General features: G+C 42.6%; 4 protein-coding genes across 6 annotated transcripts; 3 read left to right on the forward strand and 1 right to left on the reverse strand.

Annotated features, from left to right (window-relative positions):
- The first annotated feature begins 462 nt into the window (after positions 1–462).
- On the forward strand, positions 463–11,834 carry wdr47a (WD repeat domain 47a). Of its 2 annotated transcripts, XM_070919058.1 has the most exons (17): positions 463–493; positions 2,069–2,238; positions 2,656–2,739; positions 2,918–3,002; positions 4,738–4,869; positions 5,073–5,249; positions 5,342–5,853; positions 6,006–6,123; positions 7,598–7,779; positions 8,706–8,945; positions 9,042–9,105; positions 9,550–9,707; positions 10,056–10,225; positions 10,327–10,497; positions 10,593–10,724; positions 10,951–11,169; positions 11,692–11,834. In XM_070919058.1, the coding sequence occupies exons 2-17, from the start codon at positions 2,081–2,083 to the stop codon at positions 11,832–11,834; spliced, it is 2,745 nt and encodes a 914-aa protein (XP_070775159.1). In that variant the 5' UTR covers positions 463–493; positions 2,069–2,080. The 2 variants fall into 2 exon arrangements, with proteins under 2 accessions (XP_070775159.1, XP_070775161.1); XM_070919060.1 differs by lacking the exon at positions 463–493 and having other exon boundaries at positions 2,063–2,238.
- A 1,877-nt stretch (positions 11,835–13,711) lies between these two features.
- gpsm2 (G protein signaling modulator 2) lies at positions 13,712–20,634 on the reverse strand. Of its 2 annotated transcripts, XM_070918662.1 has the most exons (14): positions 20,570–20,634; positions 17,669–17,890; positions 17,449–17,584; positions 17,194–17,333; positions 16,986–17,109; positions 16,710–16,825; positions 15,988–16,143; positions 15,762–15,870; positions 15,457–15,586; positions 15,306–15,382; positions 14,908–15,096; positions 14,639–14,798; positions 14,343–14,533; positions 13,712–14,168 (listed from the first exon to the last, which is right to left on the reverse strand). In XM_070918662.1, the coding sequence occupies exons 1-14, from the start codon at positions 20,632–20,634 to the stop codon at positions 13,980–13,982; spliced, it is 2,004 nt and encodes a 667-aa protein (XP_070774763.1). In that variant the 3' UTR covers positions 13,712–13,979. The 2 variants fall into 2 exon arrangements, with proteins under 2 accessions (XP_070774763.1, XP_070774764.1); XM_070918663.1 differs by lacking the exon at positions 20,570–20,634 and having other exon boundaries at positions 14,926–15,096; positions 17,669–17,889.
- A 5,094-nt stretch (positions 20,635–25,728) lies between these two features.
- LOC139296402 (microtubule organization protein AKNA-like) lies at positions 25,729–33,738 on the forward strand. Its single transcript, XM_070918802.1, is given in 20 exon segments — positions 25,729–25,933; positions 26,341–27,545; positions 27,686–27,962; positions 28,447–28,595; positions 28,672–28,731; positions 28,859–28,992; positions 29,098–29,290; positions 29,665–29,816; positions 30,252–30,410; positions 30,694–30,841; positions 31,092–31,186; positions 31,304–31,470; positions 31,551–31,677; positions 31,786–31,968; positions 32,182–32,288; positions 32,426–32,569; positions 32,671–32,775; positions 33,034–33,148; positions 33,272–33,440; positions 33,568–33,738. Coding segments are annotated over 20 exon segments (4,065 nt in total).
- A 4,009-nt stretch (positions 33,739–37,747) lies between these two features.
- Positions 37,748–45,009, forward strand: LOC139296983 (fibronectin type III domain-containing protein 7-like). The gene is made up of 13 exons (XM_070919556.1): positions 37,748–37,783; positions 38,294–38,312; positions 38,521–38,778; positions 39,598–39,858; positions 40,500–40,757; positions 40,892–41,146; positions 41,490–41,744; positions 42,551–42,808; positions 43,195–43,452; positions 43,933–44,187; positions 44,345–44,608; positions 44,729–44,758; positions 44,978–45,009. Exons 1-13 carry the CDS (start codon positions 37,748–37,750, stop codon positions 45,007–45,009), a joined length of 2,439 nt encoding a protein of 812 aa, XP_070775657.1.
- The last annotated feature ends 22,324 nt before the right edge of the window (positions 45,010–67,333 follow it).

Consider the following 67,333-nt stretch of genomic DNA (forward strand, 5'->3'; position numbering starts at 1 on the left):
CTGTTTGGCCACATTTGTATCATTTAGGCCAAGCGACAGGCTACATACGCCAATGAGTGAGGACATTAAAACCCAACTCTTTTTGCAGATGAAGATGAGAAGGGCCCCCTTTCAGCCTCTGTGCACGCCCCTGTTTCTTGACAGTATTTATATAACATTTTAATACTCTTAAAACATGTTTCATTTTCTATCTCCCTTCACAATATTTATTTATTTTATTTATCTCTATCACGTTGTATTCTCTGCAGCTGTCTGGAGGCTGTACGGAGGCGGTGCTCCTGCAGACAGCAAGCAGGGCTGGGCGGCAGCAGACCGCAGCGGAGCGGCGCAGAAAGATCCAGCAAGGAGGGGACACAGTCAGACAAGGAGGAGGGACAGAAAGGCAGGACAAACAGCACTGACAATACCGAGCGGTACCGTCGTGACAGCGTCTGGCAACAGCACGGAGACACCCGCGGGTCAGCGTTTTCATCCCATGTATTTTTAGAAACAGGTGAGAATTTAATGGCAGCACTCAGGCAGATTTGTGTTGTTCTCGGGAGAGCTGTCAGTGCGCACCCCGCCCGTCCAGCTAACTAGCGGATGATGCCTCTCTCCCCTCGGCCTGGCTAGCTCGTCAGTCTCCTCTTCCAACCGCCGGTTAAATTAGTCAGCTTTGTATGAGCTCTAACTGTAACTAGCTATTTGTTGGTTTTGCTGTAATCCGCTTGCCAAACGCAGTAGCTATGTAAAGCTAACAAGTAGCCTAAGCTTCTTATACTGTTGTGACTTGTGGTTTAGTGCCAGTGTTATTAGCTAACCATCCCTCGTGCTAGCTTAGCAGGACTGCAGTGCTTCTGTGCCTATTTGTAAAGTAGGCAGTATTGCTTTCCTGTTTTGTGGCTGCTGATGTGTAATTGTTTAAGCCCACCCACCCAGATAGATAACCATAAATGCATTAGAGGCTACTTACTGTCATGACAATAATATAAGAGACTACTCTCTCCTCTGTAAACACAACATGTGGAGGAGTGTGCATCCTGTCAAGCTAAGTTACTGTCTTCATCAGCTGTTGTCTCTGTAAATCATATCTGTAATCACAACATTAGAAATGTAGGTTGAACGTGATTTAGTACTAACATATGCTCTGATCATTTGATAAGGAAAAGCTGGACTCCTAGTATAATAAAAGAATCAGTTTTATGATGATGGATAGCGATTAAATCAAAGGCTGAAGAGCATTAAAATATCACCTAAGCAGAGTCTCAGGCTCAGTCCATGTGGAATAAGTATAGCCTAAAGATAAGGTGAACATGCAAACAAGAGTTTGTTGCAAATCACAACAGACTGTACTGCTGTCAGGTTATACGCCTTTGATCTTCAAATGTTCAACTTTACAGAGAAGGAGAAGTAATGTGAGATTTGCTCAGACTCTGGATTAAGATTAAAATCTGTACTTTTGTTGCTCCTCCTGCAAAACGAGGCACTATTCAGATGCATACTGTTCCACACATGCACATTTAGGAGCTTTCTAGTCTGACCACAGTCCTCCAGTCATTGCCACTGACCAGCTTCACTTAAGCATCTACATTTTAGATGCTTTTCTCCAACAGAAACTTGCCACTAGGGTTTGGCAATATGGCTGAAATCATCATCACAATAACAATAAGGATATTTTCTGATACTGATATATGTGAGATATGTTTGCAAACTGACATTCAACACAATGAACTGTGTCCCACTTTTATGCATTACTTGGGACAAAACTTGTTTATGTGTAAAACAAATATTTAAGAGCTGATTTTGCTCGCTTTTTAAATAACAGCTTGTCTGGAATAATTACTTTGCACATCATAGAACGGTAACCGATAACCAAGATCATATCGTCACATTAAGGTTCTGCTGATCGCTTAATGATAAATGATGATGAATTATCACCCAGTCCTACTTGCCGCCCCCATTTTCTCATACTGAGATTCAGACTGAATGTGGTCACAATCTGGCTTCAGATACCTCAGGGTGTTGTTATGCCTGCATAATGAAATAACATAGAAACTCTGTTGTCCTTCATTGCCCTTGTCATTGGCAGCCCGTCGTCACCATGACAGCGGAAGAAACCATAAATGTGAAGGAGGTGGAGATGATCAAGGTGATCCTGGACTTTCTCAACTCCAGGAAGTTGCACATCAGCATGCTGGCGCTGGAGAAGGAGAGCGGCGTCATCAACGGGCTCTACTCAGACGACATGCTCTTCCTCAGGTAGATGAACTCAACAGCAACAACCGCAGTCTGGATACGGTCGTCTCTGGTTGCAGCTCCAAAAAGCTGCGTACTATGAGGCAGAAACAACAGGCAACTGTTCCAGTGTGGAGTTTAGTGTTTCTGATAGCGTCCTCTACATTGGAGATAGTGTAACGCTGCACCGCTGCTGTAGATGTTAGTGCTCCCTTGAAAGTCAGCCAACAGTGTGTTGTCTGGCTGAGTATTAAATACATTTTGGTATTTCACCTTCTAGTGTGAAGGCTGTCTCATCTTGTCATGGTACACCTTTATTAAAAAAATACCACAGAAATTAGAGTGTAAGACATTTGGAAAACACATTTGTGGGACATTTGAAAATAAGGAAATGATTCCATGTGTTACGTGTGTATTAAAAATTATTTGTTCTTGTTTCAGACAATTGGTGCTTGATGGCCAGTGGGACGAGGTCTTGCAGTTCATTCAGCCTTTGGAGTGCATGGATAAGTTTGACAGAAAAAGGTGTGTTCACTGTGCGAGTCACTGTCAAATATGTTTGGGTTCATGTTTCCTTTTTGTGTTTATATTTTCAGTTTATTTGACGTCGCTGCCATTTGACACCCAGAGGGTGATGCAGCATCAACACTATAATTGCTTCTGTTTGTGTCACGACTTCTTATGTCAACTGTCGTGTCCTCAGGTTTCGTTACATCGTCCTCAAGCAGAAATTTCTGGAGGCTCTGTGTGTGAATAACGCCATGTCTGCAGAAGATGAGCCACAGCATGTAAGTCAACAGTAAAATATGAGTATTTTTTAAATGTTCTCCTCCCAAGTAATAACACAGCCTTGAGTTCTTTTCCCAATGAACTAGACTTTGTAACAGCGCTGCTTTGTCTTCCCACTGACTGTCGCTGGTTGTCATGGCAGTAAACAAGAAGGCTCAATCTCAAAGACAAGAAGAGAAGCAAACTGTGCTTTTTAACACATGTAGTTTGAAAGTGCAGCTCTGCAAGTTATCTGAACAAACCTCTCAATCTCTCTGTTTATAAAGAGAGAAGGCGTGTGTGTGTGTGTGTGTGTGTGTGTGTGTGTGTGTGTGTGTGTGTGTGTGTGTGTGTGTGTGTGTGTGTGTGTGTGTGTGTGTGTGTGTGTGTGTGTGTGTGTGTGTGTGTGTGTGTGTGTGTGTGTGTGTGCGTGCGTGCTCAACAGTGGCTACATTTGCATGCAAGGAGTGACGTGGATATTGGCAACACTGCAGCCAAGGACTTATCCGGATTAAACTGCTTATGTGCGACTTTGGCACTACGTGATTGACAATCCATGTTAAACCATTTTACAGAATATATCTGTTCACCTGTGACCAACAGATGAAATAGTCGAAAGACAAAAAAGGTGTGGCCATCTGCTGCCCCCTTCCTTCCTGTCTGAGCCGTAGATTGCATTTAACACAGGGGAAAGAATGGATACCCCAGTGGCAACAATAATGTACTAACACCAATAAGCTTTCTCTCAACACCAAAATGTCCTCATATTGCAAGGCAAGTAAGAATATGCACAGTAATCCAAACTGATGTAAAGTGAAATCCAATAGTAAGATGTTTCTATGCCACAGTAATCCGTTTAATTATGAGAATGAGCAAGTTGCATCTTAGCTCATGATCAGTGTGTTAGCTTTTTTGAGGTTGTAGCTCAATTATGACGTGTCAATCCAAAATCTTGTTGCTGAATGACACATAGAAGTAAATGTTGCCATTAAAAGATGATGGTGTGGTACCAGAGGACTTAAATACAGTAACTGAAGACTGAAACACACCTGAAGAGTTCCCAACACCTTTACCACAACATGATTTCACTTTTGGATAATATCTTTATGAATTGCAGAAATGTCCCCACAACGAATGCATGATGAAATATTGACATTGAGGAGTAAGGATCTTACTCTTTAACAAAAAGGTCTGTCTCTGTAGGCATCCTTTCGATAATGTCGTCAGACACTTAGAATAACAGTCTGAGCCTGTCTCTGGCAAAACAAGCACTTTTAGTGGACATATTCTGACAGGCACAGCTGCCCACAAGGATTACGTTGCAGCCATTGCAGCCCGTTTCCGGCTGCCGGCGTAAGGTGATCTACTGGACCAATTCCAAAACTTTTAGTACCAAAAGTAGATGGATGGATGGATAGATCAGACTTCTTTGGACATCTGTGGACACTGTGTATTGGTGTGTATGCTCACTGTGTGTTGGCAATGACTTGGACAGGACAGGATGGTGCAGGACAACATTTTAGGGTTAGGGTTAGGAACAAAGATGTGTGGCATTGTGATTTCTTGTGCATGTTAGCCTTGAAGCAGGTGTTTTGTGTTGTTTTTCAGTCTCGCTGACATTTAAAAATCATCCTTGCCTCCAGTGTGATAAAAGCTCTTTCCAAAAGTACCACATTTTTTGTATCGCTGCTGTCCAGAGAGAAACTTCTGCTCAGTCATCTGCGACAATCTGAAATGTATTTCATGTTTTTTCAGTTGGAGTTCACAATGCAGGAAGCAGTCAAGTGTCTCCACACCCTGGAGGAGTTCTGTCCCTCTAAAGATGACTACAGCAAACTGTGTCTGCTCCTCACGCTGCCTCGCCTCACAAACCATGCAGAGTTCAAGGCAAGACATTCAAAAGTGTTTTGAAACAGAAATATTTCAGCAGTAAAGAATAAAGTACTCTTTTTTATATACGTACTTATTTTTTGCAATTTACTAAGACTGGAAGCATCTGCATTTTCTTCTATTGTGCACTTTTCTACAAGTTGAATTAATTTCACCAACAAACAATAATGTATTTTGTTGAAATAATTACTGTCCCTCAGGATTGGAACCCGAGCACGGCCAGGGTGCAGTGTTTTGAGGAGGCCTGCACCATGGTGGCAGAGTTCATCCCTGCAGACAGGAAGCTGAGTGAGGCTGGATTCAAGGCCAGTAGGGATCGACTCTTCCAGCTGCTCCTCAAGGGAGTCCTCTATGAGTGCTGTGTGGAGTTCTGCCAGGTTTGAAATAACATAAATACTGTGTGCCTCTGAACTGTGTCATGATTTGCAGACGGTTTAAACTTAAATGTGTTGGATTCCTTTGTGCGCAGAGCAAGGCGACAGGTGAGGAGATCACAGAGAGCGAGGTCCTCCTTGGTGTCGACATGCTGTGCGGTAACGGCTGTGACGACCTGGACCTGTCCCTGCTCTCCTGGATGCAGAACCTCTCCCACACCGTCTTCTCCTGCGCCTTCGAACAGAAGCAACTCAACATCCACGTGGACCGCCTGGTCAAGCCCGCAAAGACCGGCTATGCTGACCTCCTCACCCCACTCATCAGCAAACTGTCTCCATACCCCTCCTCCCCACTGCGCCGCCCGCAGTCCGCCGACACCTACATGTCACGCTCCTTGAACCCAGCGTTGGACGGGTTGTCTTATGGGCTGTCTGGCCAGGATAAGAGAGCGAGTGGCGGGGAGGTAGCGCCGGGTAAAGGAGTCTCTCCCATGTCCCACTCCTTTGCCAACTTCCACTACCCCGGAGCAGGAGGGCAGAGCCTGAGCAGGAGTCTCATGATGGAGAGCTCCGACTGCCACAGCATCTTTGAGGAATCCCCTGAAACGTAAGGGTTTAGGGTTTAAGGACCAAGTTTTTGTCAGTCTAGAATTTTTAAGAACAAGCGGAGCATGCTCTGTGGATGTTTTGACACTTTGGTTTTATGCAGTACCTTGTAAGATGTCTGAGATAATCAGTTGCTGTGTTTTCCCTGTGAAGGTCAAGGACAGACACGCCCGTGGATAAGATGATGAGTTCAGGTGGAGCTCAGAACCTGCGTCCTGCCTCAGCTCCGGGCGAGGACGCGCCATCAGCTGGCTCTGCTGACAGGAATGAGGTAAACATCATTGACCTTTTTGCTTATTAACTCGTTAGACCTGTTGTATGTCACGCATTACTGAACAAGCGTTTTATTTGATTATGTCCCTGCATTGTTTTCTTTCCTTTATGGGTGTGAAGGTCTATATATAAACCAGTTCTAATTAGTCTTTTTCGGTATGTTGTGTCTGACTCATCCTCCTCCTGCAAGTCTGAATTATAGCGCAGTCGCTGTCATGGCTGACATGGCTTTTTAAAGGAATTTCCCCTTGTTTTGATTTCTTTGTGTTTGTGGTGTAGTGTTAGTTGTGGAGTTTCAGCATGTCCCACCACTTCATGTGCGCCATAAACCTTTGTGCAAGTAGGAAAAGGGGCTTTTTTTGTCTCAATTGTGTCTGCGTCAGACTTTGAAAACCCCTGCAGTACATTATCTAAATAGATTTAGAGAAACTTGCTGCATAAATTCCTATATTAATAATGAAGAGGTGTTTCTTATGGTCCTCATGGTTCTTAATGATTTAAGACGGTTTTGTTTTGTTTTTTACATTACATTGTGATTATTATGAAACATAATGCAGCTCTAGTAACAAAGGAGACTGGCCAGGGCAGAAACAAGGGAAAAGAAGCCCAGGTGGATTTGATTCTCGATCAGCAGAGACACGTGGCTCAAAAACCCAGGAGCTTAACCACAAAAATGTGTCATTACTGCCCTCATGTTGCCTGTAAACACAGTGGTAACACTGTATCTGTTTCTGTCTGTCTCGTGCTTTCTATTCTGAGCCCGTTGTGCAGCTCGGTGTGAAGCTGGTGCTTTGCTCTGCCTTCCCCGTCACCCTGGAGACACACAAAGAAAGAAACAGAAGCAGACTTTGGGGCCTCTGTGGTCTCACTGTCACGCCCTCTTACCCTCTCTTTCTCGTTTTCCTCTCTGTCCTCCATCCCCTTTTCCAGAGCTGGCACAGTGCCGGTGTCTCTACCCTGCCTAAATATACAGTAGATCAGTTCTTGTCAGGACAGGAAGCAGAGGACAGAGAGGGGAAGTGACCTGTCTTTGGCTCTCAGTCTCACCCTCCTTCCTGCTGGAACAACTGAACTGACATAAGAATGGGGTGGAGCAGGGTTCATCTGATCACAATGCTGCCTTTGAATAGTGTTAATAGGAGTTGGCAGATGTTTACATGCTTCACTGTGTGCTATGAGCGTGTGAATATTATGCTTTGTATGTGTTAAATTATCTCCATGTATCTTGTTCATTTGTACATACCTGTGTTCATGTTTTCCATTTAGGCCATTTAGCTGTTTTTTCTTATCCAGAGTGACTTATTCTGCTTTCTAGGAGGAATCGCCTAACAGTATATTCAATTCATAAATGGGGATAAACAACCAATAGGACTTACTGGACAGTACAAGGAGAAATAGGAAAAATAGGGAAGTAGGAAAAATGTTATATGTGCCACATGCAGTATATTAATGGCATCATGTTCAATCCTCAGCTTCGCGACTCCACAGAGAAGTATGAGGAGTACTATCGGCAGCGTCTTCGTGTGCAGCAGCACCTGGAGCAGAAGCAGCAGCAGAGGCAAATGTACCAGCAGATGCTGCTGGAGGGAGGGGTCCAGCAGGAGCCCCCGCCCAGCGAAATGCAGCACAGCCTCACAGAAAAATTCCTCAACAGGTAGAGGCACAACTAAGAGATGCTTAAGATGTTCCCCTGTCGGACAGGGTAGTGTACATCTGTAGCATATAGACACCTGTCAAGTCATATGGCAAACAGTAGTTCTGGTGCAGCTTCCTTGAATTAAGCGTGTTAATTACTGTATGGCTTTTAATATCTTCATACAATAGAGGGGCAGCTGTCAGACAAGGAGAAGTAGACGTGTTGAGGCCCTGATAATGACGAGTCCCATGTGGCTTTTCCTAGCATGGCACACACCTCCCCCAAAACCCGCCTCCAGTCCACATTGCACCATCTGTGGTGATCCGCTACATCACATCACATGGCCATCGCCTCATGTGTATTAGTTGTACACAATATTAGACCCAGACTCCACTCAAAAATAGCACCCATCTCAAAACATGTACCTTGGCTCCCAAACCATCACATTAGTGTGTATATATATATATAAATATAAATATATATATATATATATATATATATATATTTTTTTTTTTTTTTTTTTTTGAGTCTATGACAAAAATGACATGGGAGATTTGTTCATTTTTGCTCTGTCAGCAGGACAAAAGGCCCTTTGATTTGTCCCCGGAGAGTTCCTCCAGTGCTCCCTTTCCCCAACCTCTCCCTCTCTCTGTATCCTCTGCATTATTCACAAGGGTAGCTGTGCATAATGGCATCATTACTTCAGTTTTCTTTTGTCCTCTGCCCTTTGTAGTTTTAACTAGATTTAACTAGCCTGCCAACTCGGTGTACTGACAGCCTGTCAGGAAAATGTGAAGTTCTTTTTTCAAATAGTTAGTACAAGAATGCCCCATGAAAAGAGACAGGAAGAAAGGGAAATGCTAAAAGAAAGAAAAGAAGTGGAGGAAGAAGAAGTTCATGAGTGTGTGTGTGTGTGTGTGTGTGTGTGTGTGTGCGCTCCTCAGGTCCATCCAGAAGCTGGAGGAGCTCAATGTGGGGATGGAGGACTTGGGGGAGGAGGTGAAGTCTCTCACCCAGCAGTGTAATGGCAACGGGAACACGCCCACCTCTGAGGACAATAACAACCCGCCATCTGCGACCCCGGAGCAGACCCGGGGGGGAGGGGTGCTCAGCAGCACTCCACAGCACACCGCGGGGGGCCGCACAGTCCTGCCTCCAGACGAGTCCCCAGTCGTCTCCCAGAGGTACTGTAGGTGTGATTACTTCACTTTTTAAACCGGAGTTTGTTGCAGGGTTGAATTTGACGATTATTGTCTGTTGTGGGTATTTATTTTTGGCAGTGAGCAGAAACACAAAGGAGGTCAACAAGATGACTCTCCAGGCTCCTTAACCCGAAGTAAAGAGGTAGGACACAAACACATAAACACAGAAGAAGAACAGCCATTTACTAAAAGTAAATTCAGTCTGTAAATAATTTATACCTCAACAAGCATGTGATTGGTGCTGAATAATGAACCTGAAATGACTTTTGTTCATGCACAGTCTTAATTATTCACACTCAGTTTGTCACTCATTTTCTCTCACATTATTATATCACAGTTTAGTTCTGGTATTTCTGAACTTCTCTGATCTGATTGTAAGGTTCAACACATTTCCCTCTTGTTTTCATCATAATGTAATGCTAATTTGACTAAGCAGATTAGAACAGTTTCGTCTGAATGGCAGCAATGTCATGCTGGCATCGTGACAGTATGGATGTCATAGGGTAGAGAAGATTAAAATAGGTCATACTGCTAATTACATGTAAACCGTGTGTTCATGTGTTTTCATATATGGGTGTGTTTTCAGGGTGACAAGCCGAAAAACCTGTTTGTGCCAGTGCATACTCTGGAAGACACTCAGGCTGTTCGAGCTGTTGCCTTTCACCCGTCTGGAGCGCTCTATGCCGTGGGATCCAACTCCAAAACTCTACGTGTGTGTGCTTATCCAGAAACATTAGACCCAAGGTAACGTGGATGAAAGCTTAGACAATAAACCAAGTTGAGATTAAAAATGTATTGTTGGCCTTAGAAACAGCAGTTGACAAAGAAGTCCAAATGTCCATATTTTTGGGCACTTCTCATCAATGTTGGCATAAATGTTGAGACTGAAAGTTAATTTTATAAACTGGGCAGAACTTGGAGACAAATTGACCACTTTCAGAAGTCTCTAACTGGTTTTCTCATTCCAGAAAATGTTGCTCCTTTTTTTCATCAGTATTTAGTTGATGATGTTTGAATATGTATTTGTTTACTCTTCTTCTCTCTCACCATTTGTCTTCCTTTTTTCCACTTCTCCACTCTTGCTCTCCTCAGTGGTTCAAGTCCAGTAAAGCAGCCGGTCGTCCGCTTCAAGAGGAACAAACACCACAAAGGGTCCATCTACTGTGTGGCCTGGAGCCACTGCGGACAGCTGCTGGCTACAGGCTCCAATGACAAATATGTCAAAGTCCTACCTTTTAGTGCAGAGACATGCAACGCCACAGGTGAGCGCACTCTGCATGAATGCATGATGACAGTCTTGTGATTTGAAATTGGGGCCTGTTATTATCAGCATCTCATCTGTTTGTGTCTTTCTGTGCTTTAGGCCCAGACCTGGAGTTCAGCATGCATGACGGCACCATCAGAGACCTGGCCTTCATGGAGGGTCCAGAAAGTGGAGGAGCCATCTTGATCAGTGCCGGAGCTGGAGACTGTAACATCTACACCACTGACTGTCAGAGAGGACAGGGTCTGCACGCCCTCAGTGGACACACAGGTACACAGTCTGTTTCATCCATCCACTCAAAACACAAAGTGGAGAGTCAAAGAGAGAAAGAGTGTGTAACGTGTAATTTCTGTCTCGCTGATTAGGTCATATTCTGTCTTTGTATACGTGGGGAGGCTGGATGATCGCCTCTGGCTCTCAAGACAAGACGGTGCGCTTCTGGGACCTCAGGGTGCCCAGCTGTATCCGAGTAGTGGGAACAGCTTTCCATGGCTCAGGTACAACCTGTGTGTCATGACTTTCACCTCCATTTTATGATCAAATAACGCTGAATACAGCACATTTTGAGCAATGTATGACACCGGAAGTAGCACTGCTTCCATAGTGGGTGCTGATGCTCTCCATAGGAAGACAATGATTCTCCCAGTCCGTACAGAATGATTTTACTGGTAATCGTGTACTGGTTTTTACAGCTACGCCCCCCCTTTTTTTTTTACTCCACAGGCAGTCCTGTTGCCTCGGTAGCAGTTGATCCTAGTGCCCGTCTCCTAGCAACAGGACAGGAAGACAGTGCATGCATGCTGTATGACATCAGAGGGGGACGAATCGTCCAGGTGTACCGGCCGCACAGCAGTGACGTGCGATCTGTCAGGTTCTCCCCTGGAGCACATTACCTGCTCACTGGCTCCTACGACACAAAGGTCATGGTCACCAACCTCCAAGGTACGTCTCATCTGCTGACATAGTAATATATATACATATTATATGGCAATATATATTACAGAGACACCTTAGAGAATATACATAGTTGACTGCTTATATCCACCTTTAGCTTCTTCATGTGGGGTCTCCTGTTTTACCGTGACTATAAATCTAAAATGGTTTAAGTGTCATACATGTGAGCCATGTACATTTGAGGCACCTTGTTGTTAACCATATAATCCGGCTAATGCAGGGTGCATAGTGTATAGTGAAATCACGTTTTAATAGTTCTCTGTCTCATATCTTTGTACTTTGAGTATTTTGACATTTTTAGACTATAAGCTGAAAAAGACATGTTGCGGTGTGCCAAACTGTTTCTTGGCCGGAAGCTGTGACTTTCTGGAGTCTCCACTGGTTGCCTAGCAACCTCACGGTGACAACAAGACTCCAGGGAGTCATGTAAGCTCAGGAATGATCCTGGATCCCAGAACCAACAGGAAACACTGTTTTGAATCAAATTGAATTTCCTGTGTGTGTTTGCAGGTGACCTGACCAAGCAGTTGCCTATGACTGTGGTGGGAGAGCACGGCGACAAGGTGATTCAATGTCGATGGCACACACAAGACCTGTCCTTCCTCTCATCGTCTGCTGACCGCACTGTCACACTCTGGACACACAACCCATAACACACACACACACATGCACGTAAAACCAGTCACTATAATCTAAAAGACACACATTCCCCTAAAACAACACTGCTCCTCTTGCATCAACACTGTCACACCCTTTCAACACACAGCCTGAAAAAATACACACATTAACACACAAACAGATGAATAAGCCTTTCACTCCTGTCTGTAGGAAACCAAATGGATACAAACCTGTGACACATCAAAAGCACACGTTGCATGTTCTCTTTTTTCTTTCCATCTGTCACATTACATTCGTCACACCGATTCTTGTCATCTTGAGGGGTAAAACAGCAGTTCATCATAGTTCACTATCATATCATCCCTTCATGTGGTGTCATCCTACATCTTCACCCCGAACACACACACCAGTCAGTTGCTGCATGTCCTTTTTCACTGAGGAGTTGTTGAGGTTAGACAGGACAGAGTGCTTTGTTCATGATGGTGCCTTCCTTGCGTTCTTAGTTTCCATAACAAAAATGTTTTAAACAAAAAAAAGATAATGTGGTCATTTTTCTAGATGAAATTTTGTTATGTCCTACATTCCTTCGACTTTTGCATATCATTTTCTTACAGCTGGTGTTATGCTGCTATTGTTTGAGAAAAACAGGAGTTGAATTTATGGTGTAAAATGTAATTCTTCAGTGTGTCAGTAGTGAGCTGTTTCCACCAGGAGGTTGAACCTGTGGGAGTCTGTTGATCAGTCAGCTGTCGCTTCCCCCGTGGGATGTACTGATGTGTGATGTCACTGTATCCACTGCATTACTTCAACTCAAAAAATGTGTAAACTAGCTTGTGCATTTGTTTTAAATTTAAAATCAGTGTTTTTTGCGCTGGAGCTGTTACAGTGTCTTGCAATGGCTTGCTTGCAATGGAAGATTGTTACTATGTCAGCATCAAAGGGAAATACAAAGTGTAACTTGTGGTTGAGCGCCCTAGCAGTCCGTTTAGTGCTTTGGTTTGTTTACTGCTGTAACACTATAATAACAGTAGGTGGCAGTCTTTGCTCATATCAAGGCTCTAACCATATTCACCATGAAATCTGAATGGAACAACGGGTGTTTGGATATTTATTTAGAACCAGTATTTGGGGCATATGCATTGTATTCATTTCTTTCATTTTACATGCGCACTTTGTCTTTTAACGTCGTCTTCTAATATTGATTTACTTATAAAGATGCATATTTAAGTTTTTATGTTAATGTATAGTATATATTGTTTAAACAAATAAGGCCAAACTAATACGTACATAGATGTATTTATTTCAGCCGTGTTTATGTATGTACAGGTATTAGTATGTTTTTTGAAATGCTAGTGGCTCTTGTATTAAGCCTTTCTAATTCTTGTTTTTAAAAGTGACTTAAATTAATTCAAGCTAACTCAAGTCTGACTGCTGGTACGTTCAATAAAGTGTCTTTTACACAAGCTGTGTCTTTTGTGTTTTGTTGAAACATTTTACATTGAACATTTTAAAAAGTCAAAACAACATGTTGACTGTACATGAATGAGGCTTTATTCCTCTTTACCTCATTGAAACATTTAGTACAAAGGAGCATAAGGGCTGTACACGGGTTAAATTCATTCTTCTATCAAATAGTTTGCTTAAAATCCCATTTCCTTTGCCCGACCTTGGTAACTCTTAAAACAAAAACAACCCCCCCCCCCTCACATATAAACAAAATACATGGAAAGAGTGCTGTACCTCTGTGTCCACAATGACTCAGACACCACTGAAAGTATAACCACATTATTTCATAGTGGTGGGACGGCAGTTAACAGAACCACAACAATAATAAAAAGTACAGTTAACGCAAACATAACTGCAGTTGCGTATTGAAAAATACACACAGAGTGAAATGAAATAAGGACGACAGACTCATGACAAACAAGATAAAAAAAAAACAACACTTTTGTCCCTGATACTACTGAGAGTTTGTTGGTGCTGTGCAAGTTGTGCGAAACAAGTTCTTGTTAATTTGAGATTTCAGACTACATACAATGCTGACAGTGCTGTGTTTTGTCCAAAAGGACAAATGTAAAGGCTTTCTTGTGAGTGACCACCCACTGGTCAGTCACAATGCTGTCCACACATTCATGAGATAAAAACAAAAACAAAACGTGACTGTCTCTTTAGTGCTTAGTTCAGTTGGAGCTGGAGCTGGAGCTGGGCCTGGCTGTAGTGTTTGCTGCAGAGGGCAGGGTGACACGTTGCTCGTCCATTCGTTTGGCCTGAGAGCGCATGATGAGGCTGAAGAAGTCCTCATCTGGTACAGTGGGCCCTCGGACCGGAGGAGGAGGGGGGGCACAGCGCTGGTCATCCAAACGGGACCCCTGGTAGAGTTGAAGGAAGAAAGCGTCAGAGCGTCAGTTTAAGATCTGTTTTTTATGTTCTTGTGTAGAAAAGCACTTTTTATCTTCTGTATCAAATGTATTGTGTGCTTATCATTGTGCAGTAAACAGCACTCAGCTTTTTTCTTCAAGCACATATTTGGTCATATCAGGTACCTGGCACTTGACAAGCATATCAAAGAAGTCGTCGTCAGGCTCAGCGTTGTCAGCATTGGCCATCAGGTGGCTGAGCACGGCCTGATTGCTGTTTTGATTGAGCCTTAGGCCGGGCAGGCTCCCCCCTGCTGCTGACGACTCCTCTAACCGCCGGCTTGGGGCACCCGAGACGTTGGCAGACTCTGATACAGCTACAGAGTTTGAGAGAATCAATGAAGTGCCAGACGAGATAAACGGCACAGAAGTTTTATTTCAGAATGAAAAGGGAGTTACACTGTGGGAATGCATGGACTTACATTTCCTGATGGCTCTAGGAGGCGACTCCGGACCACTGTTTAATGATAACCTGCTGCCCTTATCCTGTATTGAGCAGCGTTGGTCATCCATACGGTTGCTCTGGAAACGGCTCAGCAGGTCAAAGAAGCCCTCGTCTCCAAGCATGTCAGGACTGAGTCGCTAATTAAGTACAAAAACACAAAAATGAAAATAGGCCTTGTTTGATGATAGCTGTAGGAAACTAAATGCATGTGTGTGTTATCAGCTGAATGCACCCTGCGCTGTGTACCTTCTGTGGTCCCTGTGCGAGTGTCTGGCTGGTGTCCAGCGTGTTGCTGGTGTCCTGGAGGACCTTACTGGAGCCACCAGCCTTGTATTTCTTCCCACGCAGACGGCTGACAAAGAACAGCTTGGAGGAGGTCTTAGCCAGAGAGGGTTTGGACTGTTTGGTCAGGATGTCACTGTTCCACTTCTGACCCTTCAATACACAGGAATGGATTATAGTTACCACAATGCAGAAGGAAACGGTGGGGAAAAACGATAGGAAGAAACACAAAGCTTGGAGGAGATAAAACATCCAATTATCTGTGGTCTGCCTTTCAGGGGACCCAAGGACGCTAAAAAGGTTGTTTTAGTAGCCCGGCGTGACTTAGAAGGAGCTGTGACAGAACATGATGAAGTTCTTACATTCATCTTGTCTGGAGTGAGTTTCATCAGCTCCAGGTTCTCCATGCTGTGTCTTCTGCTCATCCTGGGCCTCGCTCCTAAAACACAGAAACAATGTAAACACCCTTTGCAATACAAACTACACGTATCATTTAAAACTTAACCAACATACCGTGCAGGTTGTAGTCAATTTCCTTATTCTCTGACAGAGTGGAGTTATTTGTGCTATAACTCAGACCCAGAACCATCTGGAGATCAGACACGTTCATACGAGCCGTCAGCTCCCCGCTCCTGTCTCCAGTCTAGAAAGAAAAACACATACACAACTACTGAAGGATTTCCTTTCCTGTTTTTGTAACATTTTCAAAGTTAGTTGCTCAGAATATTGTTTCCACTGCTTTATTAAAAAGGAGAAGGCAATGGCAGAAGAATGAGAAAGAAAGGAACATTTACACTGCTTTCATTTACATTCTGTACCTCTTTGCAGATCTCCAGGTGTTTCTCAGCAAAATGCATGGCTTGGTCATGGTTCCCAAGTGCAGTGTGAGCATTTCCAAGACTCCAGCATGCACGGCCCTCCCCAATCCTACATCAAAAAGACATTTAAATAAATCTTATAAACACTTAAAATATAGGAAACATCAGCATGAATTCTTCTTCCTATAGTGAATGTGTGTGTGTGTGTGTGTGTGTGTGTGTGTACCTGTCATTGAGGTCCTGGGCGATGATGAGGTGTTTGAGGTGGTAGTCGATGGCCCTCTCATAGTCCTGGAGAAGTGTGTAGGTGTTACCCAGACTGTAGCAGGCCTGGGCCTCCACCGCTCGATCCTTCAACTGCCTCGCCAGCTGCAGTGTCCTCCTGACAAACACGCAGACATGCAGCTGGTTCAAAACACTTCAGAGAGGCTTCAATATTTGCCTCTGGCTTCCTACATGGCACAGGTTTAATTTCAGAAGAAACACAGTCTGGGAACAATTTTTACAGTTGTTAGACAGCCGTTTCTAAGATACTCATGGATGAAAGAAAAACCACAGCTTAGTTTATGTTTGGTGGTATAACAGTTGTCTTTCAACAGACGTGATATGTCACACCACACCCAACATTTATATCTTGCTTGACAGTATGTAGAGATGATGAAGTGTAAACCGTCCTCTACCCTGCTGGTTCTAGCAAGACTGCTGTAGTTTTAATCAAGAATGATAAAAATAAACTGCATAACTTTATATCTGTTTAGATAAGTCAAACAAGTGACAAAAGTTTTGTAAACTTATTCTGTACATTCCGCCATGTACTTGTACCATGGAAATGCCTATCCAGTATACTGTGTAACAGATCCTTGATACATAAGATTCTACATGTATGCATGCCCTGTCATACGTTTTTATACAGAAAATTATTTTTAAAAATGTTGTGCTGTGGCTTACTTGTAATGCTCAGCTGCCACGTCAAATTCCCCCAAAAAGATATAGGCGTTCCCCAGGTTGCAGTAAGCCCGTCTCTCTGCTGAGCGGTCGCCAAACTCCTTAGCTATGAGCAAGCGCTGTTCAGAGGAAGAGACATGGAAACATATTTTAGCATTTATATTAGAATAACTGTAATAACAGAAGTAACTGAGTTACACGTATAATGCTTGTCTATGAAGTATGTAGACTTTGCAAATATGCTTTGATAATGAATGGGTTTTTAGGGTCACACTACACCTGTTCGTGAGAAGCCACAGCTTTGCGAAAGTTTCCCAACAAGTAGTGCGTGTTGCCGAGGTTGCCGTAGGTTCGACCCTGAGCAGCGCGATCCCCAAGCTCCTTCACTATCGCCAAGTTTGCCCTGAAAATGCACACACAGTCAAATGCAATGTGATTGGATATTAGTAGAAAGGCATCGTATCATTAAAATGTCACAGTCACTTACTCATAGTACTCTGCTGCCTTCCTAAGTGCCATCATGACCTCTTCTGGGAAATCTCCAGGCTCAGCTCCACTCCAACAGATACTTTTACCTTTGGCATGGTACACGTTCCCAAAGTTATACAGAGCTCGCGCCTGCCCCACCTAACACCAATCCAGGAAAAACATGTCAGTGCTGAAGATTAATGTCTTCTGGATCCCCCCATACACATCACTGTATACACTATCACTAATGTGCGTGAATATCTGGCTGCCTCACCTTGTCATTAATGTCTCTTGCTATGTCCAAGTGCCTCTGACAGCAAACCACAGCCTCGTCAAACCGCCCCAGCACCTTCAATGTGTTGCCGAGGTTTCCACTGGCTTTGGCTTCTCCAAGCAGGTCACCAATTGTCCTACGCAACACACATTATGTTAGTAATAACAAATATAGTAATGATCTGTCAGCAGCAGTTGTCAGGTTCTTGTGTAGCTCCAACCTGGTCAAGGTGAGGTCATGCCGGTGGAACTCCAGGGCCTTGGCGTAGTCATGCAGGTGGAAGTAAGCATTTCCCAGCTGGCTGTAGATGGCACTGAGCACCTGCAGGTCCTCTGTGCCCACCTGGATGGCAGCTTCAAAGAAGGAGACGCCTGCTCTGTAGTCGCCCACCTTACAGAGCCGCTCGCCCTCCAACGCCAGCTCCAGGCAGGACACCTCCATCCTACAGCGGACAGCAGCAGAGTCAGTCTGTCAGGTGTCGAACAAGGATCTGCTGTTTGAACTGGCTAAGACTCAAGAAAAACAATTCTTACTGAGCAACACCAAAGTATCTTGAATCCAAAGACAATAATTTAAGACCAATAACAAAAAAGTAATGGGAAAATAGATCTTCTCTGGCTGAAACCTACAGCCAACTGACCGGCCTCCGCTTACAACCAGGGAATAAAACCTCTCTCTAAGCAAAGGCTTTCAACAGGGAATGTTGTTTAGCTACTTCCTTCCACCTACAGAGAACAATGGCTCAAACTGGGGTTTGTTTGTTATGGTAGCTCTCACATCCCTTTGACATGCCTCAGAAAGTAAAGCGGGTTCCTTTTACGGTAAAATGAAGCAGAGAGTCAGTAGAAGTGTTAAAGTAGACCAATGTTTAAAATCCCCTGTTCATTAGCTTTGCTTTAGAATTTGAAATAGTTTAAATACTTTGTGCCTTAAAATATCTGTATGTTTTAGCCCATTAACCACAAGCTGTATATGCTTTACAGGATATTACTTCCAATCATTTTCAACCATATCATAGGTTTTTAGACTTATTCATATTATGCAGGCATCGGTTTCCAATGGGTTACAAAATGGAATAAAAATGAACTTTATTTTTTGTAACATTTTACCATAATAATTTGGTAATGCACTTTGAAAACACTTCACTTTGTTGATGTGTTCACAGATGCTCCAATAATTTTTAAGATCCAACTCACAACTCTCAATCTTTTTAATGAAAGAAACAATCAAATTCACATTATCCTGAACTTCGGACAAAATAGCTTGCTGATGCTAATGCTTTCTTGTCTATCAATAAAGTAAATGGCTGTTCAGATTGTTGGTTGCTTTTTATAACATACTATAATGAAATTGTAGTCTAATCAAACAATATAAAAATGCAGGATATCATTTTTAACATTCAATTTGAAGTGGGTCCTCTAAGACAAGCCTTGTGGAGTTACAGATGAGGTTAGGCTCTGGCGTTTCAAGGCCAGATGAAAGGAATGTTAGACAATGGCTGATGGTTTATCTGCACATGGATTATCTTTAGATTAAGCGGCATATTTGTGCAAAGCAAAAATTGTTAGTCTGCCAACTTTTGGTTTTCAGGAAACTGTATTGTTGGGAAGAGATCGGCTGCACACAAAGTCTGTTCAATTTGTTTATCTCAAGCTTTCCTCCTGCAGCCACCCAAGGCTTTGTCTGAAAGCTCTCAAAAACTGACCCAGAAACATTAATATAAAGACACAATGTAGTCTAGATGCCCCATGTGAAGTAATAGTTTACATAGTGTGCTATTAGAATGACACAAACACATCAATCAAAGTAGCTTGTCAGCTTGGCTATACTTTGTGAACAAAGGCAAACATGTTGTGAATAGTTGATAAAGCTCATGTAATCAGCAGTTTTAGGCCTTGGCCTACTTTTTGTTTACTACAAAGTTAACAACATACTACAACACTGTAGCGGTGGCAAACACTAGCCTACCTGCTTGCTTTTCGTGTCTTACAACAACAACAACAGCACATGGAGCATCTGAGAGGCATCTACTGAGGTTTCCACTGGAAAGGCTTCCAGGCTGTAGCTCCTTTGTTTGAAGCATGAAGAGAGCAACTCAACCCAAGTTGGTAGTTTGTACTAAAAGAGGGTGATCAAGATCTTGTTTGTTGTTGATTTAAGGAAAAGAAAAAAAGTTTAAAAAAAAATAGCATTCCTTTCCTGTGATATCAAAACCACTGCTCATCTGACGTCACTCTGACGAGTGATTTTAGCATCACGCGTCGGAAAACTTTCAAGGAGACTCATGTGATGTTGTCACAGTATTAACTTCCAATGCATGGCAGCAAGGAAACTGCTCAATCAGCATTTTCTACACTAATCAGCTTGTCTTTCTTTCAAGCTCTCTCTTCTGACCTGGTCACCTGAGATTACAGCTGTAGAGTGTGCACCTGACAGATTACAGTGCTGGAGAGTGTTAAGTAGCTTTATTAGATGTGTCAGACACATGCAGACTGTAGTGTAGTCTAATGGAATCAACTAATTGACGATAACCATCCTGACAGTAGTGTCCATTGGGGAAAAACAGACATCCTCCCAACCAAGCAGACGCCTACTCTATCCAAATAAATTGGACACGTGTGGCGAAAAACAAAGCAAGCAGTGATGAATTTTTCAGGGCTTGTTAAATATTGAAGCTAACTGGAGCAGGTCTTTCTGTGTTAGGCAGGTCACACCTGTTGCCAGAGCTCTTTCCCTGGGTATATATGGACAGCTGGCTGGTGCCTTTTGGGAAACTCACCTACCTTTATATCAACAAACTCACAGAGAACAATGTGAAAAAGGGCATCCCACCCGATAAATTAACTTAGCTTTCCAATTCCATAGTACACATAATACCATCACTTCCTCAACAAGGTTAACATCAAATAAATACTGTATCTGTTACCTGACACTGACACATCTTATGTAACAAGCATTAAAATAATGACAAATTTAAAGAGATCTTTCTTCTCTTAACCAACAACCTAATTTACAGTCCCTCCTAAAACGAATGAGGGTTTTTTCCAGGAATGTTAAAAAGGAAAAACAGTAGCAATCTACTCTATAACTATACCTTAGTTGAGAGAGGAGAGATTCCTACCTGTAGCGGACATGAGCGGACTGCTCCTCAGCCCCCGTGCTAACCACTGAGCCACTGGTATCCATTGATGTGCATAATATGAGGGACAATCCCAGTTTCGTTCCCGAAAAAATGGTTGCGTTTAAAAACAAGAGCCAACAAGAAAGAAAAAGAAATGTTTGGTCGAAAAAGGAGCTGGGCAAGAGGTGGTAAACCAAACAAAAAGTCACCCAACGTGGCCAAGTCTGCGACTGTCTCTCTGCTGAATGTTGAGAGGGGAAGGTAACCCCATGAGTGTTAGACAGAGCTGCAGAGTCCTGAGCGTCAGTCCGCACGGCTGCTTTTGTATACTGTGTGTTTTGCGTCACTGCCCTTCAATCTCGTCGGCTGCCCTCTGTGAAGAGAACACAAGATGCTGTACGTGAAGCCTCATTCTGGCCACGCGGTGCCATGGCAACACCAACCAAACAGCAGCGTGCACAAGTGGGGCAGGCAGAAAGTGAGAGAGCAGGGCGAATGGACGGGGTCAACACAGGCAAGCTGTCAATCTAAAATGGTGACTCAATTGATCCAGGCTTGGAGATGTGTGTGTGTGTGTGTGTGTGTGTGTGTGTGTGTGTGTGTGTGTGTGCGTGCGCGTATGAGAGCTCTAAATGTGCTGTAAGGTGTGCAAGCTTTGAATGCCACAGAATGCAACCAATGCAAGCAGGGGTGGCAGGAAAAATATAATCTCCAGAGTGTGTCGATGCAAATCAGAGGTAGTCAATGAAAGTAAAGAGCAACCAGCAACCTGTTGCATTATTTGTCAAGAAAAAGGTCACTAAATTAAAACTGAAGCTCTGGAAAAAAAAATAGAAAAACAGATGAACATACTGTGTGTATGCACCGTCCACCAAAGGAAAGGACAGTGATAAGCAAGCTACATGGATAAGATAGACTGCACCAAGTAAAGACCAGAGCCAACCATTACCTCATTTCTCCATGATAGCCACCAGCCACACCATACCAGCCACACCCATTTGTCCCCCCAAGTTTAACCCATCAGCTCCTCCACACACACACACACACACACACACACACACACACACACACACACACACACACACACACACACACACACACACACACACGGTGGGAAATAGGGCAGACCACTTTTTGCAAACTGGGTTAATTCTTTATGCTAACAGCTGAAAAACCACAAAGACATGACAAACAAGCAGTGTGCCTATATTTGAAAACCTCTCAGAGACAGTTAAAACACATGGCACGTAAATTGTATTGCATTTTATAGATCAGATATTATAAATGACCACCTCTGTGTTTGTTTTCCAGCAATCCAAATATGTTCACCCCAACTTTACATACAGACCACATTCCTATTATTAGCAAAATCTAAAAACAGTAGGAAAAATTAGTAAACAAGAGTCTATCAGTATCAAGTTTGGTGAATCATAAAATTATTTTTAATATATTTAATACTAATCATGACAATTATTATTACTTTTTATTTACTTGGATATTACTTAAGAGTCAAAATATATGTACTGTATTTCTTGGTCCAGGCCCAGTTCTATCTACTGTACATAAAAAGGAGGCCTTTGTTCATAAAGTACTTTGGATTAGGACCTTTGATCTACAATAGGTTTGCAGAGCAGTTTCCTTTTTTATTTTTGACATATCAGCACTGAGCTCATACTGCAAGAAGAGCACAAGAACCAAAACAGCAACAAAAGACAGCACCCAACAACTCAATCATGATGCTTATGTCAGAATCTCTTGTTAGTACTAGGATTACGGCTGGTAAATTTCTCTCAATGAAAAGACTCAACACAGTATGAGTGGCAGTAGACATTCAACACTAAACTTAGAATTGAGGGGAAATTTTACAGATAGGGGTTTGTTTGTGCATGTGAACAAGTTTGAATGTAAGGGTAACATTGTTGCTGATCCAGCAAATTTCTAAAGAAGAGGGTTTTACCTTATCATAATCGATGCAATAACTAAAGTCTGGTGGTTTATAGTCCTTATATGTTGAGTACTTGTACAAGAAGGTACGAGAATGAAATCACCCACCCTGTTCTGCCTGCTGCTATGTGAATGTGAACGGTTACAACATAAACTAAAGCCCAGGGCTTTGGGAGTACATTATTATAATCACCGATTGATGTGTGCCAGTGTTCATGCAACCTTTTCCACAATTGTATGCCAACTGGGTGTGTTTGAGAGAGGCCTTCTCTGCTCACAAAGCTACAGTGAGCATGAACAAGTGTGTACCAGGAAGAAGTGATTCATCACTAAAAAGCGTCATCAAAGGAAACAAGAGGTTGTTTTTTTAAATGACAGCTTCACGGGAGGTTATCTCTTTGAGTCACAAATAGGACATGATTTCATCTTAAGCACACAGCATATACTTTCTTTGTGCTTACAGCCCATTGATGCGCTGAAATGACTACTGCCACTGAGAGCAAAATCTAAATATGGAAACACCACTCAGCATTACACCATGAGTCAGCAAAACAAAGACAGAAACAACCACAGAAGTACTGGGATACTGACCGGTAACTCTTCCTCACAGGAACAGGATATCTGGAAAGCCTGCAAGGAAAAGTGTTGTGATCATGAATAACTTTACATCTAAATTAACTGGTCTCGCAGTACTTGGTTAGTTGATTTTGTGCATGAACATTTGTTGTATTTTGCCTTGCATGGTTACGGACACTATACAGATTTGACATAACATTATACTGACACTGAAGACTTGGAGATTTAGTACTCCAGATGACACACACTCAGTTGCCATTCTACTGGGTACACTTATCTAAAACTAGGAATAAAATAAACCAGGTATACCTAATATATGATTCAACAGTGAGGGAAGACTAAATATTATAAACACTTCCTCCTATAACACAACACATTTCAACAGCACCTCAAACTGAAGCCTCCAAAATGACCATAAAATTGAACACCTTTCTTTTGGGTGATGTGAGTTTGATGGTTGTGTCTGTGTCAATGTTGTGTAGAGATAAGAGTGTGTGTGTCTGTATAACTGTGTATTACTAAACTGGCATAATAATTAAATAATGTTTGCAAGTATATGAAATATATGAAAGTGGCCATAATCATGTAAGACAAATAGAGTAATAGAACAATTACTCTAATTGTGTTTAGAACTTTAAGTACATTCATATATTAAGCTTTAATAAAAAAACTTAAGTAAACAAACAGTAACGTTAACACCATTGATTATCCGAGTTCCGAGTGACTGATCAGTAACGTTAACGTTATGATTAATCTCTACTGGACACATCCCTGTTAGTAGGAGCTCCATTCAGACATATCCAAGAGGTACTCTTCCATGAGGAAGCTTGAAAGAGAGCATTGTAAACACCACGCTTACATGATGGGTACTACTGTCAGACGTTTAACACCAGCTCGAAGACACAACCTCGGGCAATGAATTCATCCCTCTCTGGGGACAGTATCTCATACAGCTAAAGATTAGCTAGTTAGCATGTTAGCTTCTAAACTTACGTTAGACGATCCAGTTCGAACAATGGTGATTTCTCTTCTTTTCTTTACTTTCTCACAGGAATACAAACATACGTCCGTCTAAAAAGACAAGCCTGCAATTGAAGGACAAACCGTACCATATCCAGCCTAACACTATATTATCCTTTAACTTTTGTAAAACTTCGATTTCACTTCGATGAGAAAGAAGTAAAACCTTGCGGCTCCACTATCGTATTGTGTTTTCGCCGAGTAGCCAATCAGAGGGCGACATTCAAAGATAGCCACGCCCCGAATAACAGTCATTGGACCAATACATTTGAATAGAAAAGAGATGACGTTTTGTCACGGTTTAGCTGTCAGTACCTGACAGACGTAGTTTATTAATTTTTGACGCCCGTTTGTTTGCAAAGTAAGCACAAAGGACCACTTGTCCGCTATGTATCGTTTAAGCAGGCGAGGGTGTAAAGTTCCCCTTAGACCCCTTAATAAACACGTAAAGTATATACTTGAAATACAAAAAGTACTGATGTTGATTGTTTTACTTGCTAACGCTATTTAACTCCTTTTGTTGGAGGCTTCACGACCACCGTTACCTAGCAACCAGACTCTGCCTGTACAGCTGCCAGTCCCGGCTCCAGACGTTCAGCGCTGCCGTGTAGACTAGCTATATTATTAATGATGCCACAGAAACTAAACCGGTCCGAGAAACCATATGTCAAGAAAGATAGAGAGAAATACTGTGGCTGGTGGCAAGATGATGTCAGGAGCAAGAGCATGGCTGTGGATCGGACCAACTTAAAACTAATGTCGCGCTGCTGAAGGACCAGTTCATAACCCGAGTAAGTTCCCACCACAACACATATATATATAGTACAGACACTGTAATTTGAAATCGTGTTTTACAATCTTACTCTGCAGTGTAGGCTAGTAGCCTATGTTGCAATGCCACAGAGCTTTCACAATACACATATGTCCTCACCAGTGGTAGAAAGTAAGCACATTTACTAACTCAATTACAGTATTTAAGTACAATTATGAAATACTTCTAATTCACTTGAGTATTTCCATTGTCTGCTACTTTATACTTATACTACAATTCAGAAGCAAATATTGTAGTTTTTACTTCATTACATTTGACAAATGTAGTACTATACTTACAAATTATTACTATACACATTGAGATTTTACATGCAAAACATATCCGTTTATAAAATATGATGCAATGACTCAACTACCCAACAGAATATTACTCTCGACCATCTACATTAAAATGTGTAAACACTGACAGGGGCCATTATGCTGCAGGATAAGAACTTTTTACTTAACTAAGATTTAAAATGCAGGCCTTTTACTTGTAATGGAATATGTTATATTGAGTAATTACTACTCTTATTAACAAAGTACATTTCTTCCACCACTGTTTCTCACACACAAATGATTTCACCCATAAACATCATTCACACAAACACCTTATACACTTATCTCACGCAAACCTCTGCCCACACAATGCATTTATTGTTAAATAATTGACAGCTTTGCACATTTTGATCCAATGTTGTCAGCTCACAAGTTGCGTTGCTAAGTGATGAACAGGTGCTCCATCCTCTTTTCTTACCCCCTGTCTTAACACAGGTGAAGAGAGGTCGACATTTTCAGACAAAGTGCCCATGGAGGGAGAACCAGAGGAATCAGATGAGGATGTTCAGGGAGAGGACAGACCCACTGTGCTGTGGGAGAAGTGCATTCAGCAGAGCATCTTTGTCGACCTAAGTGAAGATGAAAGTCTCCACTTGAGTGATTTGGAACGCTCTTTAGTTTTGCATCTGTCCCAGGCAGAGTCTGCTGCCTCCGAGGCCAGCATCCATCTCAGTGGTAAGTCCTGGAGTTCTTTTTTAGTTTATGTTTAACTGGCTTGTTGTATCTGTCCTGAACCATTTATAACAGGTCATTAGTGGTGATTCTAGGCTTGGACATGAATTTCAGTTCAAACAATGGAAAATACTTTGTGGCTTTGTGGATACAACAGTGATGAGGGAAATGTATTGTTTTTTTCTTTTACCTTTTTTTGTTTTGGTGACATGTAATGTGACAAAAACAAAATGGTAAACAGTTTAAGTGATACATGTAGTGACATATGTTGAGTCGCATAATACGTTGGAGCTGTCATTGTTAATGGTGGACAGTCTTACAAAAAGTAAATGCAAAGACTGAGGTTTAAATGAATCTATGCAACCCTCTAATTTGATGTTGTATTTGTGTTGTTGGTGTTCTGTAATTAGCAGGGAGCGCAGAGCTGTCAGCCTTGGATGTCACCTCCTCAGAGTCTAGTATTGTCAGCAGTCAGAGTGAGAGGGTGGTAGAGAGCAAGACCAAGAGCAGCATATTGCATGTATCTGCCCAAAGACCAAACACCATGCAAGATGAGCTGCCCTTAAACCAGAGGAATGAGGACCCAGGGCAAAATACTAGTGACGAGGATCAGGACGACCTACCTTATGATGGTGACCTTGGAAGCCTCTACTTCAACCAGACAGCTGACTCTGCGGGGAATATGAGCTGTGATGGAAGAGAAACTGTTCATGCAAGTCCTGGTGCTCCTGGTTTGCTTGACTGTAACACAAAAGATGAAGATATTATTGAACGCTTGGTTTCTATTGAGCATAATTCTGAGAAACCAGCAACTTTGTCGCAAGAGGATGCCAACCCCAAACAGGACAACTTTTTTCATGCTTCCAAGCCAAGTGAGTTTGCCCCATCATATCCTGCAGACATTAACCAGTTGTTGCTGCGACACTTGTCCCGAGAGGAATTGCTGCGGTCGGGTAGGTTGATCGAGGCAGAGACCCTGCCGGAGGTGTCCCTGCTGGAGAGCGTGGATGACACTGTTTTTAGCTGGGCTCCACCACTCAACAGCACAACAATTAATAGTAACCACTCAAAGAGCCCTGCTTCTAATTCAGATCAGAGTTTCTGCTCTGGTAGGACTGATGAAAAGAGTAATACTGCGTCCAAAAAATCTAGTTTAGAGGACGAAGCAGAAAGGAGAATTGATAATGTCGCCTCTGCTGCTACTGACAGCATCACATCCAGCTTTGCAAGCATAGAGTCAAAACACAGCAGTGGGGATACAAGTGATGTAGATGTTGTAAAGGAGGAAAACGCAGAAGATCATGATCAGGTTCAGAGAGTCCCACTTGTGCGCACCAGGTCCTTCAGCGAGATGAAGTATGGCCAAGGCCAAGTCCATTACCCACTCCCTGATTTCTCGAAGGTTGCCCCTAAGGTGAAAATCCCCAAAGCTCCAAGTGGGCCAGCCAGACCCGTTCCTCAGAGCCCCGGCACCATGCACAGAGCCCAGTCTTCACCAGGGATGTTAGAGGTGATCAGCAGAGTCCTGGAGGATTCAGTCCAACCATCAGAGAAGCCCTATGTCTTCAAAGACGAGGACAAAGAGACTCATCCAGCACTGGTGCATCACCTGCAGGTAGAAAACATTCAGAATTTACTCTTCACAGCGCACCTGTTCCTGCAGTTTTCTTTTGCTTGTATTTCCTCAAACAGTACCAAATATGAATACTGTGCATAGGACGTAGGACTAACATTTGTCTTGTTTCACGTCTTTAGGCTGAATATGATAAATTGCTAACCAAATATGCTGAGGCAGAGAACCTTATAGATCAAATGAGACTAGGAACAAACGTAAGTACGCATGCGAGAAATCAGTTGTAATTTCTGAGTCATATTTTCAATGCAAGTTACAAAATTATGAATGTCTTTTCACAGTCTCAGCCCTCCTCAGAACTGATGAATTATTTAGAATGTGATGATGATCATCAGGAAAATTTACCTGTAGTAGAGGGAAGCCATCTTGGATCCTTGGCTCCTCACCTTCCCCCATCAGGTACGTCTCTGTGTCTGACATCTGATATTATGACAGGTTGGCGCTTTGCTTCGCTACTTGCAAATTACGCAGTGAAGTGCAACTGGTTTCCATAGAGACAAATGGGGTCAGATGACACTATTCTAGTTACCCAAACATCTTGTCTTTGCTTTTGGAGCACTTTAATCAAGTGGAAAACAATGGTTGTGAACTGGACAACCTGACCACATTCAAATATTTCACATTTGATTTCTATATCACATCATCAGTACCTATATGCATCGTGCAATTTTTAACAGTTCAAAAAACACAAATTAACAAATTCTTTGCACTACACTGATGTACTTGATGAAAAAAGAATCCTTTGATTACCCTTATCTGTAGCAATTCGATAGATGAGATGTAGATGTGGAAGTTTATCAAAGACTCAATATCATGGATATGTTGCTAATCATTTTGTGGCCTTTGTTGGGTCTATATCACTACATTCTTGCATTGTTTTCAGAAAACCTTGGTGTAAAAGGAGAAACAACCCCCCAGAGCAACATTAAGGAGGTGAACACAGCTTCCTCCAGCCAGCCTGAAGAGGGTCCCAGTGATGGGGAAAGAATGACTGCTGAGCTGAGAGACATCATCAGCCAGTTCATGGAAAAGGTTCGTTTGAAGATGTGCCAGGATATTACTATCTAAAATATTACATCTTACCATTTATGAACCTTCCTCTATTCAGGTGAAAGAATTCAAACTGAGTGTAAGCAACATGTCAGTGAGCACAGCAGAACAGCAAATGGTAAGTTTTGTTTACTTCCTACATGTAGTTCTTTACATAATGCACAGAATGTCTTGATTTTAATGTGTCTGAGATGCATTATACTTTCTTCTGCATGTGCATAAATGTAAAATGTGTCTATTGTCAGATGCTGCGGAGCATTATGGAGGCTCAGGACCAGCTGGAAAGAAAATATATCAGTAAGAAGGAGGAGCACAGAGCTCTCGAGATGCAAAACTACATGGGCCTGTCCAGGAACACTGGCACCTTTGACCCAAACAGGTTAGAGAGACATCGCTATTGCACCTGTGTGAATGTATCAGTGTCATGTTAATGCATCCATTCATGCGTCTGAATGTGTGTGTGTGTGTGTGTGTGGGTGCGCAGGCTGGTGGAGGGAGACATCTTCAGGATAGGGATGCACCTTGAGGACATAAAGGAGATGATAGACAAAAACATGTGTGAGCAGATTTCTCCACCCCACTCAACCTCCACTCCCACGCCCATGAAAGAGATTCTGCATGTGAGGCCCAGTCCTCTCTGCATGCCCACACCCTCACCTCCACCATCCCTGCATGAGGTAATCACAGACACACCCATGGCCTCACCAACACTCACTTGTCTTCACAATGTTTTGCCACTCTGGCGGCGGGGGCAGTAATATTGGCAAGTTTGTCAGTCCATCACTCGGTCCACAGTGAACAATCTCATCAAATATTGGACAGATTGCTATGAAATGTACAGACGTTCATGATGGTAACGGTCGATAATGCTGCAGAAGTGTGTGTTCTCCCCTTTGCACTTTATATAAACAGTATATTATACTTTAGGGTTATGGAGGTAATGCTGAGTGTGTGTGTGTGTGTGTGTGTGTGTGTGTGTGTGTGTGTGTGTGTGTGTGTGTGTGTAAGATTACACTAACCGCAATTTATCTGACTGGGTCTCATGTTTCAGGAACGAAGTGCGGGTTTTTCCACTGTGGGTTATAAGATGGAGACATGGAAAGATGAAGAAAAAGAGGAGGAAGTGGAGGAGGCCAGTGAGGTCCATGTAGATGATGTATTACAAGGCAGTGAACTCATTACAACTGACTGCTGCCAATCAAGGTACTTAACATTTCTCATTTTATTCTATAATCCAATATTTGGTCTGGTGGTTTTATATTATGTCATAATTGTGTCATAATCTTTAGTTTTTAAGTTTTGGACATACAAGTTGATCAACTGAGTGAAACATTTCTGTTCTCCCAGAGTATAATTTAGTCAAACTGGTACCAGTGTTAATATATACAGAAAAATGAAAGTAGTTCTCCTGGCTAGGATATGGAATATAATACACCACTGTTGGGCATGTTTCATTGTCACTATTGTGTCTAGCTATTCATGTTTTGAGTGGTGCGTGCATGTGTGTTTGTGCTCAAATAGCAGGCACGTTCTCAGCCTTCCCCACGGGCAGATAGTGTTTCAGGTGCAGTGTCGGTGTTCGGTTCCACCGAGCGTTTGAGTCACTGTGTGCTGGTTTTCTTCTCTGTGTAGTTTCAGGAGCTCACAGGGATCTCTGGAGGGACTGGAAACCCAGACAGCTGGGACTGAAGAGGAGAGGTACTCTGTCTTATCGGAGGTGATAGATCACAGTAACCTCTTAGCATACCTGAACGGGACCAGCTCATCCTCAAGACAGAGGCAGTGGACACCTGACGGGTCAGTGTTGTGATATTAAAGTCCATACGTCTGTTGTGGTTTATCTACAGTGGTTTGCTCTTAAATAATGCATGACTCATACAAGTAATCCATCCTGTAATCCTCAGTGTAAGTGAGCTACTTTTGCATACGGTATGTATAGTCATCCACTGTGCCAAGAGGATTTACCTTTTATCATGTAATGCTTCTCACGCCATGCTGTTAAAATACTTCTTTAACTCCCCTCATCTCCACTCCACAGACTCTAAATATCTAAATATCTCGCTTGTTGTTTTTGCTTCAGCTGTAGCACCCCGGATAGTGCTCTGAGCCCAGTGGGTGAATGTGATCTGGGTGATTGCGTGAGTCTGGCTGTGGAGGTCTCCTCTTCCTCCGCACCCAGAGACTCAGTCACCCACAGCCTTTCAGAGCCTCCTCTCAACACCTCATCTGTATCACAGGTCAGTCACAGTTAATAGTAGTTTGACAGTTTTAGCTGCTCATATGTGCTCATATATATATATATATATATATATATATATACTACTGTGGGGTCTTCCAAGCCCCCCAACTTAGTTTGTCATTTGATGTTTGTTATGTAACAGATTTTCAGGGATGCTGTTGAAGTTACAGCTGTAACTTGTACAGTAGGCTGCATAGGCTACTTTATTTGACCTGATGTTTGGTTTTTCTGGGGTGCAGAGGATTGTGAGCCCAGAGACAGACAGTGGATTTGGGAGCTCTTACTTGAATCAATCAGCTTCTGGACCATTTCAACCAAATCTGCTCACAGAGAGGTACAAATCTATATAAACAGCAACAATAAAATTATTTCAGTAGACGGTGACTGATCCACAGTCACTTTCTACATATCACATAGGAGAATAACTCAATCTTGATCCTCCCATGTACAGTGTGCAGTCCCAGAATAATGGTTTAAGTAGCTCAGACAGTGAGGGCTCCTGCTCCAACCTGCAGACAGCCTTCCATTCATCTGTCCAAACACAGTCCTGTGGTGCAGCTGCGGCAGTGGAGCGGTGGGTGGAGAGCACCACTAGGGAGCCTTCAGTCAGGCTGCAGGGTGAGCAAATCCTTCTTCATGGTTCTCTTTTTATTCCATCTTATCTGGTCAATACTGATATGATGGATGCTTCTACACCACTGACCGAACAGGATCTGAACGCAACCTGCCTGCCCAGCTCCATCACCACATATCTGAACCCGTACTCAGCACCACCATGGATACAGAAGAGAGAGGCAGCCCGCAGTACTCCTGCTCTTGTAATAGGTCAATATTTGCTAAGAAGCGAGATTTAATCATCTTCTTCTATGCAATTGTCTATTTACGCAGTGAACATCTGAATAGCTGTGTGTCTTTTCATGTGTATGTGTTTAGTGAGGCAATCCTGGCCTTGCAGTCAGAGGTATCCAGGCTGAAGAAGGACCTGGAGGAGGGCTTGGTCCAGTTGCCTCACCTAACAGAGAAGATGGACTATCTCACCTCCCAATACAAACCGGATCGTCATGACCTCAGGTCTAAAACCAGACCCCGGACCCACCACAGACCAGCCTCCAACAGGTGGGGAGCTGATCCCGCTGGTATTTGTGGAGGAAAGGATAACGGGCATCGTTGGGGTGTACTGATGTGACATTTATAATCATAAAAAGCTTGCATGAGAAATACAGATACTTTCATCTAAAAGTCCAGGATAGGCATTTAAAGTCCTATCATGTTCTTACCATTTATTCATTATATAGTCACTATTATGACCCCTTTTATTCTAACCTCTAGTGTGTGGAAACCATCAAATAGCAGACGCAATGTGAGCAATCTCAGTTCCAGTCAGGTGAGGATAGAGGACTGGATCTCTTCAGACATGGACCCCAGCAAGAGCAAAGGTACACCACCACCACCTCCACCACAGCACGCTAATAAGCAAATTGCAGCAAAACATTCTTAAAGTGTCTCTACATCTGTATATGTGTATGTATATTTCCTCCATTGTCTACTATGGTTTGTATCATTTGCTCTTTAGGAACAGACAGTGGTGACACAGCTGGCTCTGAGATCATGTTGCAGTTCCACAGTTCGCCTGTAGGGAGCAGGAGAGGCAGCAGCAGTGTACGCTCCTCACCTGAGTTTCAATATAAATTTCAGGGAGCACTGCAATCTAGCAGAGGTCAGAGCCAAGGCTATTTCTCTCAGTACATTCTCTAACCGTTCGTGAATTTCTTTGTGTGTATGTCATTGACATGGGGATATTATATCCAAAACCATCAGGTTCAGAGGGATACGGCTCAGTGAAAACCTCTGGTCTGACCAGATCCAATTTAAAAGAAGGAAAAGAGGAGGCTTCTGACAGCCTTACCAAGCAGAGACCACAAAGTGAGTGATTTTATCATGTAATGTGTATAATGTCAACACTTTGGGGTCATCATTATTGACGTTATTCTTTTACAATAGACAAATTGGTTCCAGAGCATATCCTAGAAAAGCACAAGATTAATAACCTCGGCACAAACAGCAGGCACTCAATGCATCGCCTCATCATAAAAGACCTTAGTTGTAACTTCAAAACAATATGTGCAGTATTGTCTTTTATTAGTGTACATACTGTAGTGCTTCTCATGTTTCCGTGGTCAGCAGCTGTCATGGAGAGTTTTTACTCCAAGGAGAGGTGGTCTCTTTTCTCCTCTCCGTCTCTTCAGAAGCCCCTTCTCCAGGTCAGCTACGGCTCCTCCAGCAGCCTGCCTGCCAGGTAAACACACAATCAAACACATCACCCACTGTCAGCACTTTCCAAAAATAATTATTAAATGGTACAGTTCTGTTAAAGTGAAATCAATTATTTCTTATTATTTCTATCTCTCCTCAAAACCAGCTATAAAGTGAGGGAGCCGCCACTGCAGTCCACGTCCCATCACAGAAAACGCTCCACCCAGTCAGACACAGCACTCCTGCCCAGCAATGTGTACTTCCAGCGGACACTGTCCCCACTATCAGTGCCCTCAAAGACTGGCAGCAGGACAGGCAGACGCAGGGGGAGCAAGGTGAGATCTTTCCACATGCATGTCTGCTGGCTATTCTGACATTTTAGAGATCTCCCTGTATACAAGAACATCTGCTCGGCATCTGCTTCATGGTCGGCTTATTGGAGAGTTTGCTACTGTTTTCTAGGAGGAAGAAATGAACAGGACTCTAGACCAGGCTATTGAGGTGGCCCGCAGCATGAAGAGGACCACCGACCGAATGGCCAAGAGACTGTCAGCTGACCTGGCCAAGGCTCAAATCCACAGGAAACTGCACAACATGCAGCCACTAGGGGGCAGGAAACACCAAGCATTATAACAGTCAGGGTACAGATCAGTTTACTCTGTAATCATCAATCTGGCAGTCCCTATGATACCTGATGCCTGTGAAGAATGTATATTTGATGGGAGATAATGAATATCTATGATTTTTAGTTAATTAACCTGCTTGTGTTAAGTTATTGCTTTTGTATGGTTGTATATTTTTAATACATAGAAAAGTTTGGAATCACATTGTAAAAATAAAATTTGGATATTATAACCCAAACAGTTTATTGTGCTGTATTTCTTTAAGCAAACTGATATTTATGTTGATGGACAGCATTCTGTTTAAATGAAGTGTCTTAACATTTTGATTTGATGTCTTCAGGCAACTTCGATCTTTGAAAAAATCCTTCATCATCTCACTTTTATTTTCAGCAGTGTGTAAAAGTACTTACTATATCTACTTTGGTGGGCAAAATGACAATTCTGAATACTGACATAAGATGGCCAATATTAGATCAATACAGTTCAACATATTCCTCACACCTTCATTTATTTTATCAGTACTGTATGCAAAACGGAGGAAGAATATGATCCAGTTGTGACCTTTAGTTAGGGGACAACATGAGTGACACAGTACAATGTCACCCAGCAATAAAGCAGTAAAAAAGTAAACATTTTCATGTTTGTGTTAGTACACTTGTGTCACCTAACCCTTTTGTTTTCTTTTTTATTTTACCTGCTTCCCAACTATTAGCTATCCAATACACACACACAGCCACAGGGTGAGGAGATAAAGTTAAATCATATTAAAAGTAGGCCAGATTGGTAATATTACATTTCAGGAAAATCCCTCCCTGTCTTTAGTTCGTATGAGTATCAACTTCTGTCCTTTTAGCTAATATGCTCATTTGACGCCTCTAATGTCCATCACTGCTGGCCTGTGGGTGCTAGCGACACAGTGTCTTCTTACTGAGTTTCTGTCGCGCGGCTTTGTCGCCGTCATAGCCTGCTGGTGCCGGGCTGTGTTCAGTTTTTGTTTGTGAGGTATCGACTTTCACTGTGGTTCTAAGGGAGGTATCGGGAAAGAAGATGTGTCCAAACAACATTCCTGAACTTTCCCCTCTGATTGTTCAGAACAGATGAGGTTCTCAACGTTCACTAACCTGTAGGCCATTGACAGGGCAGGCTAGTCACAGTGGGGCAAGCGTGACTTCTCGCAGTTGTTCTCTCACATTTAAACACAAATACAGAATCACCTCCACAGACCAGGCAGTCTGGGGCAAATCATTTCTGTAGGTAGTTGCGCCTCCTTACACCTCATATGAGTGGATCATAGTCACAAAACAAGTGTGAAACAGAAGCCTTAATGATCCCTCAGGAGTGTACATGTGATGCTATTTGGTCATCACATGTGTGTGTGTGTGTGCATGTGAAAACAGTGAACCAAATTTTTATCCACAGTTTGTCAGTCCCCTATATGAGACAACAGAGTGTTAGAGATGTCTTTATGATATTCATGTCAAGGGTGCCAAAGCAAGGGTTAAAGCACTTGACTTGGATTACAAAGTACTTGACAGAAAAAAAGGTACAGAAAAAGCAGCTTGTCATTGGCACTGCCACCTATTAGACCTCTAGGGGCGATCTCATTATTGTGGTCCTTTATTGGCAGTCTTTCTTTGTCCGCTTTAAAGGGATGTCAGGCATTGAAGTGTTTTTTCTAGAGACAGACCACCCACCTAAAACTTGTTAGCTCATATCAACTTGTGACTCTGTGGAACACTTTGAGTCTGTTGTTGTGATTATTGGCAATTCAAGAAACTTTTATTTGAAACTTGACTCACAGATACGTAAAGTCATTATGTTCTGTAACAGCACGTTTACAAAAGTGAGATTACTACCTAAGAAGAAATTGTTGACATGCTTATGCACACGTCAACATTCTCTCCTGACTGAGACTGAGCAACCATATTTGCGTTCATATATTTTACCAGTTTATTAGTTCATTTATTTATTCTCCTTCAGGAGGAGGGTTTATCTAAAAGTCTTTATTTAATCAGGATAGTTTCAGAGGGACATTTACCAGCATGACAGGCAGCCTTATTCCATATTTTGCAGGTTTGGATGGTATGTGATGAAGGGGAAGCACCCCCTGAATGCGGTCCACCCACTTGGCCCACACTGACCTGATTGCAGCTAGCTTGTCTCTCTGTTATCCTTATCACGTTAGCAGCCATACGGGGTGCCTCATTCCTTGGGCGAGAAGATCATTCAATTTCACCATTTTAGACACCCATATTTCTCCTCCTGCAGGCTCCTGATGGGCTGGTCTTTGAGCTGGTTCCTGATGGGCTGGTCTTTGAGCTGGTTCCTGATGGGCTGGTCTTTGGGCTGGTTCCTGATGGGCTGGTCTTTGGGCTGGTTCCTATTTATTTGTTGTGTTCTGCCCCCAATTTGAGGTAGAGTGCCAGAAAATATTGAATGTTTAAAATGTGAAATAACATGCAGGTCCTCGTAAAACATTGTATAGTTTCACACACTACAGAGTAAAGAGTGCCAGAAAATGCAGCTCATTGGCATCTTGTATCTTCGGGACCCAAACATCACTTACGGTATGTAATGTATATGTATGGCGGGGGGGGGGGGGGTTCTTTTACAAAAAATGAACCAATGTGGTTCAAGTTGAAAAAATATTTTATTATAACATTTTTCTTTTAGCAAACGGGCCGCTATGACCTGAACACCACACAAGGGTTAAAACAATTATTTGTATAATTTACCACATATTGAAGTACGCTGGAGTATTATCTCTTTTCTCTCAACAATTAGACTGGTGAAATCCACACTTTTTGTTCTTTAAACTTTTGGAAAGCAGAGATCATCTCATCTGTGTGAAGTTGGATTTGCTCTCTCCTTTTGGTCTTTATGCACAAAAGAGTTTGTCCATATCTGGTCCTTAGGGATCCTCCCAGCCCATCTTCATATTACACACCTGACGCAGATACTCGGCCACTGGGTAAAAGACAGGCTATTATCATTATTATTATTATTGCCTCGCCTTTGTCACTTTAACTGGAACTATTTGCATATATAGTCATTCTACAGAGTCCGGTAAAGCTCCCTGTAGTATATAGCACAATGTATGAAGTTACAGTTATCCAAATGTATGTTGTATGTGGTTACATGAGCCAGCATGCTTACGCTAGTTTGATTTCTTTGTCATTGTTGTGGTGAAAGTGACAACTGACCTCAGTTGACTCTGACGCAGATGAATTTACTTTATCTATATCAGAGAAATGATGAAGAGTATTGTATACATCCTAGGGCACCTAAGCTATACTTTATCTGTATGCTATCAAGGTGTTGTTGATAGGTTTGTGTTTCTTCAGGCATTGACAAATTGAGGACAAAATGACTAATTGCTTAAAAAGAGGTTTCATCTATCACAGGATACCATGGACGTGGAACACAGGAGAAATCAAATATTGTTCGGAGGAAACCTTAAACAGGCCATAAAACGTCCGTTCAGACACACCAGCAACAGAAATGGGTCATCACTTGTATCAAGTTATCTTTTTATGTAAGGTGTGGTGTGTGTTTACAGACTGGGATGTTAGGGTACTTTCTTTGGTGGGTACAAAATATTTCAAACCACAAGACAAGAAATGATTTGCACAGACAAATAAATTTAAAGACATGGTTTTAAAAACAAAAAAGTTTGCCATGCCAGTGTGCTTAATACCAGGGAAGCAACGCAATTGTGTTTATCTACATCCTCATCTAACAAAGGTGAGCTGCCTCCTCTCGCTCTGATAGGCCACCCAAGCACCCCTGGGGGGCGGAGTTACAGCCTTCAGGCTCTTTGGTATTTGCTGAAACAATAAAGGACCTGTCGCTTCATCTGAGAGCGAGAGAGAGAGAGAGGGAGAGAGGGAAAAAAAGAAGTCAAGTTAAAGCCTGAGCTGCTTCCCTGAAGTCATTTTGAGAAACAGCATCACACATCTCGCCTCCAGGCAGTGGCTCAGCAGGAAAACGCTGCAGGCATGGAAACAACACAGTTAAAGATGCTGAAACTTTTGCTTTTATTGACCTTCACAGAGGTAAAGGATGATCATTTTCTTGTTGTGCACTGATTTTCTCTTAAATATTTTAACAAAAATACACTACAAAGAACTATTTTAACATCATCAATCTACAGTAGTTGGATTTCTTTTCTTTGATATAATGCTTATTTTATATATCCAGATAAATGATAGTGGGAGGACTTTTGAAACACACAGGCTCTTTTGAGTGTCACTGCTTTCAACAAGTGCGTGTGGCATGCACAACCTTAGCTCAATAGACAAATTCATTCCGACCTGAAAGAAATACCTGCACAGACCAGTCCTGAAATCTGTGTTGAGTGAAGGTAATGTGCAGCCTGCTGCCTCTCATGCTTCGAGAATATGATACAGGGCATAATTTGCCTCAGGATATAATGTGAAATCCCAACAGCTTGCTACCTTTGGAATGATGTCCTTGCCTTGAAAATGCTGTATTTCCTGTCGTTTATCATTACATTATCACTCATTATTTCCTGTCATTAACCTGCCATGTTTTGTCATTTTCAGATTTGTGCTTCTCAACATGGTAAATAATCTTCTTTTAAATTTGCCTTAAGATACTTTATGACGATCCCAAACTCAAATAATGTACAATATCCCTTAATTTGAAATGCAGATGACCTTGAAAAGTCCCCAAAAAGATTAACTGTTGTTCTGAAACAATATGAATATTTTATTGATTTTATTGAGTCTTTTTTAACGTATCCCATTGTTTTCTTCTCTGTCTCCTTCAGACATCACTTTGTCAGTGTTTACGGTAACATCAAAGAGTATGACAGTACAGTGGAACGGCCAAACTGGTGCCAGCTCCTACAAGATCACAGCAACACCCAAGAACTCTCCAGAGCGTCCCGTCTTTGCTCAGTTCGGTGGCAACACCGTGATGGGCTCAGTCAACTCCCTGTCGCCCAACACAGTGTACACCATGCAGCTGGAAGCCATGGACAATGCACTCAATGTCCTCAGCAGTGCAGAGACAGAGGAGACAACAGGTCAGTGACAACAGCAAGGAGAGGTAACGGACTCCTGGTGGTTCAGATTCAGATACTTTACAATCTATAAAGACAGAAAAAGTGTTACTTAAGTAGAAGCACCTGTACTTCAAGTGTTGAAAGTAAAGTGCTCGTTGTGGAGGAAGAAAGGCCTCTGTCAATGTCATTATGTTTTTATATATTATTGGATTACTATTAGTGATACATCAGCATGGAAGTAGCATTTTAGTGTTTCAGCTGGTTAAGGTGGAGCTCATTTTAACCACTTTATCTACTGGGAAATAGTTTATAGAAGCAATGCATCATATTTTTAGAGCTAAAATGATTAGCATCTCCACTGTGAGGATTTGCTGCTTTCCTCTGTTTTATGTCATTATAAACTCTCTGGGTTTTGGACTGTTGGTCAGACAAAACAAGACATCGTCTTGGACTGTGGGAAACTGTGATGGACATTGTTCACTATTTTTAGAAGGTTAATAGACCAAACAATTAAACGGCAAGGAAAAAATTGTTAGTCGCAGCCCTATTTTATATGATTTTCTCATATGTTCCATATAGGCTATAATCATAATCTGTAAAAAAAAAAAAAAAGGAGTAAAAAGTACAATATTCTTTCTTAAATGTAGAGGAGTATAAGCAGCATAAGTACTCAAGAAAGGTACAAATATAGCAAAATTGGACTTACAGTAAGTACAGTAGTAGAGTAAATGTACTTAGTTACATTCCATTCCAAAAATAGAGAAACAGTATTGTGATCTCTACTTGACAGTTATTTTGTTGTCTCTCTAACTGATTTGACTTCTATCTTTTGTTCTCCAGCTCCTGAAGTCCCCAGCATTGACCAGGCCTATTCCAAACACAGCGACAGCATCACTGTGGAGTTCACAGAGGTTTCCGGGGCAACCAGCTACATCCTGAGGGCACAGTCGGAGACGGGTGATTTCTTCTCTGAGACCTTGGTGAGCAGCTCCCCGGGCACCGTGGTGCAGCTCCAGCCCTACACAGACTACAGGCTGAGTGTCATGTCCGTCAACTCTGGGGGGAGGAGCCAGCCCTCGTACCCCATCGAGGCTGGGACAGGTGAGGCCGAAGAAGTCTTATACTAGAGTCCTAAATACACTTCACACTGTGGCTTCAGCATTTCAAACAGTGATAGAAGACTGAAAAACTGATCTAATAACACTCATTTAACACATTTATGATTTTCACCATGAGGACTAATAATAACAATACTAATAATCTATCAAATGGAATAATAATGACCTTCTCCATCCACTTTCACTTGTCCAGACACTACACATTAAAAGTAGTTTACTCAAGATGGCAATCAGCATATGAAGAGTGAAATGCAGCCTTGCTGTTGTTCCTGTAGGACAATGGCCTGTTATCTCACTCCGCCGGTCATAACGTGTGTCATTTCACCACCCATTGTGACAGAGTCTCCTCCTCCTCCACCTTTTGCAGCCAACGCAGGAGGATGGAAACCGTATCCATGCCACCGCACTATACTATTCTCATGATATGAAAAGCTAAACCATGAGAACTAGGTTGTCTCCCTTCCCCGAGGAGAACTGACTGTAACACAATCACAGGGAAATTGTTTCCATTTCACACCTCTTACAAAAAATTGACAGGGAGAAAGTAGAAGCAAGAAAGCGCATTCGTTCGTTCACATTTTGTCTCATTATTCCCTATTACTCTCTACCTGCACCTGTCTGTAGTGGTAATGGCGCCCGAGTTGAACACCACCTCCCCTAACAACAGTACCATCCTTGTGACTTGGCCCCCGGTGGAGCACGCCGTCCTCTACACGCTCTGCATCATCCGAGAGGGCTCCAGCTCCCGCCACAAACTCAACACCACCGACACCGCAGTGACCTTTGATGACCTTGAAGCAGGGACGAACTACTGTATCAAGGGCACAGCCTGGGACTCTGAGGGTCGAGCTGGAGACGACCTCACTGTCTGCCAGATCACACGTGAGCATGATAAGAACACCTACAGTACACTAATTATGACTTATAATGCACAACCACAATAAAACAACAAAAAGTTGGTCGTAACACAAGTGTAGCTGATCGTGCTGCTCATTTCCTTCTTGTTTAATTTCCAGGTCCTCCAAGCCCAGATGTGACCCACGTCACGGTGACTCAGGGTCGGTCCCTCGGGATCGCTGTGTACTGGGCGTCAGCGCAGGGAGCTGAGAACTACATTGCCTTTACCACTAATGGCCAAAACTGTACTTCAACAGCTAATAGTTACTGTTATATCACACCTGTGGAGTGTGGCCAGAACCACTCAGTCTCCGTCATCGCTTATAACAAAGCTGGTCCCAGCAGCCCCTCGCAACCAGCAGACTACATCACATGTAGGTATATCACACACAACCACAGCCACATACATGCATATCAGAAGTCCTACATGTTAGAATAGTTCGACATTTTGGGAAATATGGCATAAAAATACGAAGCCAGTTAGCTTAGCTTAGCACAAAGACTGGAAACGGGGAAACAGCTATCCTGGCTCAAAGGTAACACAATTTGACTACCAGCACCTCTAAAACTCACAAATGAACACATTATACGTTACGAAAACAAATAAGCGTATTTCCCAAAATGTCAAACTGTTCCTTTAACAAGTCATGTCCATTCTTATTTTTTCTTAACCTCTCTCTCTCTCTCTCTCTCTCTCTCTCTCTCTCTCTCTGACAGATCCATGTCCCCCAGAGAACATCTGGGTGGAGGAGCCTGAAGCAGGCAACTGCTCTGTGGTGTGGGATGAGGTGCCACTGGTGGAGTACTACATGGCTTTCATAAAGAGGGACGACGGGACGGAGAAGTCGTGTAACACCACTGAAACCACCTGCCAATTTTTCTGCATGTGTGGCTACACCTACCTCACCACCGTCTTCCCCTACAACCACGCCGGCTCCAGCCCTTACGCACATGTCCGCAATTACACCACCAGTAGGAACAGAAGCACCACCAATACATGTTTTTGTTATCAAGTCAAAGAATCATACTAATGTATTTGTATATTTTTGAAAAATCAAGTTGCAGACATGAAACTTACCTGAGATATGATCATTGTTCACCACAATGTATATTAAGTCTGACTTATTGTACTGACATAAGATATACTGTCATGTGCTAATCCACCACAATTCTTCCCTTCTGGTGCATTCAAGGACCATTCATTTCTTATGTAAAATGTAACTTGTGGCTGCTCAATAGCACCCTTTTGATATTATTCTTCATCCTTTTCATACCCTGCTTGTTTTTGTCCTGACACAGCTCATGACTGCAAGGCTTTTTGGCAGCTGACTCTAAAATCTCATATGACTGAGCTTCCCTGAATTGTCCACCATGGCATTGTTGTAAAAATATGCCTTTCCCACAGCAGATATTTTGTCATGCCATGACAGGAAAACTGCAGGTGTAATTAATACCATTAAAATGGCTGTATTCCATTTAGGTGTGCCACTTCTCCCACAATACCACTTCCTTGGTATTAAACACACTATCATGGCTTTCTAGGACACATGGAACGGAGCCCATGTTATTAGTTACACATGTGCCTTTTCTGATATGACGAGTCAAAATGTTTGCTATAAAACGGAACAGCTGCTCACAACTGTACACAACACAAAGATACATTTGAGGAAAAAAAGCAATAATTTTAAAACATGTAAAACAATTAGTATGGTCCTTTCTACAGTGTTGATGATTATTTTCACCTATTTTTGCATTTCTCCTCCCCACCTCTCCCCCAGTTCCTTGTTGCCCGCAGGGTGTGACCATAAACCTAGTTTCTACAGAGACCCTGGAGATCATGTGGTCCCCGGTCAAAGGGGCCGAGCTGTACGAGACAACGGCGGCACAGACTGATGATGTCATCCACTGTAACGACACAGCACCAGTGTGCGCGCTGTCCGATTTGAAGTGCAACACAGCTTATTCTGTGACCGTCACACCTTGCAGCGACTTGCGAGGATGCAACCGCACCTGCACACCACACACACATGAGACAGGTGTTGATCTCACATCCTAAATACACAATTATCCACTTACACACAAGAGGGGAAAGGCAGGGAATTCTTTGAGATGAAGAATTAGATGAGAGGATTGATACCACTCTCATGTCTCTCAACAGCCGGTTAGCTTAGCTTAGCACAAAAACTGGAAACGGGGAAACAGCTAGCCTGGCTCTGTTTCCAGTCTTTGTGCTAAGCTAAGTTAACCAGCTGCTTCATATTTACCGTACAGACACGATAGTGGTATCATTCTTCTCATGTAATGTTTGGAAAGAAAGTGAATCATCATATTTCCCAAAACTATTTCTTAAAAATGTCTCACTCTGCAGCATTAACATATGTTTTTGGTATGAAAACTCCATTTCCTGTCTGTTCTGCTGCAGCTCCGTGCTCTCCTGAGATCCTGAATATGACGCAGACCAACAACTCCACATACAGAGTCCTCTTCACTAACCCCAACACCCACAACACAAATTATACCATCACTGCCATCGGACGCTACGACACACACACTTGCAAAGCAAGAAATAACTCCTGTGAGCTCACACAGCTGCCCTGCGGTTCAACCTATGAGGTCATAGCAGTGGCCACCTCAACAGTGGGGAGAAGTCTACCTGGATTCAGTAAACCTTTGGAAACAGGTATGATTGGTTGTCACTAGGATTAAATGTCAAGTCAAATCACTTTTATTCATATAGCCCAAAACCACAACTTTGTCTCAGAGGGCCATGTTTGGTGTAAGGTATTTAAATGTAATTTTATCCCTTTTTAACTATCCCAGCTGTAATGAATCAACATGTTAACACATGTTCTGTCCATTTTAATCTTCTCCTTCAAATAAAATAAAATACACTCCCAGAAAAAAAATATGAAAACATGCAACTGCCAGCTAAAAACATTAGTTAAATTCTGATCCCACTGGTAATAATAGTGCTATACTGTTTTGTCCTTTTCACATGACAATCATTTCAATATACAATTTATTATAAACATGTTTATCACTTGAGACTCAAATAAAAGGATGAGAAAACATTACAAAGACTAGCTGCAGCATCACTCAAGATATTATCATTATACATGCACTCCAGCATTGATTATTGTTCTGTATTTCACTCCCTGAGGTCCTTGCTGCCCCATGGCTGTGAATGTGACCCAGGTCACCCAGGCTATGACCAACGTGACCTGGTCACCTGGCAGAGGAGCTCGCTCCTATATCACCACCCTTACATCCTCGCGCGGACACGCTAAGTGCCACTCTCTGAACACCCACTGCCTGATGGGATGCATCACCTGTGGCACCAACTACAGCATCAACCTGGAAGCCATCAGCAGCACAGGACACAAGTCAGAGTGCAAATATCGTGGATTCTCATCCAGTGAGGACAAATACATACATGCACACACACAAAAATGTGAAATATAAGGAAATCAACACATACAATAGTGATGTAGTTTGTAGTTAAAACATCCAAAACCACCAGTATGGTCCTTGACAACACCACAAACTCAGTGTCTCAAAACTCATTCTGGTAGGTGCCTGTTGTCCAACAAGTGTCAAGCTCTATCGCAGAGCCAACCAGTCCCTCAGGGTGTACTGGCGCTCTTTGGGCCCCCAGATCCAGAACCACACAGTAGAGCTGTACGGGACAGGAGCCAACTACACCTGTGTTGCAGCTGCTGGCAGCAAATACTGTGATATCCAGGAGGAAACGTGCGGGGACGTCTACACAGTAGTGGCGGCACCAGTGGGACAGAATGGGATCAAAGTCAGCTTCTGTCAGCCGAGGACATACTCAGGTGAGTCATGGAGTGTGTATACTCTGAAATGATTCACATCACATATCTTTTGTTCTTATAATTTGTGTATGATTTGAGGTAATAGCTGCATTAATGTGTTCATTTTTGTCATATTTTCAGTTCCTTGCCCAGGAAGTAATGCCGGTATGGGTAAGTATCCTCTCCACTGTAAACTTGTTTTGCAGTAGTTAAAGGAATAATTTGACATGATATGCTAAGCTAAGCTAACTGGCTGTTGGCTGTAGCTTCATAGACATGAGAGTGGTCTCGATCTACTCCACTAACCCTCAGCAATAAAGCAAATAAGCATATTTACGAAAAAGTTGTGCACTGCTACTGCACTGACATCTCATCTCTCTCCTTCTTCAGTGATCTCTCGTGGAAGACGGAGTGTGGATTAATTGTGGTAAGTTCATTGTTGTTCAACCTTCAGACAAGAACACATTGTCTTCAGACCACGTGGAAACAGCGTTATGTAACAACCTGAGACAAGCAATGTGCTTTCCTTTACATTACAGCGTGATTGTAAATTGTTGAAAGCTGGTTTCACAGGTGCTCCTTCACAGCTTGAAGGGTATCTTGTGACAGCATCACAAGCATGCATACATTGACTGTGCCTATAGTAGACTGGTACAACAATAGGCCTGAACGTTTGGGTAGAACAAGAGGGAAGCAGAGAGAGCATATAGGCTGATCTCTATCTGTCTTCACCTCTGGGACTTCATGCATCTGTCCATAAAGCATGCAAAGAAGAATGAGGGGAACGTGACTCAGGTAAACGAAGATGGAGAGCTGCTGCAGGAACGTGACACGGACATCTTATTGTGTCTGTTATGAATGGCTGTAAGATGGTAGATATTTAATAGCCCCTGACTCAGTATGACAAAGCTGTATTCTGCTTTTTGCATATAAAGTTTCACAAGGAATGTGAGGTTTGTTTTGCACAAAACAACCTCTTATTGAATATGATGAATCATTACGGAAGTTATGATGAGATATTGGTAATAACTGTTTTTTCCACCAAGTCCAGGCTAATAATTTCTCTCTCTCTCACCTTTCTTGCTCTACAGTGAACATCTGCCATCTCTACCAACCCCCCCAACATGGACAGAGGACTGTGTTTACACCAACGAACTGTGAAGATCCAATTTATCCAGATGAAATATCTCTCTTGTTTAGGAATATCTCTCTCTGCTGTTTGCAAGAAAAGCTGTATAGAGTCTGAGAAACTGTTTCAGCTGAATAAATATGAAAAACAAAAGCTAAAACACTAAATTAAAACAATGAAAAATATAAAAGTTTTTTTTTTTATCAATCACAGTGGGCATTTATCTAATATATTTGAAATATATTCTCCATTTTGCTACTTTTTATAGTAGGCTGCATGTTATTTTACCTTCTGCTCTGCAATTCCTCCTGTTTAATCAATACAGTCGCTCTTTCATGATGAGACTTGATGTAACGTCAACATGTAAAGACATCTAGTAAAAAAGAAAAAGAAGAAGAAACTTTAGAGTGAAACCCCGCATAAATGTATCATGCAATAGTCATTCAAAGACTAAATCAATTTAAAATAAGTTCTTAGGATTTCTCCAAGTAGAAGACCTCCACATGGCGGCCTTATGACATGTCTCTGGGCTGTAAAGCTGGTTGGTGATCCAGAGGAGGGTCATCGTTAAAAGTGGGGCAGCAGCCATCCATCTCGTTAGCCTGGAGTCATGTACGGCAAGTCTTGTGGATGATACGTCTGATCGGATTGCTGGAGATAGATTCAGTGTTACCTCTGCTTTCATTGGATTTGTTTTCTCTCTGTTGACAGACGACAACAATAAAACCCATTGTTTTTGCATTGCAACACTGTGTGCTGTCAGTCATCTTGTGTTGGGCTTTCTTTATCATGTAGAGATGTTTTGTTGTGAGGTGTGAGGTTTTGGATACTGATAAACTTCCTAAAATAGATCTTACTCATTCAGGAGTCGTGTTATGAAATATCTCATGGGCTGATTATCACTGACCTTAAAAGTTGTATAACTGACCCAAGTGTCTCTGCTAGAACTTACTGCACATATATTACCCATTTCAGGGGTGGATGATGTTGGTTTATTTGGCTGATTGACTAATAATGACCACTCTAAAGCAAAATAGAAAAGCTTTACAGGCTACTTATTTAATTCTGTAAAATACCAATAAATAATTTGATTGCTTAAATCACTCCAATTCACAATCTTAGCCTTTGAAGTTCAGTTGCACATTCTTATACACACATAGGAACTGAATATCTCCAACCCTTCTTCTTTAACAGATATGCTTTTATGTGAGTCTCAGAAGAAGAGGTATGTTTAAAATGTTCATCATCTTAGTTTGGTGTGTTAGCATACTAACATTTGCTAATTTGCACTAAATACAAAGTATAGTTGACGATGATGGGGATGTCTTTATCAATCAATCCAATAGTTGTTGAGACATTTCACTTAAAACCACAAATGTCAACCATGTGGTTCTACTAAAGGAAAGTCAGGGATCACAAAAGTCATTAGGACCGTCTGGGGACCATGAATGTATGTAGAACATGTCATGGCAATCCACCTAATAGCTGTTATTTTAGTCTGGCCCAAAGTGGTGGCCTAACCGACCAACACTGGCATCCCAAGAGCCACTAGCATAGACAAAAAAGTAACCATCTGAGGTCCATTATGTGTTTTTAAACTCTTCAGTACAAAAATAGTACAATAAAACTGTACCTTGATTTTTGAGTGTGTATCATCTTTTTCCACTATTGATCCACTGTAATGGGCTTCATCCCACTTTAGGAAAAGAGAGTATCTGCACACTGGATTATGGCTCAGGCAATGATTTGATTGTACGTGGTCTTTATCATACCAATGTGCACTTCATCCCACCTTACTCAGTTGTGTTTTTGTAGTTACTTTTGTCTTTGCAAAATCATTCTATTTTTTCCAGTTTGGATTATTTATATATTGTACAATATCCAATATAGCTTTATTTCTTCCTGCACGCATGTTGTGTTGTTATGTGTATACACAAGCTACTGAAAACCAAATGCCTTCCACTGTATTTACATGTGTTAACATGTATGGCCAATAAAGTGGATTCTGATTCTGTATATTTCCCACCTAGATGGTGGCCAGAAATCCCAGAGGTGGCAGAATTCACAAAAAGTGCAGGTATTCAAGAACGTTTTGTTCCCGCATGTGACAGACACAAGCTACTCGACACTCCCCTACATTTCACAGTGATGATCTGGGACGTATAGTGCTGAAGACAATCACAAGCAGCCGGGTAGAGCTCAGAGAGGAGCCAGAGGTGTGGGCCTATTGTCAACCGCTCTCTTTGTCATACACTGCAACATGCAACAAGCTATCACATTCGTTTACGTAACACCCTCAGCTGAATACAGTAGATAGGTGAAAATTGGGATACTGTACATATTATGAACAGGAACTCCCTGCAGCCATACGTTTTACTGCAGATGGTAATAAAGGTATGAATCCATTATGGTTTGTAGTTTCAATATCCTGGGTCACAGAAATGATCTTTGTAAACTACCTTTGATTTATTCCTCATCAAACTCCATGTGTTGATAACATTTGAATAAAAAGACAAACACCAGAAATCATATCAAGAAATAGTCTTTATCAGAAACTCTTAGAGTTTTTGTTTCGGACATCACATACATCCATATTTTGTTGTATCATGACTACTTTAGCGGAGGCAAGGGAGCCAGCAGAACACAACGTTGACAAAATTAAGCTGAACAGCAAACATTTCAGTCTGTGATTTATATTTCAGCCTTTTAAAATGAATACTCTGTCTTACATGATTGACCGAAATTATATCAGGACAATGTGCTCTTAATCCTACTTTACAACAAAGACAAAGACAGTCAGGAGGAAAATTCAAGAAGAATTTCAAGACAGATACTCAATGGGCCTTCTTACTACCATGTAACACTTGACGTGTCTGTGTACTCCAGGTAACAGCCCAAAGAATGTCTCTCAACTACTAAAATATAATTCATAATAGTTTAAAAGTTTTATATTTTATTTATAGTTTTCTAACCCTAATCCAGGAACTTTCACAGATAATGTGTGAAACTGGAGCTTCATTTGTTGACCTATCCAAAGCTTTTAATATGATATGAAACTGTGTTTGAAAACTATTTATCAAATGAAATGCAGTGTTAACAAGTTGAAGGTATCACTTCCACTTTCCTTACAGTATCTACTGGTGTGCTCCAGGGATCAATCATAGCACCACTATTATGCTTTTTCTGTATGTGTGTAAACAGCTTCAAAACATGATGTGATGTTAAACTTTTATGCGAATGATACTCTTATTTATTTATCTGTTAGTTAGGGGAATCTATTACTCACTCCTCATCTGTTCTCTACTTTGCATATCAAAGGTTGCCTTTGACTTTCTTGGGCATAAATAGGCTTGTGCTGTGCTTGACTGTCAGGATGTATGTTATCTGCATGCATCTTCTCACTACCTACGTTCTTAGGATACAGTATAGATCATTGAGTATTGAGATTCCTCACCCATCACTGTTCTGTGTATGCTTGGACCATCTTTCTTAAGCTGACATGGTCTTATTTATAAAGCCATTTTTATTTTTCTAACACCTCATTTAGGTGGCTACTGTACCTTCACTAAAATAAGTGTGAAAATCCCCAAATTCAAAGGAGCAATTTCTCTTTATAGTCCTCAGTCCCCAGTAAATCATTATAACTGAAAACTACACAGACTCACATTTGGCTGCTGGCATTAAAGTATCCAGTAGCTCCCAGGTGTCTTTTCTATGTACTTTATTTCTATCCCTTTTCTTTCTGTATAGCATTTTGTAATTTCTGTTTTGAAAAGTTCTTTAGAAATAAAGCTTGCTTGCTTAGTAATTCATTGTTTGATCAGCTTTAAGCTGCTCTCAATTTTTCTTTGATGTGCGATCTTTGATATGATTCTTGCTGGTTATTTTACATGGGATTTTTTACATGGGACAAGACATATCTAGTTAGAAAAGGTTTAATTAAAAAAGTAGTGGTATTAGAGTACAAATTATGACAAAAACAATCTAAAACCAAAACATTAACAATTTAACAACCACAGGACATACTTTTGAACATAACTTCTATATAGGCAGCCATTATACTGCAATAATGCATAATGACAGAGCATAATCCGAGAAATGACGTTAATCCAGGAAGAGTGTAGCGGTCACTCAGTATGTCATACAAAGGAGATCATATTAATTTACAGCAGGCAAATCCTGTTTCTATACAAGGAAGTCAACATTATTAAAGAAACATAGAGAAAAATCAGTTTTACAACTCATTTTTTCACCTTCACTTCTAAATTGGTCCAGTGCAGATAGACTCCAGAGTTATGAGATATAACAGGACTGAAATATTCCGGGAACTTGGAGGAAGTGCAGTTTGAGTGTAATGGGGTGGGGGATTGAAGGTGCCCCCACCTCCACCTCCACAAGCCACATACTTTGTTTCCTTCTCATGATGACAACCAGCCCACAGGCATTTACCTGTCCTCATTTAGGACGTCCTGATTGGCTCCCATGAAGTTGATTTACAGCGCTCAGCTCAGAAGATTTCAGTTGAGCTGCTGAGTGCAGACCCATGTATGGATGTAACTTACTGAAACCCTGACTTTAACAATGGATAAGATGTGGACATTTTATTCATCAGCCATCCTATTATCTGTCATACAGGTAATTATGCTTCTTTTAAATTCAGTTTCTTTTTTGTCTGCATGTTATAATGTAATTATTTTGTAATGTCTAATGAATATATTTTGTCTTTTTAGATTCAACATGTTTTGGCTACAGGTGAGTGTTCTGTGTTCTTGCTGATACTATTCATGTGAAGGGACTATGTTTTAGTCCATCACTGATATGGAATTATAGATTAGACAGCGATACTAATATCAATGTTTGTTTTAATCTAACAGGTTTTCCTTCCAACTATTAGCACAGTGAATTTTCATATCTCTATAGTTTATCTTCACTTCTCCTTGTTGGATAGTGTATAATGTCTTATTGTCTTAGCTGTGGCCACAAAATATGCAGAAATTGGGTTTTGATCAAAGCTGTCTTTGAAATGTAAGAATCAAAAATTCCACTAAGCATATGGACCCCATTGTAAAATTTCAGATATAAACCAAACTGACAAGTCAAAGATAATGATTATTATATTATAATTATAGAAAAGCAAAAGCAGCTGTTTGTCGTTAATTGTTCTGGCAACTTATAAGTGCAAGTTAAGGAAGTGACCTGTATCTTGATGAGCCAGATAAGTAAGTGGTCTTGAGTTGTTCCCCTCCAACATACAGACACACTGCTGGTAACTGAAAGGTTCGAAGTGGATTACGTCTACATGATTAGACTGATTGAAAATGATAATAGCTGCTGGGGAGGTTTCCACCACCAGAGGACCACCGCCTTGCAAATAAAAGACATCCCTGTTTACCAGTCACCCTTAAATATGATAATTAGTGCTAAGACTTCCTACATATATCTTTCTTTCTTTTGTTCTGTCATTCTCTTTTACGAAAGTCTTGCTCTTTGGTGTATAGAAACATAACATCTATTTTTTAACTATTTTTTATTTTCAGGATGTAATATTGTGTCAGTGACATCTCCTTCAGCATCAACACTGAATGTGGTATGGAGCAGCTACACTGGAGCTTCAGTTTATTTACTGGACTTGAGAGTTGTGAACTCTACCAATATCGCCCCAGTGGTGGTGATGCAGTCAGCTCCCAGCACACAGAGGCTGATTCAGGGATTAAGACCCGGACGTGTCTATCAGGTCACGTTGAAGGTCTTTCACTTCTACACTGTAGTGTGCACAGACGTTGAATTAACCATGACAGGTAAAGACACTATTTTAAAAGGCAACCAGTTAAATAAAACAGAAAAAATAATTGTTTAATAATGTTGTAATGTAATTACAATCCCACAGTGCCTGCCACGTCTCAGATCACCTTTTCCAAAGCTATTTCGAGTACATCAATAAGATTTGAGTGGTCCAGCGTGATAGGGGCGGACAGCTACATCTTGTTTGTGGAGAAGTTGTTTAGTTCCCCCCCACAAAAACACAACCAGACCTTCACAACCCTGGGAGGACAAGTGGACGGCCTGACTCCCTCTACAACCTACAACTGTTATGTTTACTCCTCCAACAGTGCTGGAAGAGGTGCCAAAAGTAATACAAAGACAATCATGACGTGTAAGTGCACATAAGATGCTGCTTTTTACTCAGAGAGCATAATTTATGTAATGCAGAATTAGAAACTCGATACTCAGAAAACTACTTAACAGCACGTTATGTGTGAGCCAGTCCTTTACACCTCAGGATATATCAGAACATGAATGGTGATTTGTAAATGCATTAGATTAACAGCCGTATTTTCTATTGGCAGTGGTGCAGCCACCGACTGGTGTGACTCTCGTGTCGACGGGGAAAAGCACAGCCCGAGTGACGTGGAACACTGTCAGTAAAGTGCTTCTTTATCAAGTGATTGTGAGCGACGACAACCCCAGTAACGCCCCGGTCATCAGAAACACTTCAACCACATCCATGGATATCAGTAATCTGGAGCCCTGCTCCACCTACACAGTGGGAGTATCATCAGCCAACGTCTTCTTAGTTCCTGGGGAGACCTCGAATGTTATACACAATACCTCTAGTGAGTAGTTTAGCAATAGAATTCATTCATTCATTGTCAGAATGAATACGCTCTCATTTTTGCTGACATTGGCCTTACTCCCTCAGTGTTTGGGGTAAAATATTTAATGTGTAATATTTTATATGGGTTCTGCATGAGCAAATATATATTAGCTATATTGAGCTGCTAAAGGGGTCCCGTGGCCTCCAGGACCAAACAGAACATTATGGAGAAGCTGAAGAAATATTCTGAACATCTGTATCATCTGTTTACATTTTTCTAACACTTTTTCTTCAGCCATAAACCCGGTGACATCCATCTCTTCGGACTACAGCTGCTCCAGTGGCATGGTAACAGTAACCTGGGATTTGGTGTTCGGGGCCAACTTGTACAGGGCCACAGCTGTGGACGGCACCGGTGAGTCCCTGAACTGTACATCGGCCTCCACCAGCTGCCAGATCACCATGCTCAAATGTGGTGAGAAGTACCAGGTCCACGTCACAGCCATCTCTGACGACTGTGAGAGCACCTCCAACACCTCCATCTTGTTCGAGACAGGTGAGCAGAGCACGTGCTTACATTGAGACTACAAACGTGGGTTGTATTTATCTTTGCTTCCCTTTTTAAATGCCTGCATTGTCTCCACCTTTCCTCATGCCTCATCACGTGTCTCTATACGTTTCCCACATGTGTGCACACTCCTTCTCATTTTACCTCTCACTGTCACACACACTCACACTTCTGGACATAATCTAAGCTCTTTATCACAAACCTTCCCTATAAGTCTGTCCTGTGGGAAGCTATTTAGGTTCCTCCCGTGGTGTCCTATGCTCTTTTCTCATGCTGAGCTGTGCAACACACCCTCTCATTAGCCACCAAGACCTGCCACCCAACACCAGTCAATCTACAGCTCTTTACAGTCTATTGAAGTCAGGGAGTTATCTCAAAGGTCAGTTATAGTATCAGTCTGGAAAGTGAAAAGGTGAAGGAGACACACACACACACAATCCGCCCAGGGAAATGATCTAATGCCTAGCACACACACCCACACTGCAATGAAGTGGTGAATACAACAAAGAGTTAAATTACAAAAGGAGCCTTAGATGACATTTGTGACCTTTCAAACAATAGAAGGTGAATGTGAATCTGCTGTAAACAAACTTTTAAACCAACACTTCAACTAACCACAGCAGTTATTTTCTCCTCATTCAGCCAGATGTTGGACAAATTCCATGCCATCCTTTGCTTTTATTTCCTTCACATTCATTGTGCTTTCTAATTCTCTGTCTCATTCCCCCAGTCCCCTGTGCTCCAGCTAATCCTGTCACCATTCACGATTGCTCCAGCAATGTGATCGTCTTTAGCTGGCAACCCACCAACAACACCTTCTACTACGTGGCAACGGCTGTGGACAACACAGGCAAAGTGACTGAGTGCAGGACGCCGGACAACACGTGCTACTTCACTAATACGGGCTGCGGTCAGTTCTACGTGTACACTGTGTACGCCGTCAGCTCTGGATGTAACAGCAAAACCAGCCAGCCTGAGTACGTCCGGACTTGTGAGTAATATTTGATTTGTTTTGTTTATATAGAGCACTAAAGAAAGTCTTTGTTGGGATTTTTCTGAAATTGCAACAAATCCCATGAAAAGACCAGAACCAACACTTAATTGATCTCCCTACTAAGTATTATAAGTAGAGTTGCCAAAGTCTGATATATCTTATTCCTCTGTGTCAAAGCGCTCCATTGTTGTCCAAAAACTATTTAAAACACATTAACGAGCCAAACCGTCGCAGTGATTGACATGTTCCTTCATTACGATGAACGTGGGCACTGTCATTTATTTTGAGTCAATCCCACATACATTGTCCTGTCTGCTGAATTTAATAGAGCACCAAGTGTGTATTAATCTGCTGCTGAAAATAGTCCCCAACAAATGCACAACAAATTTCCTCCCCTTTGTGTAACACTTGCTAAAAACTACAGTGTCCAGCTGTTTTGGGCCTTTCTTTAGAATGAAACCATATATTTGTGAACAAGATTTGCATCTTTCATGGAAACAAATGGGCTGAGAGCCACAGACGGCTGGGAGAGTCGGAAAGTGTAGAGCGATGGACTAACGCTTTGTTGGTTTTGGTAATTTCACGAGATTTGTTGACTGAATAAGAAAATAGAGCAACACCAGCCTTATTTTTTAACTTGCATTCATCATTGCAAGAGCACAGAACAGACATGTAAAATATAATTTAATAAATAGTAGTGCTATACACTCACACAACAAAATGTCTCAGTGTCTCTCAAATGTCTCAAATGAACTCAATGCAGCTGAAGTAAATGTGGCATCTTTCCAACATCTACTTGTAAGAAGACAAAAGAAGAGAGAGAAAGTAGGTCTTTATTTATTTTCTTCTCTCCTCTCCTCCAGCTCCTTGTCTACCAACAAACGTAAAGACAGCAACTGAGTGTCACTCTGACATGTTGATCACAACTTGGGACTCTGCTGCTGGGGCTCTTTCCTACACTGTAGAAGCACAGGGGAACACTGGAGAAATCTACAACTGCACCTCCTCCTCCAACTCCTGTGCAGTGACCGGGGTGCCATGTGGGGAACACCTCAGTGTGTGGATCGTTGCCTCCAACGACAACTGCTCTACTAACAAAGTGCTGGGAGAAGTTGCTGAGACTGGTACGTACTGGGAGCTCTGGAAGACCCTTTATAATATTTGCTATGTATGACATGTGACATATCACTGCTCTGTTAATCTGACAACACAAACTTTTCTCTCCAGTTCCCTGTACCCCCATCAATGTCTCAGCATCAGTCGACTGCAGCCAAGATTCTGCAAGATTTAACTGGACGACGAGCATCGGTGCTATATTCTACATTGCCGTTGCTCAGGATGCAAATGGAAATTCGTACAGCTGCAATTCAATGGGCACCAACTGCTTGATGGAAGGCCTGAGATGTGGACAGAATTACACTGGCAGCGTTTTAGGCACCAATCTAAAGTGCAACAGCAGCGCCAGCAAGGAGGTCACCTTTATGACAGGTAGGTCAGAGGACTGGATTACACTGGATTATAATATAGATTCATGATTGTGATATCAGGAAGACGAAGGCACAATATTTGTACTAACTCATATCCCCTTTAAAAATGTCAATCTGCCAAAGTCAGATCCACTGTACATCTAATTGACTAAATCCTCTGCCTCTCTATCAGCTCCTTGTCCTCCAACCAACATTGAGGCATTTAGAGACTGTGACGCCAACCATGCTCTGATAGTCTGGCAGAACCATCAGCCCACAGGCCTCTACACAGCAACCATAGAGGATCAGAGCGGCGCTCAGCTCAACTGCACCAGCGACACAGTCAACAACTGTAAAATCACCTCTCTGCCCTGTGGAAAGAGATATGAAGTCACAGTCACCTACAATGATGGAAACTGTCCGTCCACCTCAACACCTATCGACATGGACTCAGGTAGGAGATTAAGGGGGGTGAACTGCTTCTGTCTGGAAGAATAATGAACATTACAGATGGCTTATGATGTCTTGTCCCGTCTTCTTTTAGTGCCATGCGGCCCTGAGGACGTGAGGGCCAGTGTGGCCTGCGCTACCGGTGAGCTGACGGTCACCTGGAACATCTCAGTTCCCGCAGAGAACTACACCACCACCATCTCCAGAGGAATGGGTCAGCCTCTACACTGCAACTCTACAGAGACGCAATGCACCATGGGAGGGCTGTTGTGTGGAAGCTCCTACGTGGTGGTCGTCCTCTCCGTCACCGGGACCTGCTTCAGTCTGCCGAGCACAGAGGTCATAGTGCAAACATGTGAGGAAACGCAGATTTATCATCATTAAGGATGCAGACACAGCAGTGGTACCTCCTTGAACGCAGTCTCAAACTTCTCCTTTCCCTTTATTTCCATTCAGTGCCATGTCCTCCCACCAACATCACAGCCGTGCATACGTGCGCTCCGGATCCTGTTCCTGTGTCATGGGTGGCCAGCGACAGTGCCAAATACTATACTGCTGTCGCTCTGAGCAGCAGAGGTCACAGGTCAGCGTGCACAACCAATACAACAGCCTGCAGCCTCCCTGGGCTCCAGTGTGGGCAGGTTTACACCATTGGCGTTTCAGGAGGTGATGACAACTGTACAGGTCAACTGAGTGACACTGTATCTTTGAACACAGGTAACACAACACTGACCACCACCATCAGATTTGGTCAGAAGTCTCTCAGTTTTTATTAAATAGTCTTTCATAAAGACTTCATTAACAGTGGTTGATGTTTTATCTGTTTCCCTCTCCAGAGCCATGTTCTCCCCTAAATGTGTCCAGCCAGCTGATCTGCAGTGCTGGCACTGCGCAGGTGTCCTGGGCAGCCAGTGCGAATGCAGTGACCTATGCTGTGGAAGCTACCAGCAATGGACAGACTCTCACCTGCAGCAGCCCCAGCCCCAACTGCACGCTGAGTGACCTGGTCTGTGGCCAGAAGTACAACATCACTGTGACTGCCACTGACGGCACCTGTGTCAGCAGATTCAGTGCCCCCTTCAGACAAGACCAAGGTACTGAGACAGAGGTCACATTTCATCAGACCAACCACACATCTTCTGTAACTGGCACTCACTCTGATGTGAAAAAAGCCCATCAATATTTTAATCAGAATCAGAATCAGAATCAGAAATACTTTATTGATCCCAAAGTAGCATGGAGTTAGAAATGAGAAGTATGTAAAAATATAAGATAAGATATAAAAAAAAATAAATGTAAAAAAATAAAAAAAATAAAAATATATATACATTTACAATATTTAAGTGAAAAATATAATATATATATATACAATTACAATGTATATGTATGCATTTATATGTATGTATTGCACTGTTTCTTTTATAAATAGAGAATAAATAATGGGGTTATAGTTGCTGACAGAGGTGAAATAGTCCAGAATCCGTCTGTTTATTCTGAGTAATCCAAACAGGCTCAAATAAATACTAACAATGGGGAGTTTTCTTTTATAAACCTTATACATTTGAAGTACTTTTCATGATCAGCTATTGCAAAAGACACTGTCTGACTGTAAACAGTGGATCTTAAAACCGTTAGCCAAAAGACAGGAGACAATGATGATGAAACTTGTCAGCTGTTAAAATAAGCATAAATCCATATCATAAAATCAAGTGATAAATCTGTGGTTGTGCTTTTGTCACTTTTCATTTGGTCTTAATTGTATCTACCACAACATGCATGTAAAAATACTATAACACAATGTATTAAAGGAATAGTTTGACATTTTGGGGGATATGCTTTTTCAATTTCTTGCTGAGGGTAAGATGAGAAGATTGATACCGCTCTCAAGTTTATACAGTAAATATGTGTGAATAATAAGTGAGGAGACTAATTTACCTTAGCTTAGCATAAAGACTGGAAGCAGGGGGAAACAGCTAGTCTGGCTCTGTCCAAAGGTAATAGAAAATCCACCCACCAGCACCTCTAAAACTCAAAATGTGCATGCTAGTATAGCACAGCCGTATCCAGGAGGCCACTGCAACCCGGCCAAGAAATAGTCCCCCACACAGCTCCCTGTAAAACCACATATTTCCAGAAATGTCAAACTATTCCATTAAGAAATGCCAGTTTTGACTGAGAAATACCTTTCAGACTAATTCCCACGATGTTCTCTCTCTGTTAGTACCATGCGCTCCACAGAACATCAGTACAAACCTGTTATGTGGCACCGATGACTTGACGGTCAGCTGGATCCTTTCCGCTGAGCCCCTCAACTACAGTGTCACTGCTGTGCCACTGGCTGGAAACATTAGTTCAGTCACCTGCCACACGAGCCATGCCAGCTGTAGTCTGAGTGGTCTTCATTGTGGACAGACTTATAATGTCTCAGCCAAAGCGTCCTCTGGCAGCTGCAGTGGACCATATAGCTCCCCACAGACTGTTCAGACAGGTAATAAAGATGATGAAAGGATGATAATTTCCATTTCCAGTAACTTTGTTACTTTGATTTACTTCATGCACTGTGATGTCTTCCTCCAGCACCCTGCTCCCCTCAGAGCCTAACAGCAGTGTCAGACTGTGGCACAAACTCTCTTCTGGCCTCCTGGAATGCCTCCCATGGTGCTACCTCCTACACAGTGACGGTGACGGGCCCCGACGGCTTCTCTGAAACCTGCTCATCATCAAACCTCTCATGTTCTGTCTCCGGCCTGCAGTGTGCCAGTCGGTACAACATCACAGTGATGTCACAGGACAGCCACTGCACCAGTTCTCCGACTCAGACTGTTATGATGACAGGTAGTGTTTACATATTTTCTGTCAAAAGCATTTTCTTGACTTGGATAACACCATGTGACACATATATTCTCACTACCTCTTCCACCAGGACCATGTGACCCTGTCAATGTGACCAACGTCCTCCAGTGTGGTTCAGACACGGCCACGGTGTCCTGGGAAGCTGCTGCCGGGGCCATGGCCTACACTGTGCTTGCTCAAGAGGACAGCTCTCAGCATTATACTTCCTGTAGGAGCAGCACAACTTCCTGTCAGCTGAACCAGCTGCACTGTGGGAAAGTTTATAACCTGACTGTGATGGCTGAGGATGCCACCTGTAACAGCACTGGAAGCATCAGTACAATCCTGATGACAGGTAAGAGAGGAAAATTGGACAGACTTACCCTTAACTTAAAAGTACAAAGAGAAAATAGATTTTTATGTCTTTAGAAACACATTTACTTCAAACACTACTGACTCCTCTCCCTTTCATTTCTCCCTCCCAGCTCCTTGCTCTCCCTCTATCCAGAACAGCACCCTGATCTGTGGCACCAGTTCTTCCTCTCTGTCGTGGATGCCAATGGCCGACGCCACAGGTTACGTGGTTAATGCGACAGCTACAAGCGGGCACACAGTTTCGTGCAGCTCAGCTACTGCTACGTGCACCCTGACAGATCTCCTGTGTAGTGAAACCTACATGACCACAATCACTGCACGAGGAAACCAGTGTGACAGCGCACCTGGCTCCAGCACCAACATTACCACAGGTGAGTGTGAGAAAACATTTAGTATATGTGTGAAAAGGAGTTTCTTACTTTTTCCATCTGGTAAACCCACATCTATTTACTATGTCTTTCTTTTCAGCCCCCTGTTCTCCAGCTATCACACCTAAGCAATATACGTGTGGCACCAACACGGCAGTGTTCAGCTGGACTGACCCTGCGGGACGCCTCAGCTTCCTGGCTGAGTTAGCAGGAGAAGGGTATCAGGATAGCTGCCACACTGCAAATACCAGTTGTTCGTTCCAAAATCTTCCTTGTGGCTTGGATTTTAATTTAACGGTCCAGGCTCAGGGGGCGCACTGCAACAGCATCCCAAGTGTCAGTGAATCCCTTGAAACAGGTAATAATTCCACCAATGTACTGCTTATAAACAAGGCAAAAAAAACAAACATGACGGAACTGATTGTTATAAAGGTACTGGGAAAAGATGATTTTAAAGCAGTAGTTTGATATTTTGGGAAATACGATTATTTCTTGTGAAGAGTTAAATTAGAAGATTGATACCACCCTCACATTTGTCTGCGACATATGCAGTGTGCAGTACCAGGTTAGCTTAGCTTAACATTAAAAATGAATGTTAAATTAACAAAATCCACTGACCAGCACCTCTAAAACTCAACAATTAGCACATTATATGTCTTTTTTTAATCTGTTCAAAAACTGAAGTGTAACGTTTTTACACTTTGGTTTTTGTACGTAATATACAAACAAGAAATGATGTGTTAATTGGTGAGCTTTAGAGGTTTTGTTACCTTAGGACAGAGCCAGGCCAGCTGTTTCTCACTGCTTTCAGTCTTTGTGCTAAGTTACGCTAAGCGGCTGTGCGCTCTTCTTCATATTTAGCATATAGACACAAGAGTCAGTGTTCATGTAAGAAATCAAATAAGTGCATTTCCCAAAATGTCAAACAATTTATTTAACTGCTGAACCTCATAAAATGTCACTTGATGTGATGTATGTTAATAACTACTTTGTCACCTTGTGGTTTTTCCTTTTTCACTCCTCAGTCCCGTGTGCCCCGGAGAACGTTAGCTCCACTCTGGTCTGTTTCAATCACTCAGCCCTGGTCTCATGGGTAGGGAGCCCCAGTGCTGTAGGATACAATATGACAGCCACGGGCCAGGATGGACACACACACCACTGCCACACCAACACTACCAGCTGTCAGATACCTGACATCCACTGTGGTGAAACCTATGGCATCACGGTCACACCGTACTCTAAGACATGCGCAGGAAACCCAAGTGCTGTTTACAGCTTTAGAGCAGGTGCAGAAAAACTTGAAGTTAGATACTCATTTTCTACCTCTGGAAAAAATCCTTACACTTCAGCTCAGAGAGACAACATTAAATCCTTTTTTCTCTCTTGTCTCCAGGTCTTTGCGCTCCTAGTAATGTCACCGTGTCCCCAGCGTGTGAGGACAGTACTGTCTCTTGGTCTCATGTAACAGGGGCTGAGATGTTCATAGCAACAGCAACTGCAGATGATGGCCAAACTCACACTTGCAGCTCAAACTATTCCAACTCTTGCAATTTCTCTCACCTCCACTGTGGGGAAACCTATGCTGTTACTGTAGTGACTGTGGACAGGGGCTGCTGGAGCGAGCCGAGCTCAGCTGTGGAGCTGAGAACAGGTGAGAGGAAACTGTAATAAGTAGATTTGGGGTCTTTAGCTGGATTTAATTGCAAGGAATGTAAAAAATACACTTTTATTAATAATTTCCATCTGTATTATCCTAGCTTTGTGTCCGCCTACTAACTTGACTGGCCAAGTCAGTTGTGATACCAACATGCTGACCCTCTTGTGGGACCAGAGTCCAGTGTCTGGCGCCACCTACACTTTACAAACTGAGAGGATAGACAGCACACTCCCTCCTTCAGTGCACACTACCTCTAATACCTCGCACACGTCGACCAGCCTGCTGTGCGGGCAGAGATACTCTTTCCGCATCGCAGCACAGGATGGAAACTGCCGCAGCAGCTACAGTCCACCCATAGAAATAAGCACAGGTGGGATGTGTTTCTATGGCAACAGCTTTACGAGTTTTACCTGCTGCAGTGGAGTAAAAAAATGATCAGAATCTAAAATCTGTTTTGTCTCCTCCTTCAGCCCCTTGTCAGCCTACCAACTTGACTGCTCGTGTGGACTGTGGGACAAACAAAGGGAATTTCTCCTGGGCTGAGACTAGTGGAGCAGGCTTCTACACGGTTGAGGTGACAGGAGAGCACGGCCACGTAGCATCCTGTTGCTCCAATGACACCTCCTGTGCTGTAAAGCTTCACTGTGGCCGGTCATACTCCGCTACACTGGTGGCTTCCACAGAAAGCTGCAACAGCAGCAAACATGCTGACATTCATTTTGACTCTGGTGAGATATGAAGACAGGCTTAGGTCTGCACACAGATGCAGGCCGATGAACACAGACGGTCCCCGACAAGAAAATCTTTGCGTGGCAAAATAAAATAGGGAATGAAAGATAATTCTTACAAACCTTTTCCCAGCAATTTCTAATAATATACTCTTACCTGTGATCAAACGCTCTCCCACAGCTCCTTGTCTCCCAGAAGACGTCTTAGCCGAGTTAGAGTGTAACAACAATGCGATGAACGTAAGTTGGACACAGACCCCAGGTTCAGACGATTACACCGCCTGGGCCATCAGCACCGACGGACACAGAGCCTCCTGTAACTCATCGTCCAACTCCTGCTCCATTCATGATCTGCAGTGTGGCAAGGTCTACGAGGTGGCCGTCACCTCCTCCTCCATTCACTGCGAAATCATTGCTGGCTCGGACTACAAGGTTCAGTCTGGTCAGTGCAGCTCTTTCATGTGCATACCTTAAACATAAAATCAAAAATTAAAACAAACACAAAATGATGTTTGCTGAAGAATAAATTAAATGATTATATTCTTCTTTCAACCACCTCTAGCTCCTTGTAAACCTGAGAACACCTCTGTCGACCAGAACTGTAGCAGCAATGCTGTGACAGTAAAGTGGAACCAGAGCAGCACAACACAGAACTACACTGTTAAAGCCGGGTCTGCTTCAGGTGTTAACTCCACCTGTGACTCCACTGGGAACAGCTGCTCCTTCCTGGACCTGAGCTGTGGTCAACTCTACACTTTCACTGTGATGGGACACACTAATGTGTGCATGAGCGAGATGAGCTCTCCTATAGAGAAGCTCACCGGTACGCTGAATACGTTCACTTCTCAAAGGAATAGTTTCAGAAACACACTTATGCACTTTCTTTCCGAGACTTAGCTGAGAAGATTGATACCCCTCTCGTGTTTGTACGCCAAATATGAAGCTACGGCTAGCAGCTGGTTAGCTTAGCTTAGCATAATGACTGGAACAGCAGAGACATTAGAAAGTTACTGCACCCGGCCAAGTCATGTCGTTTTTACACTTCAATTTTTGTATGGATTAAACAAACAAGATATAACATGTACATTTTTGAGCTTTAAAGGGGCCAGGTTAGCAATCTTTGCGCTAAGCTAAGCTAACTGTATGCTGTCTGTAGCTTCACATTTAGTGTACAGACAGGAGAGTGGTATCAATCTTTACATATAACTCTGCAAGAAAGCTTATTTAATGTGAGTATATTTTTATAGTAGTCTTCCTCATTTTCACAGCCTCTTCTCAACTGTACCTCTCTCCTTTTCTAGCCCCATGTCCTCCCACCAATGTGTCAGCTGAACTGAACTGTACTACACATAAAGCTCTGGTCAACTGGAATAACGCAGATGCAGCCACAGCCTACAGCGTGCAGGCAACCTCCATCAATGGACACAGCTCCTCCTGCAGTGAGATGGGCACTTCCTGTAACCTCAGTGACCTGGTCTGTGGACAGGAGTACTCAGTTGTTGTGGAGGCAATGCATACTGGCTGTCCTGGCCCTGCCAGTGCCCCTACCAGGCTCACTACGGGTGAGTATATATAATCTACCCTGCAAAAATCACAATTATCAAGGCATTTAGCTTGAATAAAACTAAAACAACAGTATCTTTTTCTCCCTTCAGAGCCCTGTGTCCCCATGAATCTCTCTGTCCACTACAATGTGAGCGCTGCCCAGGTGATGTGGGGGGCAGCAAGAGGTGCCAGCTCATACTCTGTCCAGGCTGTGACTGACCTGGGCTCGACGGTCACCTGCAGCACCACCAACACCAGCTGCCTGCTGAATGGCCTGCAGTGTAGTCATATCTACAACGTCACTGTGATGGCAGGAAACCTGGCCTGTTATAGTGTGATCTCTGAAACCCATCGCCTCATGACAGGTTAGTGACCTGATTGAGAGAATGATGTGCGTGACAATATTTACAGGTATGGCTTTTTTTCATTTTTAAATGTGTGTGTTTTCACCTCATTGCAGAACCCTGCCCACCCACCAACGTCCAAGCCGGTGTGGCGTGCGAACAACTTACTGCGACAGTTTCCTGGCAGCAGAGCAACCTCGCTGTGGGTTATGTCGCCTACTTTGACAACCAAAATGGCCACTACGCTTCCTGTGTTGGCACAGACGCAGACACCTTCTGTGTCGTCTCAGGGCTGACGTGTGGCACAGTGTACAACGTCTGGGTCAAGGCGCTGGGGCAGCAGTACAACAGCTCTGACAGCACAGTGGTCTCTCTTACATCAGGTAAACACACTCAGTATATATATATATATATATATATATATATAGACTTACACATATTAAATACATCAACACAGTTACAAAGATTCATTGTGAGGGGAACATGAGAAAGTTTTACGGCAATCCATCCAATAGTTATTGAGACATTTCACTCAAAATGACAAATGTCAACCTCATTGTGGCACCAGAGGAAAAGTCAGGATCACTAAAGTCATTATGGTTCATCCTCTGGGGACCATGAGTGTCTGTAAAAAAAATGTATGGCAATCGACCCAATAGTTGCTGAGATATGTAAGTCTGGACCAAAGTGGTGGATTGGCTGACTGACAGACCAGACTCAAAGACCCACTTACTAATGATTTGCAAGATGGAGCTGAGTGAGTCACGTTCTCCTTAATCACACAGGACCTTGCCAGACGAGCAGCATCGAAGCCATCATGGACTGCGAGGCCCACTGTGCTATCATATCCTGGCAGCCCAGCATCGGAGCTGTGTCCTATGTTACTGAGCTTACAGCTTCTGCGGGCCACACCACCAGCTGCACCACCAACCACACCAATTGTGAGTTGAGCTCCCTGCAGTGTGGAGAGGAATACAACGTTGCCGTGAAGGTTCTGGGAGAAACTTGCAACAACACTGCTCAAATGGCAGGATACCTCACCACAGGTACAGCATGTTCGCCTGTGTGTCATTTTTGCCAACCATTTTATGACCAGGACACAGCCGAGAGTAGAGCCATATCATTGTACACATTTAATTTCTGTGTAACTCTTTCTCCCCCCAGAGCCCTGTGTCCCCATGAATCTCTCTGTCCACTACAATGTGAGCGCTGCCCAGGTGATGTGGGGGGCAGCAAGAGGTGCCAGCTCATACTCTGTGCAGGCTGTGACTGACCAGGGCTCAATGGTCACCTGCAACACCACCAACACCAGCTGCCTGCTGAATGGCCTGCAGTGTAGTCAGATCTACAACGTCACTGTGATGGCACGAAACCTGGCCTGCAACAACACAGTGACTTCTGAACCCTACTGCCTCACGACAGGTTTGTCACTGAAAGAAACATGTAAAATATTTCAGTACATACAGGTATGGCTCTGTATGTGTGTGCCATTTAATGCTTAATTGTGTGTGTTTTCACCTCATTGCAGAACCCTGCCCACCCACCAACGTTCAAGCCAGTGTGGCGTGCGAACAACTTACTGCGACTGTGTCCTGGCAGCAGAGCGACCTCGCTGTGGGTTATGTCGCCTACTTTGACAACCAAAATGGCCACTACGCTTCCTGCGTTGGCACAGACACAGACACCTTCTGTGTCGTCTCAGAGCTGATGTGTGGCACAGTGTACAACGTCTGGGTCAAGGCGCTGGGGCAGCAGTATAACAGCTCTGACAGCACAGTGGTCTCTCTCACATCAGGTAAACACACTCTCAGTATATACCTTTCTGTCCATTTTGGATCTTTGTGTCCATTCATGAACTTACTCATGCTGTTTCCTCAGCTCCATGTCTGCCCAGAGAGGTGGAGGTAGAGGTTGACTGTCACTCGGATGGTGCTGCTGTTGTGTCCTGGAACGCTACTTATGGCACAGCAAACCTCTCCCTGACAGCCATTGTCAGTGGAAGTCTTCAGACTCTGTGTGTAACTCAGCAGAACAGCTGTAATGTGACAGGTTTAAGTTGTGGGGAAACCTACAACCTCAGCCTCACCGCCAGCAACCAACAGTGCAGCCTCACAGCGCCGATGCACGCTAACCTCACCACACGTGAGTTGACCGTTTACAGTAAATTCTAATAAGTGGCAACTGTTAGTCTGGGTTTTATTTGTTCAAGATTTAACTCTCATCCTTCAACGCCTCTTCTCAGGTCCTTGTCCTCCTCAGCGTGTTGCTGTGGACCTGCAGTGTGGCTCCCGCACTGCAGTCCTGTCCTGGGAGGTGAGGTCTGATGTTGAACTGTACGTAGCAGGTGCCATCAAGACATCAGGAGGGATGGTTCAGAAGTGTAACTCTACAGGCTCCACCTGTCAGTTTCCTGGTCTGGACTGTGGAGAGACATACAACTTTACTGTAACAGCACACAGTCAAGGCTGCTGTAGTCAGGCCAGCAGCACCGTGTTCATCCAAACAGGTACTGTTTTTATTTGCCTTATTGAGTGGTGAACAGTAATTAAGTACACTTACTCATCTACTGCACTTAAGTACAATTATGATTAATTATTAACTTGATATGATGCAGTGTTGTAGATTAAATTACCAAACAGTATATAAAATAGGTCAATTTGGCTACACTTCCACCAGCTGCAACATTTAAATGTAACAGTAACAGTAAAACATTAATAAAATATATATCATCAAATATAAAACTCTGGAATTACACATTTTGCATAATGACTACATTTACTTTTGATACTTTTGTGTATTTTGTTGATAATATCATGATTATAATATTACACACGTAATTTATAATTAATAAATAATAAATACATTCTAGTATTTAGGGCTGAAATGTATGATTATTATCTTTATTCTCAATTTACCTGGGTATTATTTCTCTATTAAATGATAACAGTTTGGTCTTTAAATGTTAGAAAATGTCCAACACAGAGTCCAACGTCTTCATGACATCTTCAAATGTCTTGTTTTGTGTGACCAACAGTCCAAATCTAAAAAAGCTGGAAGCATCAAATGTTTGGAAAAATTACTTTAACAATAAATTGATTTTCAAAATAGTTGCATTTTGTGTCCATCTACCATTTGATTAATTAGCTAATCGTTTCAGCTCTTGTAGTATTTCTGATTTTACTTAAATAAAGGAGTTGCCCTGTTCGTCTCTGGAAGACTGGTAATCTCTATTTTTCTTTTTCTTTTGCTCCTCTCAGAGCCTTGCCAGCCTGTGATTGTGTCTGCTCAGGTGCCATGTCAGAGTGAGGAGGTCCAGATCTCCTGGCACCAAGCAAGCGGAGTTGTGAATTACTTGGTAACGGCCAGAGGGAGCCTCGGATATGTGGAGAACCACAATACCACCGAGACCCTTCTGTCAGCAGCTTTACCATGCGGACAGGACTACAATGTCACTGTGCAAGGACAAGGCAGCGAGTGTTACAGCCTCCCCAGCAGCCCTGCCTTCTTCAAAACTAGTATGATCTCATGTCTTACACCACAATACAGATGTGTCACAAACTTTTGTTTTCACTCTCTGTGTATGTCTGACCATACCTTCACCTCCATCCTCTCTCTCCCCCAGCTCCATGTATCCCGAACGATGTCACAACTTATGTAGAGTGTGAGTTTAACGTAGGCTCTATCAGCTGGGGGCC

This window comes from Enoplosus armatus, chromosome 14 (assembly GCF_043641665.1).
Source record: "Enoplosus armatus isolate fEnoArm2 chromosome 14, fEnoArm2.hap1, whole genome shotgun sequence".
NCBI classification, from domain to species: domain Eukaryota; kingdom Metazoa; phylum Chordata; class Actinopteri; order Centrarchiformes; family Enoplosidae; genus Enoplosus; species Enoplosus armatus.

What these genes read in the sequence shown, in the direction of transcription:
- wdr47a (XM_070919058.1), top strand. Translation starts at nt 2,081, where the DNA reads ATGACAGCGGAAGAAACCATAAATGTGAAGGAGGTGGAGATGATCAAG. An exon ending in CCTTAACCCGAAGTAAAGAG is followed by an intron (nt 9,106 to 9,549) that starts GTAGGACACAAA and finishes GTGTGTTTTCAG; the next exon opens with GGTGACAAGCCGAAAAACCT. An exon ending in CGCCCTCAGTGGACACACAG is followed by an intron (nt 10,498 to 10,592) that starts GTACACAGTCTG and finishes CTCGCTGATTAG; the next exon opens with GTCATATTCTGTCTTTGTAT.
- gpsm2 (XM_070918662.1), bottom strand. Translation starts at nt 20,634, where the DNA reads ATGGATACCAGTGGCTCAGTGGTTAGCACGGGGGCTGAGGAGCAGTCC. An exon ending in AAGGCAGCAGAGTACTATGA is followed by an intron (nt 17,110 to 17,193) that starts GTAAGTGACTGT and finishes GTGCATTTTCAG; the next exon opens with GGCAAACTTGGCGATAGTGA. An exon ending in CTGTGGCTTCTCACGAACAG is followed by an intron (nt 16,826 to 16,985) that starts GTGTAGTGTGAC and finishes TCCTCTGAACAG; the next exon opens with CGCTTGCTCATAGCTAAGGA.
- LOC139296983 (XM_070919556.1), top strand. Translation starts at nt 37,748, where the DNA reads ATGCTGAAACTTTTGCTTTTATTGACCTTCACAGAG. An exon ending in CAGTAAACCTTTGGAAACAG is followed by an intron (nt 43,453 to 43,932) that starts GTATGATTGGTT and finishes TCACTCCCTGAG; the next exon opens with GTCCTTGCTGCCCCATGGCT. An exon ending in ATATCGTGGATTCTCATCCA is followed by an intron (nt 44,188 to 44,344) that starts GTGAGGACAAAT and finishes TCATTCTGGTAG; the next exon opens with GTGCCTGTTGTCCAACAAGT.